This window comes from Spinacia oleracea, chromosome 1 (genome assembly GCF_020520425.1).
Source record: "Spinacia oleracea cultivar Varoflay chromosome 1, BTI_SOV_V1, whole genome shotgun sequence".
NCBI classification, from domain to species: domain Eukaryota; kingdom Viridiplantae; phylum Streptophyta; class Magnoliopsida; order Caryophyllales; family Amaranthaceae; genus Spinacia; species Spinacia oleracea.
Window position 1 is genome coordinate 77,939,049 of NC_079487.1, and position 72,089 is coordinate 78,011,137.

General features: G+C 34.8%; 3 protein-coding genes and 1 long non-coding RNA gene across 6 annotated transcripts; 1 reads left to right on the plus strand and 3 right to left on the minus strand.

The window, feature by feature from the left end:
• Nucleotides 1–4,375: 4,375 nt before the first annotated feature.
• LOC130465968 (uncharacterized) lies at nucleotides 4,376–9,733 on the minus strand. Its single transcript, XR_008925987.1, has 2 exons — nucleotides 9,276–9,733; nucleotides 4,376–4,559 (listed from the first exon to the last, which is right to left on the minus strand). It is a non-coding gene; the product is annotated as an uncharacterized lncRNA (long non-coding RNA).
• A 607-nt stretch (nucleotides 9,734–10,340) lies between these two features.
• Nucleotides 10,341–14,043, plus strand: LOC110801710 (uncharacterized). The gene is made up of 7 exons (XM_022007114.2): nucleotides 10,341–10,662; nucleotides 12,306–12,354; nucleotides 12,446–12,548; nucleotides 12,656–12,751; nucleotides 12,838–12,912; nucleotides 13,289–13,358; nucleotides 13,797–14,043. The coding sequence occupies exons 1-7, from the start codon at nucleotides 10,375–10,377 to the stop codon at nucleotides 13,869–13,871; spliced, it is 756 nt and encodes a 251-aa protein (XP_021862806.1). The 5' UTR covers nucleotides 10,341–10,374; the 3' UTR covers nucleotides 13,872–14,043.
• Nucleotides 14,044–14,163: 120 nt separating this feature from the next.
• LOC110801711 (reticulon-like protein B16) lies at nucleotides 14,164–22,074 on the minus strand. 3 transcript variants are annotated; one of them, XR_008925926.1, is made up of 7 exons: nucleotides 21,720–22,074; nucleotides 21,442–21,607; nucleotides 19,353–19,533; nucleotides 19,098–19,239; nucleotides 18,560–18,629; nucleotides 15,723–15,977; nucleotides 14,370–14,510 (listed from the first exon to the last, which is right to left on the minus strand). XR_008925926.1 is itself a non-coding variant. In XM_022007115.2 (6 exons), exons 2-6 carry the CDS (start codon nucleotides 21,590–21,592, stop codon nucleotides 14,344–14,346), a joined length of 711 nt encoding a protein of 236 aa, XP_021862807.1. In that variant the 5' UTR covers nucleotides 21,593–21,607; nucleotides 21,720–22,074; the 3' UTR covers nucleotides 14,164–14,343. The 3 variants fall into 3 exon arrangements, 2 of the variants coding, with proteins under 2 accessions (XP_021862807.1, XP_056690685.1); XM_022007115.2 differs by lacking the exon at nucleotides 15,723–15,977 and having other exon boundaries at nucleotides 14,164–14,510; XM_056834707.1 differs by lacking the exon at nucleotides 15,723–15,977 and having other exon boundaries at nucleotides 14,368–14,510; nucleotides 18,564–18,629; nucleotides 21,720–22,072.
• An 11,513-nt stretch (nucleotides 22,075–33,587) lies between these two features.
• LOC110801703 (protein FAR-RED IMPAIRED RESPONSE 1-like) lies at nucleotides 33,588–35,280 on the minus strand. Its single transcript, XM_022007105.1, has 2 exons — nucleotides 34,394–35,280; nucleotides 33,588–34,032 (listed from the first exon to the last, which is right to left on the minus strand). The coding sequence occupies exons 1-2, from the start codon at nucleotides 35,278–35,280 to the stop codon at nucleotides 33,588–33,590; spliced, it is 1,332 nt and encodes a 443-aa protein (XP_021862797.1).
• Nucleotides 35,281–72,089: the final 36,809 nt, after the last annotated feature.

The following is a 72,089-nucleotide window of genomic DNA, read 5'->3' on the forward strand; positions in this document are numbered from 1 at the left end:
TTCTAAACTTGTTCTTGTTCGGTTCGGGAGCATCCAGGGAAGGCACGCATCACATTGTATGTATCTTAATTATGCTAATTGACTATGTGGCAATTAATTTGGATTCCTGGCTTTATGGTTTTTCCGCATGAAAATCTTTTTATTAAATTATGGTGGAACAAAAAAATAAAAAATATTTAGTAACATTCGTGCATTGTATGGGGCCCTAACCTAGTAAGTTATAATATTTACACTCCGTATTAAAGATTAGAACTGAAAAAAATCGTTTCAATCAGATTATTTTTGGTCACTTTTAATATGGGTCGGGTTCGAGTATCGTTAAGTCCATTCGACTTTGGTGTTAAATTTGGTTTTTTGGTGGTTTGGTCGGGTCGTGTTTGGCTAAGGTCTTCGGGTCAAATCAGGTCGGGTCAACATCGGATCAATAATATCGGAACGGGTTTTCGGGTTAGATTGGATTTTTTTGGATTAGATCGAGTTGTTTGAGTTCGATCATTTTGAGTTTTGATCAGGTTATTTCTCTTTAGTTTTAATCGTCATTAATACAAAAATTATTTATTTATTATTATTATGTAACATTATTTCTTACAAAATAATTAAGGGTTAATTAAGGGTATATGGTACAAGGTTTACTGTATGCATTATGTGAGTTATAGTAAACGATAACGGTTCATTTTCACCATTTTTACATGATAATATTAAAAAAAAAAAAAACCCGGTGTTATTTAGTTTAACCTATTGATAAATTTGAGTTTTTCTTTGGTTCGGATCGATTCGGGTTGATTCAAATTTTTACAGTTATTTTCGGTTCGAGTTACTTCAGTTTCGAATGAATATCGGTTCGTGTTACTTCAGTCCCAAATTCGGGTATCGGTCATTTTAGGTCAAATCAATTCCGAATCGATTTTGGTTTTCAGTTGGATCAATTTGGGTTTCAGGTTGATTTTAAGTCGGGTTAACAACAGATTACGAATCGGGTCAATCGGATCGATAGGTTCATGTTAGTTTTGCTAGGTCGAGCAAAGATGGATGCGTTGGGTCGGCCTCGTGACTGGGCTACATGCTTTTGGGCTAGTTAGAGTCGTAGCCATATCAAGCCCACTAATTACATGATGTGTCGTGCCAAAAGTTTCAAAAGCGAGACAGAGATACGACCCAAACCACATTGTCCCCGTGTCGTGTCATGCTTGCATGTCTAAGCATAATTCCACTAAATTTCACCAAACCCTCATTGTCTTTGTGTCGTGTCATGCTTACATGTCTAAGCATGCACTATGAAAACATTATGGACAAGAATATGCATAACTATAAAAAAGAACTAATCAAGTAAAAGGGTGCTACATACCATGGACCAATGCAAAAAAGAAAGTATCCAAGAATACTGTGAAGTAGCCGGTCAATTCAAAAGTCCTAAAGTTAAGAATCAATAATGATGAAGTTCTGCAAAATCGAACAAGGTCAGTCACCAAGTCCAGTTGTCAAACTACTAAGGTGTAATGGGAAATTTTGAGCCTTATCCGTTTTTCCACTCTAAGCTTAGCCATGTTACAACCCCGGAAAGGCCCTCCTTGAGGTGAAAAAAAATGAACATATATCTTTCTTAAATCGCATAACAAAATCCCAACTCGGAACAACTAAAAACTAAGCACCAATCACCCGGAAATAAAAAGTTAATCACCTTTGCAAATTAACTAGAAAACGAAACATAAAAAGAAATCAAATCTAGTGAAAACCGCGCGTAACAACCACCTAGCGCTTGCCATGTAGGCGCTAGAAGATTCTAGCGCAAGCAAGCTGTCCGCTGGATTTTTCCAGCGCCTGCGCTTAAGTGTTCCAAATTTTTTCTGCACCTTTACAGAAAATTTCGAGTACTTCGGGGGTACATCCGTGCATAATTCGATTATTTTTATGCAATTTCGCGCAAATCAGGTTTAATTCATAATAAAAGAGTGATTCAAAAAAAGACCAGAACTACGTAGGCCTGATTCCAACCTGGATACGTATGCAACCTCCCAAAGGCGCGATCACATTAATCCAAATTCATTTTGGACATTTATTTTGAGCAAAACGAACACGCGCGCCCACTTAGGCCCAAAATTGACTAAAGCATGGGTCCATAACACTCAACTTAAGTCATTAAATGTGAAAGTGCTAAAAGTCTTATTAATTTGGCACACGATTCTATTATCAACCTAATTATTTTTCTCAAAATAGAAGCAATTTGCTTCTCCAGGCATAACTTCCTCCAGAAGGGAAGCATTAACTTACTTAAAAAACTTGTTTCCTGCTATTCGAACATATAAATAATTTCCTTGAATAATATACGCATCAATACCTATTATTTAAAAACTCAAACCACTCATGACATGGTGACATTTGGCATCTCCTCCCTTTGTTCTTCTTTTTATTTTTAAAAACCACTTATGATGACACGTGGCATCCTCCTTTCCTTTTTTACATAAATATAAATAAAAACTTTATGATGCTACAAAGATTTATGGAAAATGCTTCACCTTCATTATCTCTCTAACTTCCTTCAACCTTCAAAATCAATGACAAAGTTAATTCATACGGCTTTATTCAAATTCATTCATTCCTTCAATGAAAGGTTTTTGGTAATTTTAAAATCAGTAATTAATTAACTAATCAATTTATAAATGGATGAATTTGAAAAGGTAGGAGTTTATAGATATAATTAGTTTTTATACCCACAACCAATTTTCATTTGGGTTCCTCCATTACAACAATCTTAATCTTCTGTTCATAATTTTTTTCTCATATAATTTACACGGTGGTGCATTTTTGTCTTCAAATCTAAAATTGATCGAAGTCGGTGCAAGGGTTCTCTGAATTGATTTTATATAATCTTATTCGTCTTCCCTATATTTATCTTTTTTTAAATACATTTTAAGCATAAATGCATAATTATATCTTTCGCTCTAATTTGTTTCTAGATTCATGCTATCTACCAATTTTTGCTATGGTTCTGATTTGAATTAAGGTTTTTAGTTTTTTCTTTGATCTGTTAATTTAGAATCTTTCACGAACAATCATAGTGTTGTGACACAATTCTTGAAAAGGATAAATTAAAGCTAAGAGCATCAATAGTGGTGCTATCTCTTATTTTCCAACTCTTAGTCTCTCTCCTCATCCACCTCATTACCACTCTTATTAAGAGTTAGCTATTAAAAATTCCAAGAAATACACTAACTCTTATACACTACCTCTTATTTAACTTTTTCACATTTTAAATTTATTTTTATAACAAAAATACCAAAAATTAAGCATGATACTCCCACAATGTGCCACCTCAACCCCCTCTTATTTTCTAAGAGCTACCTCTTATTTAGAGGATGTCTCCATCAACCTCTAAATAAGAGGGAGCTAAGAGTTACCTTGTTTTTGCTAAGAGGTAACTCTTACAATTCCTCTCTCCTTAAGAGGGGGGTAAGAGTCATCTATAATTGATGCTCTAAGGAGTTTATTGAGTTCGTCTGCATGTTTGTTGTTTTCCTACTATGATCTTTCTAGTTATTAAGTAGTAGTTATTAAAGCCACTAGAGTATTATTTATGAATTTTGTTCAATTGGGTTCAATATATATCATGTTCTGCTAAATTTGGAAAATCCATGACAATCGGCATATTTGATGGTGAAGTAAATAATTTGTTTGGACGGGATAAATTAGACAAATTTGATTCTACATAATGGATATACGGTGAGTAACATGAACATAATAATGCTAATGACTCGAGGTGGTGAAAATTATTAGGTGCAACCAAGGATTTTTATGTTCTACGAGATGGGAATGTCATTTGTTTTTAATATTAATACGACTTTAAATGGGCAGTAATGGCGTCATGAAAGTCATTAAGAGTCTACATTTCGTTCAAGCATTTCATCGAACAATTTATGGACATGATGTAACATCCATTTTAAGCGTAAAAGTGGAATACACAGAGTGACAGAGTGGAAAATATGAGCATCAACTTCTTTTTGTGACCAAAACGTCACAGTTTTCATTTACCATTTTATGGTTTATGACATACGAAGTATTTAGTTTTAATTCGAGACATATATAGGAGATCCTCTATTGGCATAATTTGTATGTAATATACGTAGTAGCATGTCTATTAACTATGTTTTCATCATACTATTAAAAAAAACATATGTTGTCATCAATGATAAATATATGAATGTAAAGACTAATAATGAAGTGTGCGAAAGAAAGGAAAATACGAACACAAAAAAAAATACATAAAAGGAGTTCATTTCGTTAAAAAAAATAAAAAAAATCTTCTTCCTATAATCAGCCTGTTCATCGAACGGGCTAACAAGCTAGTTTACTAAAAAAACGCCTCCTTAAGCATTGTTAAAAAAAAAAAAACTATGTAAGACAATTCAAGCTTCTTTATCGACAACAACGGGTAGCACTAACTATCCTTACTATCTATTGACATCTTTTCATGCAAGGATGTCTCTCACACTTCTTGAGCTTTGAGCATCTAAACTTCATCCCGAATCGAACAACTGATGCTTATTACAGGGAAGCTGCAAGTTCTACAATCAATAGCCCAATTAGTAGAAGCTTCAAAATTCTACATAATCGAAAGGGTCGAAATAGGTAAAATAGACAAGTGTATCATGCGCGTTACGTCCGATAAGAAATAAAGGTTAAATATCGCGTTTTGCTAAGTTAATACCAACTTATTACGGTTTGTAAGTTTTATACCAATTTGTCATTGTCGTTAAGTATACCAAATTGTTATAAGAGTTCTAATAAGTTTTATACCAATTTGGTTAATTGGAGGAAGAAAACGTATTTATTGATAATGTATTTTAATTGTAGCATGCATGTTCCCTAAAAGAAAAATGAAAGTGTCCTAGAAAAATAAGGAGTGTTTGCGTGGTAGTACCCTAGCTAAAGGAACATATGGGGAGAGCTTTAAACATGGAATGGGGTACAAGAAGAAGGCGACGTTTGGGAAGTGAGTTTTGTGTTTCATTATATGGATGGTTGGAGGGAGCGAAATTTCGGCATGTTGTGATGTACATCACAGGAGCATTTTGTGTACCATTCATTAAAAAGAAAGTACCATTTCGTTAAACGGAGTACCATTACGATAAAAACATGTACCATTACGATAAAAACATGTACCATTGAAATTCAATTTATTTACAAAAATGCCCCTGTGATATATTTTGAAACACATCACAGTATGCCGAAATGACTTCCTCGATAGTTGGAACGGCAAAATAACAGGTTAAGGCCCACTTTGAGAGCTGAGGACTGAGGTAGGGGCTGGTAAGTAAATTAATGACATCCAAACAATCCCCATGTGCTGAGGGGGTTGGTTAGCTTCCCAAGAGATGTAGGTCACCTTTCCCCGTGAATGTCATCCTCTTTTTCTTGCTAACCTTTTTCTCTAACTTGTTCCAATTCAAGCCCCTTGTTTTTGCCCCCACAATATACAATATACAAGTATGTGCTATTGTGCTATCTATGTCATCTACAGATTAACCTCATCCATGTTTTCTTGCTTTAATTGTTTTAGCTTAGTCATAGTCTCGACTCTCGAGTTTGAGTCATGAAAACACAACTATTTCTTAGAAGAGCTTCCCGTCAATCGGGACTGATCTGATCGTATTTGAATTAGTCAGAGTCTAATAAAATCTAAATTACGTGTATTGATTTGCGTACAAAGTTTAATAAAGCTAATTAAGCATAGATAATTAAAGTTTTTTTTTTTTGACATACGCTTAATTTTTCATAAATAAACGAAGTTTACAAATTACAATAACTAACTTACATAACAAACTAAAAATAAACTACTTAACATTACAAGGATAGCTAATTCTTCTCCGATGGCCCCTCGGTTGTTGACTTGACTGATAATTCAAGTTTTAGAACGATAAAATAAATAGAATGACACGGAGAAATGTAGTTTGATTTGTTTGGTTAATTGGTTAGCAAAAAGTCTAGAACATAGGAATTTAAAATGCACAAATAGAAGAAGTTGCTTACACAAATCATCTTATGGTAAGTGGAATCCTCATGAGACGGTTTACTTTCATGAATCAAACAAATTTCACGAATTCGCACTCAATAGTCAATACTTCTCTAGGAACAAAATAACAAGGGTAAAAATCCTAAAAAGTTTACATACGCAACCTATAACCACGAATTATAAGACAAGAAAATTAGAGCTTTGATTTTTTAGTAAATGGCCAACGATAATATCATAATAATATGGAATTTGTTAAAAAAAAATTGACGCATGTTAATTTAGTTGGTTAAAGTCTTAAGAGATAGTATTTAAAATCAAAATCGAATCTCGTCTATATTATTGTTCTTATAATTCTCTTTACAACATTTTTTTTTATAACTTATACATCTGGGATTAATTGCTAATCATTTAGGTAGTACAAAAAGAGTAATTTCAATTAAGAAAGTGGATTAAGACAAATAATTTTGGCTATAGATAGGGTGTTCAAGATCCGGTTCGGATCGGGAAACAAACCTGACCGGTTAATACTAGTCCGATTTTCGATCCTTAAATTTTTTTATTTCCGTGTTTTCTATTTGATCTGGTCCGAACCGGTGGACTAGATTTAAATTAAATAAATCGCCATTCTTTTTTTTTATTCCCTAAAATCATGTGTTATTTTTTTTTTTTTTTGGTGGATAACATAAAGTATAGACTTGTGGTAAGTGTATCCTTTTTTAGATAAAAAGAATTATTTGACTTTAGAAAGTGGTATGTTTTATGAATTTTAAAATTTTGTAAAAAGTGCATTATATATGAAGTGAAGCATATAGCACAGGGCCACCAAATTGTTTAAGACGGTCCTGATAGATTTCAATCCTCTCCCAATTATTGTTGCAGGGGATCAAACACGGGGTCCTCCCTACCAAGTTCAGCCCCAATCACCCGTAAACCAACAGGCAATTGGTGTGTTAGTTTATTTTGTTTTCCCACTGTTTAGTCTTTTATATCCATCTATACTCGCGCAAAATAGAGAACTAAAGTTTAAAGGGTTCTAACTATATATTTATAAACAACGTTGCAAAAGTATGAATGCATATTCAATAATTTTGTCATTCGTCTTTCTCGAGCCGGACCGGTAACAATATCTTCGGTCGGGTCCGGAAATGAACTTTAGGTCCAATTTTGAGTCCATAATTTTTTCGATTTCTGGTTCGGTATGATCTGGTTTTGGAACAGTTAACAGCCCTAACTATAGATGGACGATTGTGTATGATGACCTCGTGAGGAGGTAGGAGACTATGGGCTACTAATGGGCTAATTGGTAACAAGCTGATAAGTTGGGAGAAAATGGGCTATTAATTGGCTAATAAGTAATAAGCTGACAACTAATATAAACTTGTCTAAGTGGGCTTGGGATTACGAGACTTGTCAGTTGCAAGTCTTACAACACTAGATTCTGGTGTAAGTGTGTAACTCTTGAAAATGTGCTCTCCTCTTTGGTTTTGAAAAAAATGTTGCACACATCCGTCGTATAATAAACTAGCATTTTGACCCATATAATACATATAAGCATTATATATATAAAGGGTGAAAATTTTATGTCGCCCGACATACGATTTTTAGGTATCATAAAATATTTTTTTTTTATGGTACATTCACAAGGTTAATGTAAGATAAAGTTAAGTAGAAACACTTTATGTTTATAAAAGGTCTTGTATGCACAAGGTGTACAATAAATTTATTGTACACCAACATCACTTTTACCCAATTTTCTTTAACTTTAACCCAGTTTTCTATTATTACAAAAAAGTTGATAGATAAACATTTTAAAGGGTTAAATGATTAATTTTTTACATTATTAGTAATTTTGAAGAAGTTTTTTTTATTAAATTGAAAATTTTCATCACTAAAAAATAGATAACTTTTACATATATAAGGGTAAATTTTAAGCATTTTACGTTAACTTTAACTTCGGTGTACAATATTTATCGTACACCCCATGTAAATAAGAATTTGTGTTATGTTTATTACTCTTTTTCTATTTTAAGGTTATTATAAAATCAGCCTAAATAAAATTCAGGACTAACAATCAACGTCAATGATAAAGTGGTATATATTTAATTTCTTCTAAAATAGTAAAGAAAAATGATTATTAATTAAAATAATAAAAAATTGAGAAAAACCAAGACGTAGTCATAAGAAAAAGTGGAAGATTCAAAAAATAAAAGCGTATTACGTTTGAAAATGTATGTTGATATAGTTGATTGTGTTAATAATATAACAAAAAAATGATTGGTAGTCATATTTATTTATAATGGGGGCATAGGGGGTGAGAAGTTGATGGTTTATTGGAAAAAATGTTTAGTTTTCTTGTACTCGTATTTTTTTTAAGTTAAGAATCTAAAAATATTATTAAGTTATAACTACTACGGAGTACTACATAATGCTTATTGATTTGTGATAATTTATTTCTATGTTTTTATAATTATTATGGGTGTCTTTTGAGTTGTTGTTATTTTTTCATATGCAAGGGTATCTTTTGAGTTTTCACAACTCTAATACAAGTATTATATTGAATAACATTTTAATGACTCAATCAAAAAAGAAAAATAAAGGGAAAATATGAAAATAATGGAGAAGTGTACACATGAAACATATGTAACTATGGTTTGAGTTTTTAAATACTAGGTATATATTTATCGTATATCAAAGCAAATTTTATCTAACTTTTGATAATAATTGACATGTTTTGATTTACTTTTAACATTATAAAAAAAAGTTTAATGGATAAACATTTTAAAATCTTACAGGGTTACCTTTATACATTACTAGTTTTAAGCCCACGCGATGCGCGAATTTATTTAATATTTTTTTTATAAACTTATTCAAAAACTCGTATATTTCAAGTTTTTGCCCGTAATATATTCTTCCACTAATCCTATGTTAATTGCAAACTCCTAATGGTAAATAGGGTACGTGGTATATAAATAATGAGTTTGTTTTTTTTGAAAAACAATACATATTGTTGAGCTATAGGAGTATTTTTATTTTAGTATCTTCTATCAATACGATCTATTTTTACCTTTACCCAGATATTACCTTTTTAGACTAACCTTATAATCTTTTTTTTATGGCAATCTTTTTTTTCTTTTTTGTCTATTTGCGCTTGGCTTCATAGACATTTTCTAGTTTTGCGCTTATTTGATTAATTCAACGGTTTTTAGATGGTAAAAAATAATTGACAAATAAAGAATAAAGTAGAATTGAGTACATAAAAAGAACTTACAGATTAAACCTCATGAGTTCAAACTCATTAGTGCGCACTCGATCTTCTCAATTCACCTTTCAGCTTCATTGCTCTAACAACTTAAATGAATTCACTTAGAAATGACGGAAATGAGTTGCTAGTCTAGAGGCGGCTTTATTCAAGCAAGGGAATTGCAAGACTCGGTGGTGAAGGGGTCTATTTGCCTTCTCATGTGCTTCGATTCAGTCAACTCTTTCTAGCACGAGATAGATCACATCCCTTACCACATAAGAATATAAGATTGAAAGATCCAAACCTCCTTCAGCTCTTCAGAGCGGAACGGGGCACGGCCAAGACACATAAAGATCGACGTAGTAGCTTATAGGGACATAACACATCTATTCAGATAAAGATGAGGACAGGGATCCATCTTAATAAAATATTGAACCGGATTTGTTTTTCTTGAATCTGATTGATTTTTATTTTTTTTGACGACAAGTTTGAAATCTTAATGCAGGCAAGGTCAAATTCACTTAGAAAACACAAGTAAGGAAACTTTCAATTATTTATGGGTCGGCACTTTTTCTAACATTTTTAGTACCAACTAATTCATTTGGGAGGTACATCTTACGATGTCATGATGGACCCATTCCTATAGCCATTCCTTTAATACTTATTGCTTTTGAGAGTCTCTTTTTGTCGGATATAAACCCTCTTTTTGAAAACAAAAATAAAAAAATCCTCTTTTTAAAAAGTGGATACATAAAAAACGGAGAGAGTACTATACTCAAATAAACATTCAAATTAATTAGTATTACAGCTTAGATATCAGTTTAGTATATACTCGTAATAATTAAATAAAGGTTAGTACGTAAGAATTGAAAAATATTAAAACGCTATTAATAACTTAGAAAAAAAAAATTATATTCGGATTCATGGGTACCAAATGTGGGTATGAATTCAAGTAATCTAATTTTAATTTTTAGACTCAAACCATTAAAATGGTTCGGTTTCAACCGAATTTGGATCGGATCTTGGATCTTGGATCTTGGACCGATTGAAATCCCTAAAGGGTAGGTTCTTGTATGACTAAAAACAAAGTCATTTGAAAGAACGAAGGTGGTCAACAGTAATTGAAATGAGAGCAGCATCACTTTCACTGCCATTTCATAAATTCCTTTCTAACCCAACACTCATTGTCAGGTCTGTCACTCACACTCCCTCTGTTCTCCGCACCTCCATCTCAACTGGTCCCTGCATCGCCGCCATTTCTTCCATAATTAGGGTTTCGACCATGTCGGCGGGAGCTGGTTCAGGGGATAACAACATCGGCGTCGTCGAATTCGCCTTATCTTCTTCATGTCGCCTCAAGATTCAGAAGGGTGATATCACTCAGTGGTCCGTTGATGGTTCCTCTGACGCCATTGTTAGTCCTCTCTCTTTCTTTCTCCTCCTTTCTTTTGCGTTTGCTTTCATCTTGCAACCTTGCATGTTGATCAATTTGTTATGTTGATTCGATTGTGCATTTCGACTTTTCGCGATTAACATTTAACAATGTTTGAGTTGATCATGCATTGATTTTCCATTATTCTCTTTGTTTTTGGTTGATTGGATCGCAGGTTTGTATCGGTACTTGTTAGCAATGGGTTGGTATACCAATATCATACTAGTCTTAGTACCAATGCCAAATTAATATGGCTACAAATACGAGACACTTGTGTCCATATGGACACAAGCCAATTGAGGCCAAGACTTCCTCGGAAACCAAGTGCTTTTAAGTTTTAACTACTTAATTCAAGTTTGTTGTTTTGCATGTTTCTGCTGTATAATTGAGTTAGAAATGCCTTACATTCCCCATGAGGCCATGAATATTCGAGTAGAGAAGCTAAATGTAGAAATATTAACTGTTAAATGAGCATTACAATGTCGAAGGACCAACTCAACCACAACTTTAAGTTGGTGGTTGAAGCCCCAAGATTAGCTGTATACTCTATCACGCCCCTTACATGAAAGCCTTTTGGGCTTGAAGTGTGGTTGCAACATAGCCTCCCCATATCCACCGCTAAAAATTGCACTATGAATGGAGTAGATGAAATTTGAACTCGTGACCTTTGTGTCACGCCGATTCTGTTACCATGTCAAAGGACCAACTCAACCGAAAACTTAGGCTGATGGTTGAAGCCCAAACATTAGTTTTATACTCTATCATACAACACCGATAAACGTGTGAATTTGTCGTGAATTCTGAAATTAAAACCGTGTTAGGAAACATATTTGATGCCTAGGTATAACCCGTACGACACGTTTGGAAGCCAATAATAAATTGTGGAATGAGAATAAAGGTAAATATTATTTGGCAAGAAAATAACACCATGATAATGAAACCTTATCTCAAACTTGGTTTTTCCCTCATAAATTTGCATTCCACCCGATACCACTTCCCAAATGGTAATGGATGGTAACGGAAATTTATGAGGAGAAAAGAGATAATTTTGAGTGAACTAGCATTACCACGGGAATGGATATTGATTTTCCTTACAAATTCATTCCTATTGAATTTATGGCCGGCTACCAAATGGACCGTTAGGGTCACGTAAAGCAAATACCTTGACATGATACCAGTTACCAACTCTGATTTCATGCTAAAGTACTTTTAGTTAGCCCGATACAGAACAATACTCGAAAATCCCTAACCAGAGCTTCAATGTTAACAGGGTCAATATAAGTTGTGAGGCTCTTTCCTAGAAATTCTAGTGGTTGGAGATAAAATGTACAACAATTGCCCATTATAGAGATGTTTTAGATCCTTGGTGTGTGATGGATGTAGCTTCTCTTATCCCATTTGGAAGTGATACATTGGGGTTATTATTAACAAAAAGGTTCCTCTTTCTTTACGAGTTCACTTCCTCGTGATAAGTTAGTTGGTGACGACTTGGTTCTAAAAAATCAAAGCACGATCTATGTAGAATTTTTTAGTTTTTTCTCAATTAATTTTATCAGGTGTATTACACATTCTTGTACCTTGAGTCAATTATTGTCTTTTGATTTAAAGAAGCCTTGGTTTGATAGGTCAATGCTGCTAATGAGAGAATGCTAGGTGGTGGCGGTGTAGATGGAGGTACATTAATCATTGGTAATTCTATGAATTAACCAGATAGGCTAAATTTGATTTTGACATGTTTGAAGAATCTGCATTTGTCTTTGTTCAGCCATACATAGAGCTGCAGGTCCAGAACTTAAAGAAGCATGTTATAAAGTACCTGAGGATCGCCCTGGAGTTCGCTGTCCTACTGGAGAAGCGCGGATCACTCCGTATGTACCTAAAGTTTCCTGTTTGTAAACTTAATATATGTGACATTTTTTTCTTTTTATGTTGGGTATGTCATTTCATTTACTAACATATTAACACTACCTTGCAGTGGTTTCAGATTAGCTGCATCTCATGTAATCCACACTGTTGGGCCCATATATGATGTTGACAAAAGTCCCGAGGCCTCATTGAAGAATGCTTACAGGTATTACTTTTGTTCCTCAATATATGTCATTGGTCAGGATTATTTTTCTCAATAATTGAGTAAGTTTTCAACTTATGTTTGTGCAGAAATAGTTTGGTTGTTGCGAAAGAGAAAAATATTCAATACATTGCCTTCCCTGCCATATCTTGTGGTGTTTACGGGTAAGTAGCCTGAGTTAAACCATGATACTGATTCAATAACTTGTTCTCTTTTAGCAATAAGTTGTATAAAATATTCATAGAATTTCCTGTTAGTGCTGAAGGAAGTTTACTTTAGAATATGACCTTCCTAGCAGCAGCGGAGGAGCTTATATTTGGCGCAAGTCTCACTTGTTATCAATAATATATTTTATGTGCATCAAAAGCATTGGCATACTTCAAAGTTTGTGTCCCATGAATTTCAATGTTGGCTAACATTTTGCAACATATTGATTATTGAATATCAAGTTTGTAATATTGTTCTATGGATCACTATAGGCTGCTGAGATGTTATCACTCTTTTACCTGTATAACTTGGTAAGGATTTTATCTTTTGCAGATATCCTTATGACAAAGCAGCCAGTGTAGCCATTTCCACAGTTAAAGAATTTGCCAACGGCTTGAAGGAGGTACGGAATTTCTCATGAAAGTCTGGTTTGTATGGAGTAGTTTCTTGTCAATTTCTGTTCACTCTCATGTTAAGGCAACAATATTAAGAAGCAGGTGAATCATGCATTTTTCATGGAGCAAGGAACTTTCACATGTAGTATAAGACATTCTTCATTATGCATATTTTTCTAATTGAAATTGGTAATAAGCTTCGATATCTGGAGTCATGGATTCCGTTATTTGATAACCTACTCCCTTCCCTCGATCTCCACCTTTTTTTTTTTTTTTTTTTTGTTTTTTGGTTGGATAGAATGATAGATAGCAAACATTCGTGTCATGATTTGCTGCAAGCTGTAGTGGGCATTATATTAAAATGGCTGCTTTATAATCAGATGATAACAATGAACTTTAAATAACACACTAGAATACTTACGAGGTTGATCTTAATCTCTATCCAGGTTTATTTTGTACTGTTCTCAGATGACATCTACGATGTTTGGTTGGAGAAAGCAAAGGTGCTTGTTGGAAACTAGGGTTATTCTTCTCAACTTGAGAAATGTACTTCAGACTGTTGCCAGCATTGAAGTTGACATCGAGTTGCTGAGGAAACATGTATAAATAAGCATTTACAGTATGACACTATATGTAATACCTTCTGTTGTGAAGTTTAGATTGCTGTCTAACAATATAATATATTCATTGCCACTCTGGTTTCTCTATATATAACCCACACAACAGTTGTAGACTCTGGTCTGAGGCATCGGGGTTTCTACATGGGCTTGCCAACAAACATTAAAGTATGCCAATTCATGGCTTGGAGCAATATCACAGCGAAAAGTTAACCTCAACATCATATAAACATGCATACCAAAGAAATGTTGCTTTAGTTCCTATGCTGTTTGAAAGAATTTAAACAGAGAACAATTAAAATGCTTAGAAACAAAGTTTTCGAATTCAGAATTCTAAGAAAAGACTAGCAACATCCTATACAAATTGGTGTAATGGTCATTCATCTTTGTCCTTTGATGTACTTGTGGAGAGTCTTCTAACAATATCCTCATCAACAACTTTGTATTGCCTGGAGAATCTCTGGTGTACAAAACCAGCAAATTTGTCAATATGTTCTTCATATCTGCTATACAGAGCTGGAACTGTAACAAAAATTATAGCACCTGTGAACAATGAAAACACACAGATGTGAGAGGAAAGACAAACAACACTCCTCAACACAGCCCAGAATAAAAATAATCCTTACCATTAAAAAAAAGGGTGCTAACAGATGCAGAATACCTAAGCGCTGAATACAAAAGACAATAACACCCATTCGAAAAGAGGAGGTTCATTCAACCAGGTAAAGGTTGCCTGTGATCTTCGGCCATTCATGGTTGGTAAAGGTAGGAAACCTTGGCCAATGGAACTACAGGTTGAAAACTAGGGGGTTTCAAGTTTTCCACTGTAAGTGTCGATTATGTTTTGAAAACACCATTTGCAAACACAACAAAACAAGATACCAGACACGGGGTGGGGGGTAACCAGAAAATCAGCGTGCCAGTTAGCACATAATCATTACTATCATCCAAACAGATAAAACCATCAGTATCAAGGTCAGGGATTAGACAACAAAAGCAGATATCACTATATCAGTACCCTGAGATGTTGGGGAACTACAAGTAACAAGACAATAACTCAACTAATATAGTCCACATGATAGAAAAACTTCTAAATGTAGAGACTAAAGATCTTAGTGATCACAAAATTCCATACAGAGGACTCCCAGCACTTGTCCTAAATGTATTCGATTCTAAGTTTCACAGGCAGCCAGGTTTTTAGCTGTCTTCTACATCTTAAACATCAGGTGATCCCAAAACCCCAAATTAAAATCCTTGATAATCAAATGCCTTTACATACACGTAAAATAGCGGTGAATTTAGTTCTACTCCGTGTGCAGAGTTACACACACAAATGTTCACATTTTCTCTGTTCTTAAGACATCCAATGTTCATTTTCATATCTACATTTGGGGCAATATTTTGTTTCTTGGGATTCAACTCCAGGAGCTAGCTTCTTGGGAAAAATCCAGCATCTGTGGACTTGTATTGGCATTACACCGTATCCCGGCCTGTCAAGACCCCTTACATAAAGAGGGACTCTTTGGGCAATCAAGAAGGGAACTGCCACAAGAGGTAGGCACCATTTACCAGGAACTCAAATCAGGTTGTGGCATTAATTAGATTACCTGCCTCAAAAACTAATGTCTTCCCGGAGGCTTAATGCCCAGTATTCCTTTGGGAGTGTAATATCAAAATCGTCCTCACCACTTAAATCAGCCTACCCATAAACTTTACAACAAAGACAAGTACAAAATTTAAAGAAAAAGAACCCACATTGCTGTTGATGAATGAGGTCTATGATGATGCCTAATTTCCCTCCATCCCCATCATCAATAAAACAAGAAATCATCTTCGTTTCCTCCAGAGGTTAGTTGGGAAATTATGATCTGGTTGAAGAGAAAGGTCTTATTAACTTCGATAGTTTCAAGTTCTTCACCCCAATTATTTGGTAAGCCTGCACATATCATGGCCTTGCCAAATCCCACCAGCAGCTGGATCCCAACTTTGTTTTCCTTGATATAACTTCCACTTTCTCCGCCAAAAAGAACAGGTAGAATGTAATTACAAACTCTGCCTCAGATAACGTAGCATCTTTTACTATCTAAATGATAAATGATAAATTTGCAGACCGATAATAAATGATAAATTTTCAAACTAATCCTTGAACTATCTTAATACTTGAGAAACCAGAGCATGTTCAACAATTTCATGGCACAACTTCAATATGCTATCCACAGACTCCGAAAATCACATAAGCATAAAGAGCTAATGTAAAGTTATTTTATGTTGTAACTATTGATACCACGTGCACCACATGTAACCCAGTAATCCGGTAAAACCCAAAGAGATAAACTATAATCTATTCCATTAGAGCACAGAGCTGTACTATAGCTTAACCTTACCTGTTTGTTGTACAAGCAGAAATTTCAACACACTAGGTATACTTCTATTGCCAAAATTATTGTACTTGGGGTTTAGAAGAGCAGTATAAATCAATCTGGTTGATTCTATGAGGTTCTAGACAGTTCTATGCATCTGGATAAAGTTATTTCTTACTAGGAAATTTGCAATTCCATGGCATCAAGGTAATATGGTGATGAACCAAGACTATTAGGCGTTCAACATCACTCCCATGTTAGCATCACCTCATACAAGACCATCCATGTAAAGTATGAGCTGCCTTTCTTGAGGGGCTCATGATCAGATATTCATGCGCCTCAAATCCATATGAAACTTCTAATGCCCTTTCTCTTTCTTAATATTCCATTTACCTTTAGGAACGAGGGCTAACACGAGGAAGTAAACAGAAACAGCCAGATACAAGACCATCCAAGTGGGAAAACTCCAAGAAAGCACCCCTCATTTCTATCTACAGCGTACAACCAAAGAAGTAGCAAGAAACTAGATTTGACAAGTGACGACAAAGTTTCCGTGGCAATTAGCTGGTAGTTGTTAGTTCAAAATGGAATACTCTTCACAGTTTTACATCATCGATTCTGTTCATCCTTAAACCCAGGTATGCAACAAACAAACACATAGCCTTATTAGCAAAAAATGGGTTGGGTACATCCCCTACATAAGTCATAACCAAGAGCCCGATAAATATTTCCATGGAGTCATCTTCATTTATCCTTCTCTTCCAATCTTGTGGTGCTTTTGAAGCCCCAGCGCCTCTCCATGTTCTTTTTAACACTATCAATCCAAGTCATATCAATACCCAATATCTCAACCGAAAATGGTCATATTTATTAACGTAAAATTTCCCTCTGATTCAAAAAACCTTGCACAAGAATCTTCATCACAGGAATGCAGTCTGTCACGGTCCATGCGACAAACAGTTATCAACCAGACTATCCAATCACAATTGCACTCATCAATTATTACAAGCATAAGGATGCAACAAAACTATACTTGTGCTCCAAATCTCCAACCACTACAAGATCTAGTAGCATCCAAATTGCAAACCAATTTCACCAATTCTTCCTATCAGCATCATTTGGACATAAGTACCAATTGCTGCATTACATCATGCTTGGAATGCATGCATATTTCCTTCATCCGAAAACATAGTTTCCAACAATGACACTAACAAATTTGACAAAATATGCAAAGCTAGAAACTCTATGCAAGGCATGTGGCAAAGGAATTTCGAGTATGATCCTAGGTAATTCCAAAAATGCATCAAACCAATGACGTTAAGAAATTCATTCAAAAAAATCAACAAAATATTAAAAAATATCACCACCCCTCTTTCCCTTTCTTCATCCTTACTCTATCAGTCTCTCCTCTGTCACCATCTCCATTACTAGTTTCATCGGCACCAATATAACTGTTCCCTCCTCTCTCTCCACCCACCATCACTGCAACAACACGTCTTTTTCGCTTTCCTGTGTCATTCTCCACCTTCACTACCACCAGGACCACGTCCACCACCACCATCCATGTTCATGGTGATGGAAATGACAGCTAAGTGGTGGAGCGAGCAAAGGGACATGACGTGGTGCTGGTGACTCGATAACATGGTAATGAGATCTATGAATGGGAAAAGAAAAAAAAAACTCTAACTGGGGAGAGAGGAAAAGAAATAATTTGTTTTCATTTGTCATTTTCCAGGTGTTTTTCAAAAGACCCCTCCCAAAACTTCGGATTAATTTGGGAATATCCAAACTTGGAATACATATTTGAAAACCAGTCAAAAATGGGACTACTCTTGTTAGGGGAAGTTTAGCAATTTCAAAAGCATGAAAATATTAAGTGAATTAGTATTCTTGTGGGTCTTTCTCTAACAGTCTCACTACTGTCCTAATCTGGTCAAAGAGTAAGAACCGTAAGATTGCTTAATCAGGACGTCCCTAGATGCTGATGGAATGATCAATACAAGGTGGTGGTGGTGGTTCTCGTTATTTCCCTTGTTGGGGACATTACCAGGAATATAGAAGAATTTGAAACTGTAGATGTGTGTAACATCAGGTCAGTAATTATGGCATTAATCATTAAACCTATATAGCAGACAATTGAAATCAGAACAAAGGTACGACTTTTCACAAGTAGTAAGTAGTAAGCCGTAAGCACCAAAAGGTGTGAAATTATATGAAGGAAAATCATCATACCTACATAAGCAAGCGTAATGAAAGAAAATAAGCTACCAACAATAGAAAAGAGCCACAAGGCTGCCACCACCTGCAATAAGAAAGCATAGTGATAAGAAAATTTCACGCCCAAATGACCCATAATAATTAACAGGAACAGTAATTAAGGGAATAACGGATTCAAAAGTCACACTAATGACACAAAACATCTGAATGTTAATTGATGACGCCAAAAAGAAGCTTAATTTCCATATAGAATAAAATCCTATGTGAAAAGTGAAACTTAATTTTGAGATAGTAAAGAAACTAAATACTCAGAGAACAAGGAAAAACATTGCTTCTGCTGAAATTTTTATAGCAGATAAAGGTACATATAGGGACCACATGAGCTAGTTGTTTATACTTTACAGTTGACAGATGGACATAAGAAATTTTGAGAAGTTTGATGGGAAAGACAGTAAGTCCTATGATTTCAAACATTAAAAAAAATTCTCGCAGCTAAATGTAAACAACATAAACAGATATTTTAACCAGTGAATCTCAAAGCTTGACATCATACCTTAAAGAACAGTCTGAAGTCCTTGCCAAGGGTGATATCATGTGCCATCAACAGAAAGTAATTAACTTTCACACGAAAAGATGCAGCCGTAGAGGTAACCAAATCTTCTGACAACTCTAGTTCAGGCAATTCTTCCAAGTGCCTGCAGAAATTCAGATAAAACTTACGATACTCTACTACGAGGAGAGCTGATCAACAAGAAGATTATGAAAAGGAAAATATCAAAAAAGAAAAAGAAGTGCAGGGAAAGCCTGCCTTTTAGTCAGAGCAGCAAAATTGGCGCGAAGGAACAGCATAACTATCAAGACGAGCAGAACATCTGAGCTTGCTGATAGGAATGGTAATCCAGACTGCTCAAACAGTAGCCATGCAGCAGTAGCGACAACAATGACCCCACATGACAAGTGCCATTTCTTCCACAAGATCACATCAGCAGCTATACACAGAGAACGAAACATGAATCAAACAAATGCAACTTCAATGATAATAAAAATTTAATACTTGTAATTCTTAAACTTAAAATTTTAAACTAACAAGTTTCTGTGTCAATTAAAAGAGTTGGCAAGGACTATGACGCTTAACACAGTTGTGAGCTCATCTCAGCCTCGTCATAGGCTAGACAATGATCACACAGCGAAGATTGAAACCCTAAAATTTCTAATCCTTAACCTAAATCTTAATAATGGGCATAATTTGTGCATGCCACAACAGTCTGATCTTGACACGTCAAGAAAGCATGGAACAAACAACAGATGACAGATCAAAACTCGCATGGACCGAATAACAGAGGTACATTGACATATTGTTGATGGTAACAGGTGGTACAAGTGATGAAAGAAAAAGAATTTATCCGCCTACAGTCCTCAAAGTTAACTGAAGGGAACAATACAGGTATTATCAATGATTCAATTCCATATCAAGACGAGAAAAAGACAGGATCATCTTAATTCGATAATCCTTTCTTCAATAAAATCTGCGAAACCATCAAAGTTCCCCAGTAGAAGGCAAGACAACTCTAGAAAGTTGAATAGTTTAGTTTCTTAGAACCAACCTCTAAGGTGCACATGCATAGGTGTGAACGTGTAGAATCTGTAGATGCAATCAACATTTCTTTTCTGTGGGGCAAAAGACAACTTAAGGAAATACACGAGTTGTGCAACGACAAAACAAGAGCGGATGGACTCAGCATATGAGGAAATATGGTACTTTTAACACATTCGACAAATTAAATCATGAGAACATGAAAAGGGCAAAGTGTTTCTCCCTCTACAAAAGGATTTATAAAACCCTCTCAGCTAGAAGAACCAAAGTTTCTCAATTTAACTACTGTGAATCTCTTTGTAGCCCTTAGTCCCCTTAACAAAAGTATTCTTCAAGATTTACCTTGGCCACCTCATCATAGGCTAGATAGTGATCACACAGCGAGATTGAAACCCTAAAAATTTTCATCCTTAACCTAAATCTTAAATCTTAATAATGGGCATAACTTGTGCATGCCACAACAGTCTGATCTTGACACCTCAAGAAAGAACGAATCAAAAAAACAGATGACAGATCAAAACTCGCTTGTATTGAATAACAGACTACAGAGGTAAATTCTTGATGGTAACATGTGTACTGTACAAGTGATGAAATGAAGAAGAACTTGTCCACCTACAGTCCTCAAAGTTAAATGAAGGGAACAACACAGTTATTATCAATTCCGTATCAAGCAGAGAAGAAGTCTTGATCATCGTACTTCCATACTCTTTACTTCAATAAATTCTGCGAAACCATCAAAACTCTCCACTAGAAAGCAAGACAAATCTAAAAAGTCAAATGGTTTGGTTTCCTAGAACCAAACTCTAAGGTGCATGTGTAGAGGAATTTAAACATTTCTGTTTTGTGGGGAAAAAGACGACTTAAGGAAATACGAGTTCTGCAACGACACAACAGCGGATGGATTCAGCATACGGATAATATGGTAATTTTAACACATTGGACAAATTTAATCATGAGAACATGAAGATGGCCTGTGTTTCTCCCTCTTCAAAAGGATTTAGTAGAACTCTCTCAGCTAGAAGACCCAAAGTTTCTCAATTCAAAAATTGTGAAACACACTTTGTATCCCTTACGAAAAGTATTCTTTAAAATGCATAAATTTCTCACAAAATGACACCCATCAATCAAAAAATTCACAATTCACAATACACAAACTAGATTGCACTCCAATAAACAACACAGTAATGATCACACTCCACAACCTGAAATAGAATCCCGTCTGCTTCATTGTCCTTTACGACTCTCTATACAACTAAAAAAAACAGTAATGCTACAATTATCGAATCATGTAAGAAGATTTTACCTTGGCCACCTCCCATTATCTGATAAATCGGCTTCTGTCGCCCAAACAAACGGTAAACTGAGCTACAAGACGTTGAAGTACTACTACCCACATCCCTCCTTTGTTCTCCATCTAGCTCACTATTACTTTGATCTTGAGAATTCTCCATCATTTCACATTAAACACCCTATTTTTTCCGTAAAAAATAATTAGCATCATACAAAAACCACCAAATAACATAAATTCGAAGAAAAACCAGTTCTTTAAAATAATAATAAAGAAAAATGCGAAATACCCACCTGGAGAACGATGAGTTGAAACATCAATGGAGGTCTAAGCGTACCATTACTCAACCGAACTTATCAAATCTGCAAACCCTATTGACCATTTAGCCTTGATTTTTCTCTATTCTTTCTGGCTTTGATAGAAAAAAATTGAAATTTATTGAAGAACTTTTTGGGGTTTATTGATTTCTGGGTCTAACAACGTCAGCAAAGGCGCATTGGGGTACGATCCAACCAATGTGAAGGGTTGCGGATCAAGATGACGGTGGTGCTAAAAGGGCAAACGTTTTGTTAGTCAATTTTCAGCAATTCAAACAGAGGCTAAACTAGAGTACTCCGTAATTAATTGGTTTTGTCATTAGGGGTGATGCAATGGAAATGAGTAATCCCTAAACAATTCAGCCGATTAACGAGAAACGTTAATCTGGTGGCATAGATGGAGATAGATGGTGAAATAAGGGCACTTGTGTCATTCAACTTCGGCTGTCGTGAAGTTGGCGTTAACAAACGTTAACGTTGGTCCTACAAACGTCCGTTAACTGTTTGTAACAGTTTTTTACAGGACCCAAGTGAAATGGGCGGTTAATCCCAAAATAAAAGTTAGGTGCCAAAACATAAATTCCAAAAACTTTCTCCTTCCTCTTCCATTTTTCCATTTCTTTCTCTAGAACCTGAAGATCCAATTCAATACCTTGCGGTCCGAGTTCGCGAATTCCACATGCAATCTGGTAAGTGAATAATTTGGTATTAGAATGATAAAGAAGTGTCACATTCCATCTTTACTGTGCAAATGTAATTAAAATTTATTTAAAAACACAGATAGTGCTATACAGTGTATTGGTAATGGGTATCAAATCATCAACAGTAACAAAGCATAATGAGTAATGTATTTGGGAGGGGGGCAAGACTTCACCAAAAATCTGACAGCCGTATAGCATTTATTGCCCAATATTATGTTTTTTTTTTATCAAATGCTATTACCCAAGTACACATATTTATAAATCAATAATAACGCATATTTAACCAATTTGTCCCCTAATTAGATTAAATGTTCACACATGACCAATGACCTGAAATTATCTTATTTTTAATCCAGTGATAAGTACCAAATTAGGAATTCACGTTCATTGTCTACTTTAAACTGCATACGGTTTAAGCTGTGTAATTCATTTAATTCGGGTAAGACTCTGTTTATGCAAATTGGTCGGGATACTACATATGCAAGTGTCCTTATTTGAGAATTTTAAATAGGTAATCGGGTTATTTATTAACGTGTTTCCCACTTAGGAATTCAAGTTCAATGCCTATGGTAAACTTGAATTCATGTTATTAACCAGGCTAAGTCTGTTTCGACAGGTTACTTAGGGAAATAGGTCAATTAGCTATAAACCTGTCCTTGTATGATATATTCACTTAGGGAAATTGGTCAATTAGCTATAAACCTGTCCTTATATGATTATTCACTTAGGGAAATTGGTCAGTAAACTATAGACATGTCCTTGTTTGAGAAATTCACTTAGGGAAATTGGTCGGCAAACTAAAGACCTGTCCTTGTTTGAGAAATTGACTTACGTACATTGGTCGGCAAAATAAAGACATGTCCTTGTTTGAGATATTCACTTACGGAAATTGGTCGGCAAAATAAAGAGCCGTCCTTGTTTGAGAAATTCACTTACGGAAATTGGTCGGCAAACTATAGACCTGTCCTTGTTTGAGAAATTCACTTACGAAAATCGGTCGGTAAACTATAAACTTGTCATTTTTTGAGAAATTCATTTAGGGAACTCGGTCGGTAAACTATAGACCTGTCCTTGTTTGAGGAATTAAATTAGGGAAATAGGTCGTTACACTATAGACCTGTCCTTGTTTGAGGAATTCAATTAGGAAAAAAGGTCGTTAAACTATAGACATGTTCTTGTGAGGAATTAAATTAGGGAAATTATAGGAATACCACCATTATAGGAATTCCCAATTATAGGAATACCACCATTCCTTGTCCTTGTTAATTAATCTTTATAAACAATTAAAGGTTTTTAAGTGTTGTCTCTTATAATGGTCATGTAATAATCGATCATAAGGGTGAGTTATACCACCGGCTACGATTGTTATCACAAAGCTAACAGCTCTTGAGATTTAAGCAAAAAATAATACACTTTGAACAACGTAGTCACCCTAGTCTACCTACTCATTAACGGAACTCATTAAACTAATCAGACTATCTTAAAATAAATTATAATTATTTGGATGTAAAATAATTAAGTGTTAATAAGTTGCCACGTGCACCCCCCGTGACCTTCCACTTTATATAATTCCTAACTCCTTTCACACTTTGCACTCCACTTTCCCCCCTTTCTAACTCCACTCCTAAGTAATTTTCGAAAAATTAAAGACTAAACAAAATGGCCTATCATGGTCGGAACTCCGCCATGATTTCCTCCACGGTTGGTGTAATAGCCCCGCCAAACAACCAGCCCAACCTCCACAAGCAACTAACCAAAACTTGGGCCCAGGGTTAGGGTTCGGTCTTAACGGACCACCCACGATGTCTGCGTCACCGCCGTTTATGCAACAGGTACCTCAGCCAAACATGCATGTCACCGGAAAATTGTCTCCTTCACTCCCACCACTGAATCATGGCAACATTAGTGATTTGCCACTGATTCCGCCGTCTATGCTGCCCCCACTGCCACCTTCGTTGCTCCCGCCACTACCACCATATTTTCTGCATGGCATACCAACCTATCAGCTGCCACCCCTTCCACCTTCATTGCTCCTGCCTCTTCCCCGAAGATTCAAAGCAAGGAGTGAAGACGCAGATGACGAAGGGGTCATGTACCTCATGTATCCGTCTGACTCATTTAGTCTCGTCTACAGTGACTACACTAGTCGTCTAGGTTGTTCCCCAACCCAGATTGCAATTTTTCGACCAAATGGTATGGTCATACCAACTGACCAGACCGCGGGCCAAGTAAACCTCCAGGATGGTGAGACGTTCCTAGTTCGTGGGCTCGTAAGTGCCTCATAATCGATATTTTTTCCGTCTTGGTTAATTGTTTAAAATTAATTCTATAATTTTTTAAATGTGCGAATTATAATTGAATTGTTAGATTCATTTTTAAAATGTTTTCAATTGAGTGGTGGTGTTGAATATTTGATCGACTTTATGTCATGCACGATTTGTCGATATGTAAATTATTCTCAATACGTTACATGCAAGATTTAGTTGTAAAGTCAATTAGAATTTGCATGTGTGAGTTAAGATTTGGTGTTGCATGGTTGTTTTAATCAGTCTCACAAATTGTGCGATTTGTTAATTAATTAAGTTGTCCCCTTAAATTGGGTGAAGGAAGAAAATTGGGCTTTTGTAAAAATTTGGAAAACAAGTTTTGGGGTTGTTATTATTTAATATATGTACGCTTACGTGGATATTTTAATAAATTGGGTGAAGTGATTTATTTATAATATAATAAATTACCAAATCCTTAGTATGCAAGATATTTCCCATTGTAATCATATAAAAATTTAAAATTATCGTATTCAGGTGCAGGATATGAATGTTAATACACATGTCTGTTGGTTCTTCATTCGGGCTATGGTTGACCGACCTTTGGGGTGGGCAGTGAAAGCTCATTTTCAAGTGCCCCTATCGACTGTAGTCCAAGACTGGGCTAAAATCTTGCACGTAGACGCAGGCAGGATTAGATTATACCGGGAGGACGAGAAGCTAGACAAGTTCAAAGTCAATCAAATGTGCGAATATTAAGAATGGTAGCACATTGTATGGACGCGTAAAAATACGTTGATCGATGTGGTACTAATGTTTGAATGGGTACGCAAGTGAAGGATTGTGATGATTGTGTGCGAACCCATTATTTTGGACTAGGTGTGGTTGGTTATTAGTGGTAACAAGTAATTTGGGAAGATGTAATATTTTGTGAGGAACACTTAAATTTAAAGCTTTATCTTTGCTACTTTAGGGGTTGTAATTGAACTTAATGACTGAGCCTAATGAGGTCTGCCCATGTATAGGGGTTGTAATTGAACAACTTGGTTGAGCCTAATGAGGTAGGATGCCCATTTATTGGGCTAATCTAACTACTTGATTGAGCTTAATGAAGTATGCCTATTTTGTGGGGTTACCAAATTACTACATTAATCGATTTCTTATGTGTTCTATAATCTTTCTGTTGTAAGTTGAAAAAGGAAATTGAGATAATTGGACAATGATTGACCTCAATCAGATGGGAAATTTCATTCCCCAAATTGTTAATTTGTTAATTTAATCTTCCTGTTATAAAACCAATAATTATGTATTCGCCATTGGTCCTATATATCTCATGCAAAACCAGTTTTTATGGTAGACACACAAATAAACTCATTTGTACTAAAGTAACGAAATTATAACTAGCTAGTAATGTCAATGGATCGGAATCCTCCGGCAAACACTTTTGTAGTTGTGTCCCATTGTATGCACCAGTTAACTATATTGGTGCACGTCATTAATCTATACTTAATTTGTATCTATTAATGTATTATCTGATTCTTATTAAGGAATTGTATGTTTGATAAATTAATTCAAAATCTATACTAGAACCAAGTTATGTTATGTTCACTATTGATAGTCTCCATTGGTGGCCAATTGACCATTGTCCACTAAACCTAGTTAAATTGGGTTTTTCCTGTATATATCCATCGAGTGTTTCGGGTTGGATCATAAATGTCCTTGTTTTCGAGTTTTGAAGAGGTAACTTCTATAAAGTATTGGTCGTCATACACTATGAATAGAGCCAAATGTTATTAGTAGGACTAAGTTAAAATAATTTTTTTATTATTAATGACTATTTAATGACTTATGTTATGAGAGTACATTTAGGGAGCACGACGTGAAAAAAAACAACTACATCTGTTCCTCAAACTACCTCTCGTTAAAGTTCCTTACACTATACATTATTCCATTTTTACTACAATATGGCCCCACCATAACTTAGGCCCTGTTTAGTAGAACTTATTTCAGGACCTTATTACTTATTTCAAATTTAATCAGATCAGATAAGTCGTGTCAAGATCAGATCTGATCATAAAACAAAAGTCCTGGTCATATAAGAATTTACAAAATCAGTGCAGGGAAGTTCAGAGCAGATCAGATCTGAACATATCATACCAGATCAGACCAGATCAGATCAGAACAAACCAGATCATATCAGATCAGATCATATAAGGAAATAAAAGTTCAGATCATATCAGATCATAAAAAATATGTACAGATCATATCAGACTAGATCATAACACACCAGATCATAACAACCAAATCATATTAGGAGAAATAAGGTGAACTAGACGGGGCTTTACTCACTCACATTACTGTGACATTAATTTTCATTCCCTGTCATTGTTGGACAATTTATAGCCACTCTTTTTCCATCTGTTTTCCTACCATCACCTGTTCAACAAAATTCAATACTTACTGTGCAAATAGGAAACGAGGTAGTATATACCTAGCTAGATTTTTTTTAAAGTTAGAAAAACAATTCACTTCATCAATAATTATTTGATACTTCTTTATATCATACGTTCACAAGTTTTATTCTTCTTTGTAAAATGCAAATATATCGTTTTTATATACAAAATATAATCAATAGTATATTTAATGAATCTATTAGTTTGTCTAAATTAAAAATATGAATCATATCAAATATTATCCACACACATAAAGAGATTTGGATGTGAGAGGGTGCATGACCCGGGTACATGTTAAACGTTCTAAGTAGAAGTCGTTAACGAGCTACAAAGATCGAAGCACTATGTGTTTGGATGATAATGTATTTATACTTTACTCATTTACTATTAATGTGTGTTTGTATACTATATATATATATAGTACTTAATGTTGGAGGAATAAACAATATATTATGACAATAATAAACATTTAGCTTATGACAATAATGTTGGAGGAATAAACAATATATTATGACAATAATAAATATAATAATTGATAAATATTTTGTATAAGTTAACAAGGTGTACCAATTGAATTGAGTGGTACGTGAAATGAGACACAAGAGTGGGACGAAATTTTTGGCCCCGATGTAACTAAGAAAATGTACGTATTTGTTTTATAAATACATAAGTGAAGGGATAATTTATCATAGTTTGCAAATATGTGAATTCCTACTATTCTACGAGTTACGCCTATGTACTTGTTTTGCACTCTCTAACAATATCCATTTCAAGCACTACGTTAGACCAATAGAACACTATTTTATGGTACATGTTACATGTAACCGATTATTTAATTTTGTGAACCGTACAGTCAACACTATAATAACTTTTTATGGTACACGATTACTTAGTTTTGAACCCTTACCCACAAGGCCAGAACACTATAAATAATTTACCCAACCATTTTTAATCCCAAATGTACATAAGTTGTTTTTTTCGGTTTTTGAATAGAATATTTGATTTTTCGTAAAGGCTCGTTAACACTGGTGTGACGCAATACTAGTATCAATTGTTCCATAAATTTATTAATTCACTAACAATAGCAAATACTAGCGAATAACTTTGATGAAGCGTGTACAACACACTTTCATCAACCCAAAACCCTTTAACAAAAGTATGGTACAATTATTGCAATTCCACCCTTTCCTATCTAACAACTAAAAATGCATAATAAATGGACTTGGCCTTTACTATCTCCCCTATAAATTACCCGAAAAGCACCTTTACTAAATTGAACCATTTTCTCAATCATTCCAAACCCTCACCTTCCATCTTCTTTCTACTTTAAATCCCACCGCACCACCGCCCCCCACCGCCTAAAATGGAGTTTAACTCCTCGAACGCAACACAATTTTCCTCCCAAATTAACCATCAAGAACTTCAAATAGGGTCCTCCCAATTTCACCATCAACAACATCTGTTGAACTTGAGCTTGGGGCTTGGTTTAGGTGTCAACCTTGAGGAAGTAACTCCACCATCACTTCCATCTTGGGGTCCTTTTGATCACCGCCCAGATCTTCACATGCATGTGTTCCCCGGTGGTCTACCGCCACTTCCACCGTCACTCCTGCTGCCCCTGACTACTCCTCCGCTAGTGAGTTCGGTTGCTACTCAGATCAGGGTCAGGAGTGAGGAAGTAGGGGACGATGGAGTCCCCTACCTGATGTACCCAGGTGATACTTTCAGTCGGGTTTATGGGGACACCGCTAGGAGGTTGGGTTCAAACCCGGAATAAATTGTGATTTTTCGACCAGGTGGAATGGTGATGCCACCGAGCGGTACCGCCGGCCAAGTTGACCTCCTTCATGGGGAGACTCTCCTAGTTCGTGGGGTGGTGAGTTATTTTTCTTCATTTATTTTTCGTTTCGCTCATTTATTTGGGGTTGAAGTAAGTAAATTTGTTTAATTAATTTGTTGGTTCACAGTTTGTTAATTAATAATGCTTAATAATGTGTTTTTATACTCCCTCCGTATTTATTTAAGAGATACACTTGACCGTGCACGTGTATTATGAAAAAGAATTGAATGAATTAAAATAATAAAGCAAGTGGGGTTGAGTAGATATTTTAATAAGTAAACAAGTGGGGACCATGTCACTTTGGGGTGTGGGAGGTGGGGTGGGTAAATTAGATGTATTATTTAATTAGATGGTGGGGTTGATAAGTTACTAAAAATGGAAAGTGTATCACTTAAATAAATACGGCCGGAAAAGACAAGTGTATCTCTTAAATAAATACGGAGGGAGTACAAATTTATTTAATTAATTTTTTGGTTCACAATTATACTAATTTGTTATTATTGATGCTTAATAATTTGTTTAATTAATTTTTTGGTTCATAGTTTGTTATATGTGTTTTTATACTACTATGTTCGTTTAAAAATAGTTTTCATATTTTTTATTAGGGGTAATAAAGTTGAAATTCATGATTCATTCAAGTGGAGATCACATCGGGTTGATTTTTATATTAATGAGTGAACTTTAACTCATGCAAATTCCATAAATGATATTTATATTATTTTTTAATATATATAATCGACTTATGTTATCTAATATTGATGATCTTATATATATATATATATTTTTTATAAATTCTCATAATGATGATATTTAACACAAGCAACTTCCGGATATGAATTGAAATGAATTTTCATGTTAACTTGTAATGATGATACAATTATGTTAACTTGTAATGATGATCACATGAAAATAATAAAAATGGTCGAATAATGTTACATAGGTAAAGATAATCACAACTTGATAATTAAATAATTTGTTAACTAATTTTGTGATATCTCTTTTAATTGGAAATATGGGTAATTGTCAAATTAGCTTTTCTTGTCCTAACTTTGGCCCGCCTACTCAAGCTCGGATCCGAAGTCGACCGACGTGGTTGATTTACCAGTTGAGTTCCCGGCACCTCCGGAAAGTAGGTTGCTAACCATCAAGCTTCGTAGTACGGATCATGCAGACCTGCTGTGGAGTATATTCTTCTAGCTACCCAAACCCTAAAGTGGATAAAGGAGGACTACAAGGCCCGATTGGGGTACGGACCAGACGAGGTGGGAATTTGTTTGTACCGGGAATATGCGAAAAGTCTGGACGAGGCAAAATCCGCGACAGCTAACGAGATCGAGGACGGAGAGTTAATAATTGTTCTTGCTGTGGTAACAAACGCCTCAACTCTTATTATTATATATTTATAATAAATTGTTACTTAAGTTATTACTCATGATGGCCTCTTTGTAAAGGACACAGTGACGGACCTAGGACTTTATTTTTAAATATGATCGATAATTTGAATCGTAATATTTGCGGTTTTGTATGAACCATTCTTGATAATTATAGTATTATCACATTTGATATCTACACCACACCTAATTGGTAAAAGTACGTAATAAATGTTGAATAACAAACAAGGCTGGCCTATGGAGGGATAATAGCCCAAATTTGAGTGCTTTAATTGGGCCTACTTAGATAGCCATAACGGCCATTTGCCTGGGCCGTAGGGATAATAGCCCAAATTTATTGTGCCTACTGGGTTGCATTGCTTTGTTTTGCCCCTTACTTAGTATTTATTTTCAATTTACTTTAATTCTTCACCGATAACATTGATTTTTTAGTTAATTTTTTGTATATGCCTTTTTTTTTTTATTCCAACAACTATATTTTTAATATGATTCCATTTTTAATATCTCCCAGTTAGGTTTTTTTATAACGGTTTATCACCCAACCTAGAAATCAGATTATATAACTATATCTAAATTATATCAGTTTTTTAATTTTATTCAATTATCATAGCACGAGGTAATACGTAAACGAGCCTTAATATTGTTCTGATAAATATCCGAGGTGACGTAACTGACCCAATTGTTAATATCCCAAAACAATCCAAAAACGATTGGTCTACGCTGCCTTTTGAGCTACATTAGAAACGTTTTGTTTTTGGGCTTCGTCAGGCCCAATTAAAGCACTCAAATGAAAATCATCCCTTTATACCCATAATAAGTTTCCCAAATTAATTAGCCAACTTAACTTTGACAATTCATCCCTTTAATTAACACTACTTGACTTGTGAACTCGTTAACAGTATGATGATATAAATGCGGACACTTCAATCGTAAGGTTCGACGTTATGCAAGATGATAGGGCTGGGTTACGATTGTATGCAATGCGCCACCGAGTGACAACCAATATGGAAATTGTGTACAAGGAATGGGCAAACCACCTTATGGTTCCTGAGGGTAGGGTAATGTTGTTCACCCATGATGAATTCGGTGATCCGGTGCTCATTTCACGTTTACAAACAATCGAAGGTGCAGGTATCACCAACCATTCCGTTATTAAAGCAGTGACCTTCTAAGAGGTGTGATGTTGGTGTTTCATGGATGTTTATCAGGCATATGTATTATGTTTAATAAATTAGTCTATGTGTTGGGTTTTGCATTTAATGTTATTATAGGAATGACCTTATAAAAAATGAGTGTTGCATTAAGTGCTATTTTGATATTTTTCGAAAAGTTGTATTGTGTAGTATATGTTTTATCTATTATGTATCTGTGTTGGCGTTGCTTGATTGTTTATGTAATTTTAGTTTCACCTATGTATTGTGGTTTGGGAACTTCTAAGTATGAGTTTACCCTTAGTTGTGTACTGGACATTTGCCTGTGTATTATGGTGTGGGAACATTTACGTATAAGTTTACCCTTAATTGTGTACTGTTAATCCATAATTTATTATTTGAATGAATTCGTATTAATATAGGGTGCAAATATAAATATCTAAGTAATTAATAATTTAATATTTACCGCCCCAATATGAATATCTAAGTAATTAATAATTTAATATTCGGCCCACACATTGAAGCCCAATTTAAAACCAACATATTACAGCCCAATATTGCATGATTGAATCAAAACTTGACATCGAATTTTAATGCTTGAAATACCCAAGAAAATCATCAAAGGACGAATCTTTTTTACTCCAAAACATCAATGTTTACAAATTTTGCGATGATTTCAATACTCTCTGCGGTTCTGCCCATGTCACAACAAGATTTTTACGCACAACCTTTTACAATCTTAGGTTTAACAAAGTGGAATACATCCTTTAGTAGTTGTACATATCGAACATGTAAACATGTCTAACTGCGATGTTGGGCTTGGTCCCATCCCATGTTATTGCGCCTTAATAGTCTATCATCATCAGGAACAACGGGAGATAACGACAACTGTTGTGTAATGCTAGACACCTCATTAGATGGGTTTTTGTACTTCCTTGTCACCTGCAATGGATGGGTTTTTTCACAAGAGTCCCAATATGGAATATTATTTTAACAAAATCAAATACACACGACATTCATATACCTTTAATTTTCCCACGCTATGTGACCCGACTGTTGAAGGCCCATCTAATCCGACTGTTGAAGGTCCATCTAATCCGACTGTTGAAGGTCCATCTAATCCGACTGTTAAAGATCCATCTAATCCGACTGTTGAAGGTCCATCTAATCCGACTGTTGAAGGTCCATATAATCCCTGTGTTGAAGGTCCATCCTCCACAGTATTCACCTACAGTAAACATATACATACGCCACAATAAATTATACTTGCACCATCACATAGTATTATGATAAAATATACATTTTCCAATGTCTGTTTATTGTAGTAGATTAATGTGGTGAAAAGAGGTGCAATTACATACATGCCTTGTTGGTTTCTTTTCTCTTAGGTTTCCAATTGTTGTTCTCTCCTAAGGCCTTGTATCTTAAGGTAAAGGGCCTCCCCCGTTTCTTCTTGCTCCTACTTATGGGATTCTTAACATTTCCCTCTGTGGTGTCCACCTGATCTTGTATTTGAAGTGATTCCAATGGGAATAAAATCTGTTTCTATTTCACCAGCTTAACCCTTTCCCTTACAACTATTTCTAGGCTATGCAATTCATTCACAACAAATTGCTTTGATCATCTACAGTTGCTTCCTCACAAATAGGCTCAAATTCTAACATCATCTTATCAAACCGTTTAGCAACCTCCGTCTTTGTGGGATCATAAGAAGCAACCGTGACATGCATATGCTTCCGATATACATCCTTCCGCCAACGCCGAAGGATGTATTTGTCAGGTATATCGACCACATAGTTTGTATCTAACACACGAATATAGTGCCTACATAGAATACCCCTCGTCTCAAAAAGCTTACAAACACATGATACTTCAATTGGTTCCGCACAAAACTTCACTACGTAGAATTTCTTATATTTCGTCAACACCTCTTCACTCTTAACTTTGACAATGATCCATACACGATCTTCCAACTTATATTCTAACTCATTCTCCGATATCTGTTTCACCACCATCACATCACATCACAATACAAAACCCTTTCTCATTCTCTTTGGACATCTCTAAACTTGTTGTCCGTGTATAGCTTCTGGAAGACCTTCTCAACGTGGAAACCAGTAACAAGTTTACGGATATATTTCGCACAATTATTGTCCGCATGTTTTTCATCACTACACCTTTTATTCATAGCATCACAATATTTTGTTGGAAACTCATACAACTTAGTCTTCTTCTCCAAAAAACCATCGAAAAAAGAGTTTATTGACTCTACCCGTTGCGTGGTCTTCATGCCAGCCCAAAAATAGTTGTTCATATATGCAGGCACCCACATATTTCTTTCCTTATACATGTCTCTCAGCCACTCATGACTCTTAGCATGATCTTTAACCTTATATTCAACTAACATACTCAACCATCTGCTCTCAAACTCCTCTACACATAGACTCTCATACACAACCTCTTTCATCACATCTTTCAACTCTTCATACCTAAACGAAATTTAAATAGGGTCAGAATCATTTCTCAGTGTGTCCAATAACAATTAATGCTAGACTTAAACATGATGCAAAGTGTGATAGTACTATCTGAAATTAATCAGGGACTGTGTAACTACTAATTCTCTACAAAAAAATTGATCTGTTTTGAAGTACTATCTTATAGAATTTAATTCACTATCTGACTATGGTTTGTTGTCGAACGATTAGATGTCAAGGACCTTATATTTCAACCCTTCTATTCCGTGTTCATTAAAATAATATATATCATATCAGACTTATGTGGAGAGGTTACATATACATGGTATGAGTACCGAACTTAGTCGGGATTTTGTTCATTATGTGCCATAGGCACCAACGATGTCGAGCTTCAGGCATTACTTCTAACAAAGGACGTCTCATAGCCGGTGCCTGATCAGTTAAAATTGCAATGGGACATCTTCCACCCATGCATATGCGCCACTGCCTAAACAACCACGTAAAGCTTTCTGAATCTTCATGGGACATCAGCGCACAACCAAGAAACAATGAGTGACCATGATGATTCACTCCGACAAAATTAGCAAAGGGGAGCTCATAGGAGTTGGTGAGGTAGGTAGCATCAAAGCATACGACCTCCCCAAAGTCCTTAAAGGCAACACGATTCCTTGCATCAACCCACATAATATCCTTTAGATGACCTTCCTCATCTAGTCTGTGGGCGTGGAAGAATTTATCATTGTCCTTTTGCAACCCCTCGAAATAGGACATCATTGCATTCACATCCCCACCTTCCATTTTCAATTTTCGTTCTTTGTGAACGATGTGTGACATGTCTTTTTCAGTTAAGACAACATATTCAATGCCACCCAATCGTTCCGCAAGATTTTCCCTAACCTGTGACACCGGCGCACCCGAATCAAATCTTATTAGTAAATCTTCCTTGAAATGATCTGTGACAAGGGCCATTCTATACTCTTTCACTCCCCTCCACTTGCTGGGAGTTGGCTGGTGGTTAGAGTGTTCTAATACGACATGCCTTACTACCCACTCACCTTCCCCATTCCTACTAGCTCTTAACATTGCAAGACACTCACACTTCTTTGACTTCCTTATCTTCTTTGTCGGAGGCTCGGGTATTGCACTAGTACCCAACTGCATATTCTTTGCTCTCTTCTTCGCCTCCCTTCTCTCCCTCATATAAGGCGCACCATAACACTCACACCTCCATGTCGCACCGGTCAGTTGCTTGACTTTATTCATTGTAACTTGGGGCCTACAAACACCAAATCCCTGCTGTTTACCCTATCTCTTGTAGTAGTCCTCAACACCCTGCCAACTTCTAAATATGAGCCCTACACTTGGGGGGGGGGGGGGGGGAACAAGTTCCTCGTTAGTGGTAGTACATAGGCTGCCTCCACTTTTCACATGCTCAGGAGTGAAAAATATTTCCTCTTCCTCTGAAATGCTCCTATTATTCCTTAAAGCTAGGGGTTACATTGGAGGATTGTATAGAAGAAACACCAATTAACGTTGTTGAACAACTCTGAGGGCTAACACAAAATAGATTTTCATCTATGTTGTTATGTTTATTACGGATTGGGGTGACAAAGGATAAATTTTCATCTAGGTTGCCATTATGGGTATTACTGTTTGGGGTCAAAAAGCATATATCTGAACTCCCGACACAGGATCCAAATGGAGATTGAAGATCATTACTTTTGGCAACCCCCATTCCACTAGGCGATCCATGAAGAACACCACTATCGATTGGAAATTCATTTGAGGTAACACCACCATCAACCAATCCAACAGGCCTTTGTTGAAATTCTTGTACATGATCATTATAATGTAGGACACACTTACCACCTTGGTTATTAACCTGCAATAAATTAATTTCACATTACTAGAATACTAATATGTGAAACATAAATAATACTATCTATTCTTATTTTATGCTAATATGAAACACATATTATATGCTATATTTAAATAATCTCAGACAATTTATAGAGGTATTATTTCTTTAATAAATCTACATTTCGGCGATTTACAGAGTAATGCCCATATGTTTACAAAATGTAAATCTTTCTCGGAGAATCAAATTTAGTCAATTATAAAATAATCATTATTCAACCATATACTCATCATTATAAAGGCCCCTCAAATTTAATATTTTGGTATTAAAATAAATCGGAATCACTACAAATATAAATTAAAAAAAAAATTCAATTGGGTCCCATTACTATTCATCATCTTCTCAAAGAGCCCCCCATTAACACACCGCAGCTTTAAACAGTAAACTTATATAACAAAAATTCGATAACCACCAAACTAACCAACACACAACAGAACACCATAGCATCAACATAGCATAAACATCTGATTATCGAGAACATATTTACCTCTGCGGAGTCCAGATCTGCCATTTATAACCACACGCTGATCTTCTAAATCACCTTTAACCGTGAGAGAAGAACAATACCGGCGGGAGTAACATATTGGATTGAAGGTTAGGGTTTTTCTATACAGTGAAATTAAAAGTCAACAACGAAAGAGAATTTTTTTCATTAATTTACCAAATACAATTTTGAAACTGAAACAATTCACTTTTGAAATTCAAATGTTGACGGTAAATTAACTTCTGACAAACTCTGCTTGAACAGTGAAAAAACGGCGGTTTACCCCTTCCCTTATTGTAATACCCCGTATTTATGAACATATTTTATTAATAATGATTAGCTTTATTAGCTTTTAAAGCATCTTAATTTGAACTTTTAAAATTTATTTTTATAAAACAAGTGAAGTATATTTCGTTTATATTTATTCTTTCGGTTATTTAAATTGATATTAAAACGTTTTGATTATAAATTATATTTGATTCCCTTAAATTTATCGATGAACTAAATTATGATTTTAAAGTGAATTTAACATTTTATAAGCAGAAATTATATTAAGTTATATTATTTAATGATTTTAAAGTTATTACGATTTAAGTTTAATTATTTTCTAAAACTATAACAAATTATAAAATTATGATTTTGAAACTTAGCTCGTGTTAGTTTTATAAGAGCAATTATTTTTCTAAAACTTGTTATTAATTAATTGGGCCAATTAAGCTTATTCAAGTCCAAGAAAATTCCAAGCCCATGTGATTTAAATCTGAAATTTTATCACAAAAAGAAAAGGAAAAACAAAATTGCACATCCATCCCCATCATCATCAATCTCACGCATCATCATCATCTCCATCACACCACTCCTTCAATTCCATGATGATACCTTGATGCACCATACATCTATGGAAGCTTCTTGCAATTTGCAAATTCACTACTACTTAGCTTCTTTTACGTGTAAACACCTAAATCAAACACCATCATCAAGCTCTCTCCACCATATGATGCACCACCCAAATCATCCAATCAACATTGATTTTCAATCTGATTTCTCACACCATTTCACCTATAAATAGAGCAAGAACTTACCCAAATTCATTCACCAATTCAATGTTATACTCAAAGTTTCAGTTAATTTAATTGAAGAAAAGAAAACCAAATAAAAATCTCCCAAATTCTTCTCTGCTTCTTGTTGTTCTCCTCCGCCGGATACACCGCCGCGCCAACCACCGCAGCCAGCCTTGCCGCCCTCGCTCCGCCTCCTGCTCATCCCTCCTGCTCGCCGTCCTCCCTCCACCACCATCGCCTTCCTCCTCTTTCTTCCTTCTCCTCTCGCAACCCCCAACTCCCTGCTCCCCTTTTTCTCCTCTCCGTCGGTCCCCCTCCTCGGGACTGCTTCGCTGCTCCGCCGCGTCAACCACCACCACCCTGCAACCCTCTCTCCTCCTCCCTCCTCCTTCTCTTTCCATCGCTCGCTCCTTCCTCTGCCTCTCCTCTCTCGTAACTCTCTCCTATCCCCTCCCTTCTCGCTTCGTTCCCACCGCAAACCACCACCAACAAAACCCGCCGCCATGACCACCTGTAGAACCGCGGCCACCTCCTCCCCTCCCGCCTGCTGTGCCGCCCAATCTAAGCCGTGCAACCACCCACGCAACTCCCTTTCTTCTCCTCTTCTTTGTCGTGCTCCTGCTATTGAGAGACCAAGTTGGTCTTTTGTTTTCTTTTTAAACCAATTCCTAAAACAATCAGTAAATGAGTAACCCAAAGTCCATTTTCTTGACCCATTAATGAGTAAGTTGGCCCATTCACCTATTTTCTATCTTAATTCCTATATTTTACTCATATTTATTTATATTCAAATATTTATTTAAGCTATTTGATTTTTTTTCACATTTTATTGTTTATTGAATTATTATTTCTAATAATGTTATATTAATTATTATTATTATTATTATTATTATTATTATTATCATTATTATTATTGTTGTTATTATTATTATAATTGTTACAATTACTATTATATATCATTTTACTATTTTTAAAGTAAATAAAATGGACTATTCGTTATTACTTTACTTATTTGATAAAGTCGTTGATGTTGAATATATTCTAACGATGTTTTATTTATTCATTATTATTATTAATATTATTATTATATAACATTTTCCTATTTTTAAAGTAAATAAAATAGATTATTCATTATTACTCTAATTATTTTATTATTATGAATTATATTTACAATAGGCTATACTATTTTCATGACAAGTTTAACATGAATATTTGTTTTCAAACTAAAGTAATTAATGTCGTATTTTACAAAATTAGCATATTTCTATAATATTAGTAACTATTTTAAAATAATTATATTAGGTAAGTTTATTTGTTTTAAAAGAGTTTTCTTATAACTTTATAAAATGTTTTCTTAAAGTGAATTCTAAAGTTGGTGATTATTTAGAATCTAAGGGTAGTTCGATGATAGGTTTTATTATAATTGGTTCGAATAACTACTAACATCGTGATTAAATTCTTACATTACAAGATTCGTTTCTCGGAATTCAAGGCGAACGATCCATTAAAGTTAATGAGTAAGAATTACGTATTGCGGTATAAGGTAACATCTATTGCTAACACCCACAATCCCCTTCGCAAATGCGTTTATGGAAATGATTTATGAATTTGAGAAAAGCTTTATGATTTACAACCATGTTTATGATACGATTCTTGTTTGGATTGTGGGATTCTCTTTTGATTTCAATAATGAATTTATTAAAGTATGAATGATTTCAATGAGCCTTACGAAGCATGATTTATGTTTATGAAATGATATTCTGTCAACGCCTGAATAAGAAACGAAACATGATAATGAAAAGCGAAAGACAAGGTTCTGGCAGTATTTGATCTGTTCTGTTCTGTTCCGATTCTGATTCTGATTATGGTCGTGCACGTACCCTCGTACCCCGCTACCCATGATGGGTAACGTTTGTTTCTGTCTGATTATGATGGTACGATCTGGTGGGAGACGTCCTACATTCTGTTCATACTTGCCAGTAACCATGAATGAATATTTTTAATAATATAATGGAAAACTATTATATTTTATCTTAATTGTTTATCTTGAATTGCAAAAGATTTTATGAAATGATTTGCAAAAGGTTTTACAATATTCTACTCTCCTTCTGTTTGCAAATAAAATGAATTGAAATGAATTTACGTTGTTAGGGTAGTTGTTACTGGGCCTCGGCTCATGATGTTGCTTTTGGTTTTAGGTACCGAAGAGGACCACGGGATGGATTAGTGTGAGGACGTATCACTTAAAGCAAGGTTACTCAGTTTAATAAGTGAGCTTCACTAGTTAATTATGTACTAAAACACTAGCTTTAATTCTAAGAATTATTATGGTTTGTATTATGACAATTTAGTTAATATCACGAGTCTTTTATTTCATTAATCTTAGTTTAGATTAATATTGAATTATGCGCCTTGTATCTCTCAATAGAGAGGTACGGCATGTGACGCACCGACTAAACTAGGATTCCGCTGCTAATTATGGATTAATTAACTTAATAAAATTGATTAGAAGTCGGGGCGTTACAGATTGGTATCAAGAGCAAAGGTTCTGGGACCGAAAAATGAAGCCTTGTGGGCTTTATGCTAATAAATGCACCTAAGGAATAAAATGAACTGAAATAGGTAATAGTGTTTAAAAGGAAATAGAATAATTGAAGAATTTGAGGATTAAGTTATTAAAATAGAATAATAAGTTTAAAATGAATTTAAGGTTTTAATTTTATGAGCGTGAGTGATAGGAACGGGAAATTGGGAATATTTTCTGTTTATAAATTGTTTTTGTGATTGTTAAAACGCTATGTCTCAAGACTCGAATCATGTATTCCAAACGATTTAACGATTAGACCAACGACGTTCCAAACGGATTGACGGCGAACACCAAGAACGTTGAAATGACGTAACGAGACGACATTCTTGACAAATTGACGACGGCTTAAGAAACACCAAGAACGTTGAAATGACGTAACAGGACGACATTCTTGACAACTTGACGACAGCTCAAACGACATCAAGAACTTCGAGGCAACATAATCTAACGACTAATCATGACGTTCCTAACAACGCCTTCAACGACACTAATAGCATCGAGATGACGTAATCTAGCGTACCAGACGATTTGACAAGGGCTTCAACCGAACGTTAATCGATTATGAAAACGGATGAAAGTTTGGAATCATTAATTATCGTTTTGATTGAAGTAGCAACGAGTGACGTAGAGCGTCGACCTCAACAATGGTGATGAAAATTGAGGACCTGAAATGACTCTTCAAGAAATAAAGACGAAACTCGAACAATCAACCGAAGACGCCCAAGGAGTTGCTAATGAATGGAATTGGCAATTATCCGTCTGAAGAAAAGGGAATCGTTAATCTTCATGTATGCTACAAAATTCATCGAACTTTCTCGACTCATTCCAGACACGAATCCCTCGAAGGACGAAAGCAATGAATCGTTTCGAAATAAATCGCATGGAAGGACGATCGAACCTTGTTATCCGCACTCGCTTATCTTCTTACCTAAGAAACTCATACCCGGAGTATATATATATGATATTATCGTGGATATAACGAAGAATCGACGAGAAGGAATTTACGACCATTGTGAAGAAAATGAAACTTCAAGAAGGACAACACAAGGAACGAATCTTATAAAAGACAAATATCGAGGAAACAACGGGAACAACGATATCAATATATCACAAGGATGTACCAAGTGTAGAAGATTGAACCATACTCACAAGGAATGTCGAGCCACTACGAGAGAATGCTACATGCAAGAAAAGAAACCACCAAAAAGTTAAAGATTGCTATCGACGACCTCCAACACAACGCGACAATACGAACGATCAAACTAGTTGCGACCATGGAAATGCACTACGAATGCTAAATGTAATCCGACATGCACGTGCACGAATTTTTATAATGAAAAGTGATGGTCCTGGCGTAATCAACGATAGCTACAATGATAATTTCCTTATTGACTCTCGTTGGACACCATTTATGGATGATTGATGCGTACGATAAATTAACTAAAATTCCGGCTGCAGAATAAACCATATTGACTTTTTGTTATACCACGTGCCAAAAGCTAACTCCGCACTCACTCTTTAAGCTGTTTGAAAAATCGTCCTTTCGAGCAATGTGATTGAAATGAATCTAACCAATGTCAAAGCTATGGCTGATATGCGATCGATGAAAGATTTCTGAATTCGATAAATCGTTACTAACATAAGTTTTTCTAAAGTTCTAAATTCCAAGTTTCGAGGACGAAACTTTTTCTAAGGAGGTAAGGATGTAATACCCCGTATTTATGAACATATTTTATTAATAATGATTAGCTTTATTAGCTTTTAAAGCATCTTAATTTGAACTTTTAAAATTTATTTTTATAAAACAAGTGAAGTATATTTCGTTTATATTTATTCTTTCGGTTATTTAAATTGATATTAAAACGTTTTGATTATAAATTATATTTAATTCCCTTAAATTTATCGATGAACTAAATTATGATTTTAAAGTGAATTTAACATTTTATAAGCAGAAATTATATTAAGTTATATTATTTAATGATTTTAAAGTTATTACGATTTAAGTTTAATTATTTTCCAAAACTATAACAAATTATAAAATTATGATTTTGAAACTTAGCTCGTGTTAGTTTTATACGAGCAATTATTTTTCTAAAACTTGTTATTAATTAATTGGGCCAATTAAGCTTATTCAAGTCTAAGAAAATTCCAAGCCCATGTGATTTAAATCTGAAATTTTATCACAAAAAGAAAAGGAAAAACAAAATTGCACATCCATCCCCATCATCATCAATCTCACGCATCATCATCATCTCCATCACACCACTCCTTCAATTCCATGATGATACCTTGATGCACCATACATCTATGGAAGCTTCATGCAATTTGCAAATTCACTACTACTTAGCTTCTTCTACGTGTAAACACCTAAATCAAACACCATCATCAAGCTCTCTCCACCATATGATGCACCACCCAAATCATCCAATCAACATTGATTTTCAATCTGATTTCTCACACCATTTCACCTATAAATAGAGCAAGAACTTACCCAAATTCATTCACCAATTCAATGTTATACTCAAAGTTTCAGTTAATTTAATTGAAGAAAAGAAAACCAAATAAAAATCTCCCAAATTCTTCTCTGCTTCTTGTTGTTCTCCTCCGCCGGATGCACCGCCGCGCCAACCACCGCAGCCAGCCTTGCCGCTCTCGCTCAGCCTCCTGCTCCTCCCTCCTGCTCGCCGTCCTCCCCCCACCACCATCGCCTTCCTCCTCTTTCTTCCTTATCCTCTCGCAACCCCCAACTCCCTGCTCCCCTCTTTCTCCTCTCCGTCGGTCCCCCTCCTCGGGACTGCTTCGCTGCTCCGCCGCGTCAACCACCACCACCCTGCAACCCTCTCTCCTCCTCCCTCCTCCTTCTCTTTCCATCGCTCGCTCCTTCCTCTGCCTCTCCTCTCTCGTAACTCTCTCCTATCCCCTCCCTTCTCGCTTCGTTCCCACCGCAAACCACCACCAACAAAACCCGCCGCCATGACCACCTGTAGAACCGCGGCCACCTCCTCCCCTCCCGCCTGCTGTGCCGCCCAATCTAAGCCGTGCAACCACCCACGCAACTCCCTTTCTTCTCCTCTTCTTTGTCGTGCTCCTGCTATTGAGAGACCAAGTTGGTCTTTTGTTTTCTTTTTAAACCAATTCCTAAAACAATCAGTAAATGAGTAACCAAAAGTCCATTTTCTTGACCCATTAATGAGTAAGTTGGCCCATTCACCTATTCTCTATCTTAATTCCTATATTTTACTCATATTTATTTATATTCAAATATTTATTTAAGCTATTTGATTTTTTTTCACATTTTATTGTTTATCGAATTATTATTTCTAATAATGTTATATTAATTATTATTATTATTATTATTATTATTATTATTATTATTATTATTATTATTATTATTATTATTATCATCATTATTATTATTGTTGTTATTATTATTATAATTGTTACAATTACTATTATATATCATTTTACTATTTTTAAAGTAAATAAAATGGACTATTCGTTATTACTTTACTTATTTGATAAAGTAGTTGATGTTTTATATATTCTAACGATGTTTTATTTATTCATTATTATTATTAATATTATTATTATATAACATTTTCCTATTTTTAAAGTAAATAAAATAGATTACTCATTATTACTTTAATTATTTTATTATTATGAATTATATTTACAATAGGCTATACTATTTTCATGACAAGTTTAACATGAATATTTGTTTTCAAACTAAAGTAATTAATGTCGTATTTTACAAAATAAGCATATTTCTATAATATTAGTAACTATTTTAAAATAATTATATTAGGTAAGTGTATTTGTTTTAAAAGAGTTTTCTTATAATATTATAAAATGTTTTCTTAAAGTGAATTCTAAAGTTGGTGATTATTTAGAATCTAAGGGTAGTTCGATGATAGGTTTTATTATAATTGGTTCGAATAACTATTAACATCGTGATTAAATTCTTACATTACAAGATTCGTTTCTCGGAATTCAAGGCGAACGATCCATTAAAGTTAATGAGTAAGAATTACGTATTGCGGTATAAGGTAACATCTATTGCTAACACCCACAATCCCCTTCGCAAATGCGTTTATGGAAATGATTTATGAATTTGAGAAAAGCTTTATGATTTACAACCATGTTTATGATACGATTCTTGTTTAAATTGTGGGATTCTCTTTTGATTTCAATAATGAATTTATTAAAGTATGAATGATTTCAATGAGCCTTACGAAGCATGATTTATGTTTATGAAATGATATTCTGTCAACGCCTGAATAAGAAACGAAACATGATAATGAAAAGCGAAAGACAAGGTTCTGGCAGTATTTGATCTGTTCTGATTCTGATTCTGATTATGGTCGTGCACGTACCCTCGTACCCCGCTACCCCATGATGGGTAACGTCTGTTTTTGTCTGATTATGATGGTACGATCTGGTGGGAGACGTCCTACATTCTGTTCATACTTGCCAGTAACCATGAATGAATATTTTTAATAATATAATAGAAAACTATTATATTTTATCTTAATTGTTTATCTTGAATTGCAAAAGATTTTATGAAATGATTTGCAAAAGGTTTTACAATATTCTACTCTCCTTCTGTTTGCAAATAAAATGAATTGAAATGAATATACGTTGTTAGGGTAGTTGTTACTGGGCCTCGGCTCATGATGTTGCTTTTGGTTTTAGGTACCGAAGAGGACCATGGGATGTATTAGTGTGAGGACGTATCACTTAAAGCAAGGTTACTCAGTTTAATAAGTGAGCTTCACTAGTTAATTATGTACTAAAACACTAGCTTTAATTCTAAGAATTATTATGGTTTGTATTATGACAATTTAGTTAATATCACGAGTCTTTTATTTCATTAATCTTAGTTTAGATTAATATTGAATTATGCGCCTTGTATCTCTCAATAGAGAGGTACGGCATGTGACGCACCGACTAAACTAGGATTCCGCTGCTAATTATGGATTAATTAACTTAATAAAATTGATTAGAAGTCGGGGCGTTACACTTACCGTCTACAAACGGAAGTCAAGTCACTTTTTCTATTCTCCTTTATTTTTATTCCTTTTCTTTCTTTCTCCTATTATTTCCCATTTTCTTTCCAATTATACCCCCAGATTAACGCAATTGGTTAATCGGCCTGATTAATGGGGGGGGGGCTCCAATGGAAATATCAAATATGCAATGTGCCCATGTGGGCTAACTGCTCGTTTGGAATGAGATGGAGATAGGGATATCATATACGGATAAAAATAGGGACAAGGATAAGGAATTTAATGTGGGGAATTCATTACTTGTATCATTGTATGGCATAAGTATGAATATACATTGGGGATAAAATCACAAATTTACTATATTTCCCTTTTAAAATTGCAAAATTTAATACTTCATTAAAACATTTTTTTTTCAGTTTTACCCTAAAAATAAATTTGTGACATTTTTTTTCTTACCTCAAAAAAAATGTTTCGTGACCAAGTCCTTAGACCTAATACACGAGAATAACTTATCTATGGCTTGGCTTTGTTCGGCGATATCGATTTAAGTAGCGGTAATGTTTTGATCAAGTCAAAACACTAGTGGAGAAATATAGTAGTGTTTGACAAAGTACGTAGTGATTAGTGTATAGAGTAGCGGTTGGTTAACGATTGTGAAACGTTTAAACACTAATGTTTAGAGTAGCGGTCTAGGTCGAGTCAAGCCCGAGCCCTTTCGAGCTCGAGTCGAGCCCGAGCTCACCATTGTGAGTTTCTAGCTCGAGCAGAGCTCAATATTTAAGGCTCGATCGAGCTTAGAGCTCGAGCCGAGCCTACAAAAGTTCGGTCTTGGCTCGGCTCATTAATGCCCCTGTTCCTCACCCCAGCTCATTCCTACTTCTTTCTTTTATTTATTTTTAAAAAAGAAACTACACATCACGCATATAAAAATAAAATAATATAAGATGACAACTAACAACAATATGAAAGTGTTAAAATAAAAAAATAGAGAAATAAATGTCATAAAATAACAAAGTTCATAATATCCTTCTTTCCTAATTCTTTTTTTGTTTTCGCTTATTGATTGGATATCAACCATTTATGGTGCTTAACTCTATGGGGTTGTAACCTGCATCTAACAGTCCTGAAATGATACCTTTGGTATGATTGTACGAGTAACCTACACTACTACAAAATAAGCTTATAGCAACGGCAATAAACCGTTAGCATATATCAATTAATCGTTGTAATAGCCCTATAGCAACGGTTTAAAAACCGTTACCAATAGGGGGCGTTGCTATAAGTCTATGGCAACAATTTTCCGAATTTAGGCAACAATTATGATAAACTGTTGTCATAAATAACTATGTCAACGCTTTCTATAGGCAACACTTTTAACCTATGGCAACAGTTATTCAACAACTTAAGCCAACATTTATACATTTAAGGAAACACTTAATAGCTTGTTGTTGGTTGAAGTTTAAAACTAAGACAACGCTTTCTTACACTTATGGTAACACATCCAGTTGTATCTATAGTAACACTTTCTATTGAGTTTATGGCAACGCTTTTAGTTTTGATTATGGCAACGCTTTCAATGGAGTTTATGAAAACGCTTTCAATTAGTCGAAAGCTACATTCTCTAATGGATTTAGTTATCCATATACATATAATAAATATAAACGGTGTATAATAAGAGTCTCATAACAAAAATGTATACATTCAAATAGCTTAAACCGTACAAATAACATCTTTTACAATTATCTGAATAATAATTAAATAAAAAAGTAGTTCTAAAACTACATCGATAAAAATAAAAATAAAATTTCTGTAATAATGGTCTGATAGCTCTACTTTTTACAATCCATCTAATACTTATGTGCCAAAAACCCTATAAATCTTCACATATTTAAAGTAGCGTGGAATTCTTGAATAGAAGCACCATCCTGCAGAAAAAACAAATCAAGTGTAATAGATTTATAAAAAGCTTATTATCAATTAATAAAATCCAAATACTTGAGGAAAAAGAAGCTCTGAATGACAAAATATAAACCTTGAGAATAATGGGTAAAGGACAACTTTTTTTTTTCAATACCCAATAATTCATGTGAATTCTCATCAAGACTCCCATCGTAGGCCCTTATCTATTACAAAAGTATGTAAAAAAAGTGTCATAGCAAGTGGAAAATTCAGCAGAGTTTCATTTAAAAATGAACTATCCGCAAAAATGAAACTAATTAAACCCTGTTCCAAATCCATATGAAAAATAATTTCAATCCAACACAAGAAATTTTGAAATAATAAACAAATCGAGAATATAGAAACTTAAACAAATACATCTCCAAATCTGATTTGTTTGGAATAAGAATTATCTAATTTATACGAATAAATCCTAAATTTGTCTCATGATGAGATATTCTTTGGAGGTTTTCTGACATGCACAACTTTAGCTTCAAAACCGTTGGAGGTGAAGCTTCAAACTTAATGTTACCTATAAGAGATTGTGAAACAAACCACAAAGGTACGACAGCTATAGAATCATAACTCAATGACACAACCATGCATGCTCCTGAGATATTGTTCACAAATAGACACATAAATCTTAAAAGGAGTAGCAAAACATGTGAAGTTGCGGAAAAAGGCACAAGCCATTAGTCATACTCCTGCCACCCTTAGACACTCTCTTATGTCCAAAACTCCAAACCAAGACTGGTCTACTAAATGATAAAGCCTTCAAAATATCATGTAGAAAATTATAACTATGTAAGTACATATTGGGAAAATGGACATCTCATATGGAATCAACATAATCAGGCATCCATATTACAAAAATAAAACAAACCTTTTAGAACAAGGCATAGAGTAACAAGCTAGCCTAAAAGCCATGCAAACAATAACAAAACCAAGTTGAAAGCTTAAAAGAATAAAGGTAGCCTAAAAGCTATATAAACAATATCAAAACCAACCACAAAAACCAGTTTGCTAGGTCAGTATTGGACACAACTACCTATATACAAGAATAAGACTCATAAAAAATATAGACATGCTTCCTCAAACGAACTTTGCAGCCACTATTAGCATTCATAACCATTCACTTAGGCAAACAACCCAACACCAAACAGTAGTAACACAAATGTAACACAAACGAAACTGATGCATATCAGATTTAGCCCAAAAAAAATAAATTACTCGCAATACACAACATCAGCAACACACAGAAGATGTTATATCTTCTTATAAGAGAAGAGGGATCACAACTCAGTACTTGAAAGGCTACATTCTTATTTATATTATTCACACATTAGGAAAATTGATGGCTTGAGGTTTAAGTAATTCTTAATGCAGAATACCCCAGTAATTAATATAGTGAACAAAACTCGTGAAACACCAAGCACCAGTGACGAATAACTCGGAACAACATATCAGCCTATAACTCTACAAGAAAGTTTATCATGGCATCTATAATTAGTTTTATCATTATTTAAGTTTAGGAAGCACTTTCATCTAATAACACTTTAAATAAAAATTGAGAGGAAACTAAAACCTGAAATATATAATACTAGTAACACTAGGGTTAAAATTAATATCAAACTCATATAAGAAGTGTATTTTAAGCTGATTAGTAGTATTTAAAATGAAATTTCTTTTTCTATAAGAAGAAAATCCTTTTTTTTATAACACACAGGTGTATTTAAAATCCTTTTTCTATAAATAAAACACCGTTATAAATTTGGGTATAAATTAGTTAAATAGGTAAAAATTTTAAACATATTTGAAACATGTAGTTATGGACTTATTGTCAATGCAACTCTAACACGTGTTCTTTAATTTTACAGCTTATCTAAATGCTTGCAATATTTCTATGTAGTCTTGATCCATGGAAAAAGTTAAAGATTTATAATAAAACATTACTAACCACGGGTCCAGAACACCAATCTTGCTTAGTCGAACTATGTCCAAGCTTTAATTGCTTCCATTTGTCTACTTTTAATGCTCTCAAGCTATGAAAGAATTGTTGTTATTCTGATGGCGTGAATAAGGGGATGCAGACCCATTTCTCAGTGAAACAGAACAAGAAATTCAACCAACATTGATATTTAACCTGGTAAATTGGGCTTAATCCTAACTATGTGTATCTCACTGCATGTTAAGCTGGCTAGAAAGAAAAGTTTGACAGGGTTGGTTCTAAAGAACAAATAACAGCTAACTTGCTCAAGAAGCAGGGAGCAGCAAGCTGCTGGCCTTCTACTAAGCGTGGGAGCAATATGGCTTATGCACTGCCTCAAGGCTCATCATGTATTTTTATAAAATGATTTTTCCAAATTAGAGTGTTGTACTTTGTAGGATAATATGGAAAAGATGTTATCACCGCGTTATGTTCATGAATTACTAACCTCATACATTGATTATACCTGATCAAAGACCTGATCAACACTACAAAGCCAAACAACTTAGAAAAAAACAGATCAAAAAGTAGCAGTTGATAGCCAGCATGGTCAACTTTGGATTAGAACACACAAGTCAACATTTCAGGTTATAACCAGGTAGAACATTACTGAACAAATAGAACTAGAGCAGCAAACAAAACTGAGAAGACCAGGAACATCTGAACAACATCAGCTAAAAGATCAACTCATTATTCCATAAGATCGGATCTCCGAAGCAGTAGAAACAGGTACAAACTTAGAATGGCATGCACAAAGCAAATAAAAATAGTTACCAACAGAAAATTTTAAACAGAATAACAATCAACTTTTGACACAGACACAAGATGCAGTCCACCAGTTAGACCAAGTTAGATGAGGGAATTGAAAAATAAGCCACTATAGACTTGCCCCTAATCATATAACACCAACGCATCTTCGTATTTTCCCTGCTTGTACTTGTCATTTTCCAAGGATTTTAACTCCTCGGTGTCCAATTTACTTAAGCCTTGTTTTATCACTATTGTTTCTCCTTAGTAATATTTCCTACGGTAACGTTATTAAATTCCAAAGCTTTATTGATAGTAGTGTTACTAGAACAGAAAACTTTTGTTTAATGAGCCAACTACTGTATTCCCAGAAGGAGTTCTGGCTTTGCTTTGATCACCTGACATTTGTGTCCTGAATTCCGTTTGCCGAGGAGAGGGGAGGAATATGTAATGATGTTATGGAAATTCTTGCAGCATCTAAAAAACTCATTTTATTAGATTAATTATGATTGTGTGAAATTGAACCTCTCAGACTTGTGACATCAGATTTTGGGTTACTACTTTTTCACTTATGTCTTTTTCAGGTTTTCCATTTAACAACAGTCTCAATAGGTTCCTGATATTTCTTCTTAATTAGTTTTTTTCATGTTGTTTGTATTTGAAGGTAGTGATACGAGGATCAGCACAGTCTGCAGAAGCAGCTATACAAACCTGCAGCAGAACCCTAACCAACTACATAAAACGCACAGGCTAGTTACCCTACCTCAGCTCCCCATTACACCATATCTACCAATGATAACTGATTAAACAGATTCCACACCCAATACCTGAACAGCAACACCCGAACAACCCAAAAAAAATAGCAGCACATATATATTACCACGGAAAGTACCAAAATCATCCAAAACAATCCGTCGACCGATCACAAAACTGTTTCATATTGTGGAATTAAAAAAAAAGTTGTAAATAAAGCATACAATGCTTCATCCCTAATTAACATAATCATACAATGCGTCATCCTTAATTAACAAATACACACATGAATAAAAAAATCAACAGAATTCCCTAATTAAGAAACCCTAATTTAGGCCCAAAACCACATAAAAAAATTCCAATTCATAACCAGTTAATTAAACAGCATAATTGTGAACTTAAGACTAAATTCGAAGAGATATATACCAACTAACCTTGTTCTTCTCGCTAATTCAGAAACGCAATTTGCCAACTTTTCCTTAGCTCCAATTCATAGACCCAATTTCCAACTCAGAAACCCCCAATCTCCAATTCGCCTTTGCTTCAGAAACAATGATGAATAGGATCGACAAGAAAGAAGCAAATGAAGGAGCACGAAGCAGATGAAAGTGAAGAAGGGTTTGGGGTGAAACAGATGGGTTGGGAAGGGAGGGAAACCTAAAAACAGCCGTATATAAAAATTTCCAACAACTTACGAATATTATCATTTTTTTTTTATTATTATTTTTTTTATATAATTGCCAAAAACATTTACAATATTTCATCAAAATATTAAAAAATTTAAAACTGTTGCAATAAAATAATTGCAATATACAATTGTTGCCATAATTTTTCTATAGCAACACTTTTTCAATGTCAAACTTTTCTCAGGTTAATAATTATGTAACTGTTGCAATAAGTATGATATAGCAACGCCAATGAAACTGTTGCATAAAATGGCGTTGCTATAAGCCTATTTTGTAGTAGTGTAGCTAACTAGAACCTAAGATAGACATTGTACCATACAATTCATCGACATAAAGCTCGACCTTGACAGTTAAACAAGTCGTTTTATATTCTAGAGTGATAATAAAGTGAAATTATAGTGATCACCCATTCAAGATTTTTCTTACATATAAAAACTATAAGATCTTCACAAGAAGACCACAATTATTTAGTATACAACTTTTCTTCTTACATAAACAAAAGGTTAGGCAACTAAAACTGTTAGACTTGACAAACATAAGGTTGAGATTATAAGAATGTTACCTTAACCCATTCTTCAAGTAACTTATGATCATCCATCACCATTAAGCTTATCGTCCCATAAAAAACCACTGCCTTTAAGCTTAATCTCAAGTGATGTAGAAAATTACTTGTTCAAATATCTCAATATGAATCAATAATGTTAGCCTTAAATCCAGCTTTAGGTATCTTCGAAGGAAAAGTGAAAATAGAAAAAGAAAAGGAGAGAGAGAACCCAATTAATTGAACTCCATGGATCTGCAGTTCAATAGAGGAGGGAGAGTGGAAGCGTCGAGTGACAGAGTGAGCAAGAGTGAGAGAAAAATGTAGAGTTTAGGATGGGTAAACTTCATCGAGAAATATTTACTCTAGAAAGAGCTAGGGTAACTCATTACCCTCTTATTAAGGGGAATAATTTCGGGAAAATTAATTAACCTCATTCCAAAATTCTAACTTCAGCCCGTAAAACACATACCCCTTGAATTATTTTACTCCGTTCCTAGTATTGTATTCTTCTATTTATGTTAGTTACGTAGTGGATGATAACAAAAAGGTAACTTGTTGTTTTTCGCAAAACCCACACTTAGACTGAGTCTAAGTCCACTCAGGTTACCCCATATTCTTATTCGCTATATTAACCAACTTGGATCCTTGTCAGCACTAGTCAGCACCAGTCAGCACCAAAATTTCAACCCTCATTTCAAATTCGAAATTCAAAAGTTATACAATTATATTTTTCCTTTTTTTTCGATGTTTCCCATGAAACCATCAAATTTCGATATTTTCATTTTTGTTCAATCCTCTATTCTTTTGAATGTAGATCTTGTATTTTCATGAATTATTGAGGGTGTTAAAGTTTAATCGTTTCGATATTGTAGTTGTTTTAGATGAATGGAGGAGTATGTGTTTTCGATGTTTCCAAAGTTCGTAGAATAATCTCAGATGAGTGTTTACACTCTGTTCATTATTGTTCATTTTGAAAAGAAAGTTGACTTAAGAACGAATTTGCGTTTTAGTAGAGGAAAACCCAGAAATTTAAAAATTGAGGATGCTGAAAACTTATTATTTTTTTAAAAAAAGGAAATGTAGAAGATGTCGATTTTTCTTTTTATTTATTTTTTAAAAAAAAAGTGGGGGGGGGGGGATAAGTAAATATCTGCAAATATTATCTGCTGAATGTCATGCTCGAACTCGGAACCAATGTGCTTGCGATGCTCTATATTCGTTGTGTAACCATTGTGACGTGAGTTCGAAGCCATTGTTATTTTGTATTATATATTGCCTTTGTACGTAGTTATGTCATGAGGTGTAATTAGTTGTTGTTATTCATATACAATCAAAAATATATGTAAATCATATTGTTATTATAAATTGTAATAATAACACACAAAATTGTCACTAGATAAGTAACATACTTAAGTAATTAAGTTAATATGTAAGAAAGGCAATTAGTTATATTACATTATAACAGGATTGAAGCCTCAAAAGTTGGCGTCATGCCATGTACGTTACACCCAAAATCATACAACATATAGTACCATACTACCACTTAGTAAACTCTAAAATGGACCGGGTTTCATATACTACAACAAAAGCGCATAAACCCGTTAATAACACTAGAACACGTTAGTAGTTAAACCTACCATCATTGGTTTCTTTAAAACTAAAATTTACCGGGTTGCGTAAACTACGACAAAAGTGCATAACCGCGATAATATGCATTGAACCCCAACCTATTATATCTAGCAGCATTTGTTTCTTCAAACCCAAAATGGTCTATGTTGTATATGATTCAACCCTAAAAATCTGTGAAGGTCTCCAATATCACCATCAATTGTTGTTCATGCTCAGTGCTATCATCCAGAAATCCGTATCCCTCCTCTCGAACATCAGCCTGTTTCCAATCCTCCTCCTTGTAGGGTGCCCCGAATTCGTCCCGAATCTTTGGACCGACGCCACTTTTCTTAAAAAGTTTGTTAATGTAGTAAGTGTCTTGCTGGATATTTGGGGCCATATAGTTGTCGTCAAGCCTATACTCATGCATGACCCAATTAGTCATTTCCTTGTTATTCTTTTGAAACACCAAGGTTTTCAAAAACCCAATTCTACGCCCGGCAGCATATATTTTCTTATCTCGTCCTGAAATCTTCCGATTCCCCCATTGTGTAGCCCTTAAACGTTAGTCGCCTTTTTTGTACTTCATATTTTTGGGGCTAATGAAGTACCGCCTCTTTTCCTATTTTTCACAGCTGCATGATTTGGAAGATCCCATGGTGGGTGTTTGTATATGTCAACATCAGCTACACTAGAATCTCGTTCAATGACACCCATTACCTTATTCTTAAGGTAATGCAAGATTAACTCTTGGTCCGTTGGATAGAATCGGTAACCTGGTTTGTTACACTTTCCACATTTCTGCATACACCAATCCACATTTACAATGTATATCAATGTCGTCCTAATGAAGTTCACAAGATCGTAGCTCAAAGTGGTTGTGAATTCCATCATGCATAATTGATTGGTAATTTGTCGTTTGATTTTAAACATTAACTATTAATGTATTTGTAAAAGGTTTGTTAGTCTTGTTATAATTGGATTTATTTCGAAATTTAGAGTTTCCAAGTACAGAAATGTGTTTTAAATTTAATTGTACATGATTATAGTGAATTTAATTTGGAAATTGAAACTAAGAGAAGTGTTTATCAAAACGTACTTTAGAAGGAGCATTGTGAGTTTTTACATGCAAATTAGTCTGAAACATAGGTAAGTGAATTAAAATGACCCCCTACTCCAAATTGAATGTCATCCTTACATTGAGTTTCATACACCCCTTAATTATGTACGAAGTACATCCCACAATTAGTGTAATGCTTTCCCCCCCCCCCCACCCCCCCACACACACACACATAATTCATAATCATCTTGACTAAATTGAACCCCTAATTTATATTTTCGAACAGTTAAACTTAGTTTGTTAAATCTATAATTGAAATCATCTAACCCTAAATTAAGCTTAGTTATACTTCATTTCAATTCATATGGACATGTAAGCTAAATCTTAGAGGGCGGTGTTTGTGTTAACCCTAATCAATAACCAAATTCTCATAAGTAACAAGCAAAATAGGCGTTAAATTACAAATCAAAGAATTACAACAAGTCCAAACCAGCTGAAATTAAGTGAAAGATAAATTATCGAAATTGAATGAACTGAAAAAAAAAATCACCTCGTTTTTTTCAGATCCTGATGCTTTGATCTTCCTATGATGATCGTGCTCCATTTTTTTTTTGCTTAGTGATTGATTTTGGTAAAGTTGAATGATGAATTGTGAGGGAGAAGCTTTAAATAGGAGATTGTGGCTTGAGGAAGGGATGTGAAGATGTGTGCGTTGGTTTTAAAGAAAGTGGAGAGTCTAGAGTTAATAGAGTAGGGGAATCTTACTTACACACTTTACTGGTAGGGACAAGGCTAGTAGAGTGTGTAAGATAGTATGATGTGAAGTAATTGATGACTTTTTTACTTCCCCTAAAAAAATATAAATATTATATGTTGTATTTGTCTATATTCATGAAATTAAGTCTCAATTAATATTTTGTATCTATGTTCTTCCAGATTAATTATTTATCAATTTACATTATATTTGATAGTGTTTTTGTTTTAAAACACCAAATGTAAAACTTTTTATGCGTGTTGGCACATGTGATTTTCGAAAATAGGAAAAGCTGATTTTTCATAATGATGTTTAAATTGTTAGCTTTATTTGGTAAATGTGATTTAAACTTATGGACAATTAAGAACGAGTCTTGTAATTGTAGAAGCCATTTAGTTACGTATATAATGGAAGGTGGCTTATAGTGTACAACCCAAATTGTTTGATATCTACTTGTGAAAGCTTATTAGGTTTTTTGTACAAGGGTGTCACGTTAGTAGTTAACACCAAAATTGAGTCTCATCGGAACTGATATCTATGAAATTACTCGATTTGATTTTAAATGTTTAAGTTTGTAATTTATGGCGTTGCTGTGCAAGTAGTGAAGGAAATAATGCCCTTGGTCCAAGTATGCATATAATATTAAGTCTAATAAATGCGGTTCAGTATTAATTAACAAGTTAATAATTCAGTGAGATCAAGTGAGCTGAATGCCTAGCTAGAGGCCGCTTCAGTTCAAGTGGAATTAATGACATTAATCCACAGCTTACTCTTGACTGAACCCGTAGGGTCACACAAATAGTACGTAAATGGATCAAGTATTTAATGGCATTAAATACTCCATCTATGGATATTCGGAATCGACGAATCTTGGTTTCAGTGGGAGCTGAGATCGTCACAAGCAAGAAATGAATACTCCGGAAACGATGATATTGCCGGAAACGGAAATATGGATCGTATCGGAAATATAAATATTATCCAAGTCGTAGATGTTGCCGGAAACGGAAACATGGTACGTATCGGAAAATATTATCGGAAATGGAAATATTGCCGGAATCGGAAATATTGCAGGAAACGGAAATATTGTCAGAATCGGAAATATTATCGGAATCGGAAAATAATTCCGGAAACGGAAATATTAAATATTTTTTCGAAACGGAAATTAATTCCGGAATCGGAAATATTGAATATTGTTCGTATCGGAAATAAATTCCGGAATCGGGAATTTAATCGGAAGCGTATCGTACGAATTAGCATCGGACGAGGCTCGCTAGACGAAGGCCCAGCACGAAGCCAGGCCGTCGCCCAGCAAGCCACACGCATCAACGCCAAGCCTCGACCAGGCCCAGCGCAAGCCAGGCCCAGCCAAGGCCTTGGGCGCGCGCGCGGACAGCAGCATGGGCCGAGCGCTGTGCGCTCAGCGTGGGCCGCAAGGCCTGCGCGGGTGTACAGTGCTCGTGCGATGCTCGTGTGCGAATCCTAAAGCTATCGGGATTCGATAAAAGATTAAATCCTAAACCTATTAGATAAAGTTTATTTAATAAGAGTCCTAGCAGGATTCTAATTAAATTAAATCATATCCTAATAGGATTCCAGTTCCTTTTCCATACCTCTATAAATAGGTACCTAGGGTCATAATTTATAGGGACAATTGAAGTATTCTAAAGGTAATATTTTGAAGAAAAATTAGCCACTCTCTTGCCCCTAACCAGCCGAAAATCTATACTACCTTAAGGGCGATTCTAGTTGGTCAAGCTTAAGGCGGATCCGGACGTGCTGTGGACTATCTACGGAGGGACGACACTTGGAGTCCTAAAGACTTGTTCTTGTTCGGTTCGGGCGCAGCTGGGGAGGGCACGCAACAAAGTGTATGCATCTAAACTATGCTAAATGATTATGTGTAAATAATATGCTTTCCTGGCTTTATGGTTTTTCCGCATGATTTATGTTTTGTCATATGAATCATAACCTGTCAAGTAGAACATTTTGTATTCAATAATAATAATAATATTAATATGGACTTAAACATTGTAGGTAATACAGATACACAAAATTATCTCGCCATCTTTATAATCAGATACACAATTTATAATTTAATATTTAATATTTAATAAGTACGCGTACAAGGAAGTTACATTGGTACGAAACTTTGAATAGATAAAATATATTAGACTAGGTATGTCGCCTCAAAAGGTGGCCTAACGCCATGTAGTTTATACCAAAATTCATACAACATAGAGTACTATCCGTAATCTAGGTACCGGCTATAATACAACAAAAGAACCGAACCACGATGTTAAGCGTTGTAAACCTACAAAATAAATCTAACGTTAATTAGCATTGGTTCGGTTTCAGACAAAAGACACAATTGTTAGATAAGAGGAAATTAGGGTGGTTCCCTAATATTGTGAGAAGCTCCTCAACAACAAACTGAAATGTTCTCCATCTTCTGTGAAATCGTGTTGAGGGTAGTTCTTATCTTCATTATCTGATCTTCACTCTTCCTCCAAGTAGGGTGCCCCGTGGTCATCCCTAACCTTTGGTCCTAAACCACTTTTCATGAATAATTTGTTAATGACGTGAGAGTTTTGAATAAATCCTTTTTCAGCTAGTCTCTCGTCATGAAGAAAGTATTCATGCATGACCCAATCTGTCCTATCTTTCCCGTTTATCTTAAATACCAAAGTCTTGATAGTCCCAACTATACGGGAATTATAACGGACCTTCTTATCGTTACCTGAAATCCTCCAACTCCCCAAAGGTGTACTTCTGGTTGCTTTGTCCCCCTTTTCGTACTTTTTATTTCGTGGGCTAATGAAGTACCACATTCTTTCCCTATTCCTTAAAGCAGACAGTGGGGGTAGATCCCAGGGTTCGTATTTGTAAACGTCAACTTCGGCAATAACAGGATCAGGATCAACCTTACCAGTAACCTTCCTCTTAAGGAAATGCATGAGTAATTCCGTATCAGATGGAGAGAATCGAAAACCCGGTTTGTTATAGAATTTTCGATACTGGAAAAACACAAATGTACTTTAGTTTTAACTAAGATCAAAATGTGCTACACTATATTTCTATGTATTATTTATGATCATTGTTATTGCTACACGTAAAATGTACGTATGGCTTTGATTCGATTTTAGTATTGTGTGGCTCTTAAAAATGTGTTAATCGTTGTTTAATTTAGTAATTATCTTCCGCACCAAAATCTTTGAGTTTAATTGAATGTCCAGTTAATATCTAAGCGGAATTAAGGCATTGAAAGTCGTCTAAGTTTTGCATGCAAACTAGTACTTCAGTTTTAAAACCGTGATCACCTAATCAACTACCAATTACCAATTATATCATCAAACCATGGAACCTGTTCATCCAAAAATTAAATCGGCCACAATCCACGATTAATTACACCCCTTATTCGAATCCCCCACCCCACCCACACCAAACACACACACGCACCCAAAAACTAAACAATCAATTGAAGTGAAGGTATTTGAGTACATAATTTCAAAACACACACACGCTCGTGATCATTAATCTTGTTTTTGATATCATGTAACCCTAATTAACAAAAAGAGGACAATTAAAGCATCAAAACACCAACTTGCTAGCAATCAAAACACATAGTAGTGAACAATCTATTCCTAATTTCATAATTTAAGTTAAATATAGGAAATTTTGGTATTTACTACCTTTAAAATACACCACTTTTGTATTTACTACCTTATGAAATTTTTATTTTAAATTACTACCTTAAACTTCCAATTTTTTTTATTTACTACCACTTTACAGTTTTCTCATTTTAAAATTAAGATATCTCTTTCGTTTCTTAATCGTTTAAAGTGATTCAAAGTTTATTATTTTCCTTTTTCTATATAGATTTCATTGATAACGTCATTTCAAAAAAATTCGTTTGATAATTCATAAATATTTTAAAATTTTACAAATAATATTTAATTTATTTAAACTTTTACGAAATGTTAAAAAGTCGGATCCCTATGGAATCCTTACACATAAATGAGAAGAATGAGCGTTGAATCACTTAAAATGATTAAGAAACGAAAGAGATATCTCAATTTTAAAATGAGAAAACTGTAAAATGGTAGTGAATACAAAAAAAAATGGAACTTTAAGGTAGTAATTTAAAATAAATTTTTCATAAGGTAGTAAATACAAAAATGGTGCATTTTTAAGGTAGTAAATACCAAAATATCTTTAAATATATTCACCACACAACACAAATTACCTAAAAAATAGTGAAATTTCATAAGGAAAAATACGTAATTGACGAAATCAGAGAGACTACCTCAATTGTTGCAGAACTTGAGGCCTTCCCTTTTCCTTTCAGCTCGTGTTCCATAGCTTCTTGTCAAAATTTGGAGGGTTGTTTGTGTTTTGATTTTTTCCTTGAGGTAGTGTGAAAGAGAAGCTAGTAGTAGAGTGGATGTTGGCTTAGGCTAGTGATTTATAGGGGAAGAGTGTGGTCATTTCTCTGTTTTCCTTCTTCTGATTCGTAGACTAGGGGAATCTTTTTTACACACTCTACTTGTAGGGACAAGGCTAGTAGAGTGTGTAAGATAGTGTAATTTGAAGTAATTGATGACTTTTGGACTTCCCCTAAAATAATACATATATTTTATATTGTATTTGCTTGTGTTCTTAAAATTAAGTTGCAATTAATATTTTGTATCCGTTTTCCTTCACAATAATTATATTGCAATTTAAATTATATTTGATAGTCATTTGGACCCCAAAAGGAAATTGGAAGAGATTTTTTGTGTGTTGTCATACGCATTTTTTTCGACATTAGCAAAAGCTGATTTGTCATAATGATGTTTAAATAGTTTACTTTATGTTATAAATTTGTGATCTTATGAATTGTGTTATAACTTTGTTACCTAAATTTTGTAAGATAATTTTGTATGCAAATGATGTTTTTAGAACATACATACATACCATGAGTCTTGTAATTGTAGGAGCAATTGACTTACATAATAGAATGTATAAGTGTACATAGTACTAGTTATTTGTTTTTAGTTACGTATGAATGTTTATTAGGTTATTTGTACAAGGGTTTCACGTTATTGAAGGTAAAACAAAATTTCAGTGTCATTTGAAAAATAAGAGTAACTGAGGGGTTGCCAATTATTTATTTTGATTTGCAAAATTAAAATTTGACATTTGGGTCGTTTTTTTCCCATGAAGAACTTCTTTTCTTGAATATTAATTTGGATAATAATACTATTATTAATATTTAAAAAGAGTTAACAATGTAGTTAAAACAGAAATTTAGAAAATACAATAACACAGAAACACATAATAACGATTGCACATACGCACGTCATTGAACTAGGAACTTCATGACTGAGACAACTAGGAAACAAAACGAGAAAATAAAACCAATTTTGACAATTCGTTTGTCGTTGTTCCTTGCTTGAACAATTTGATGCATAAAATCGACCCTGGTCTCCTCTAACATTGTATTCTTCTCCCTTAGGTAGGTGTTTTCCACTGTTACTTTTTCATAGTCGAATGCAAGGCGCATATTTTCTCGTTGGAGGTCATTATTTTCAGATTGTAGATTATTGACAATGTTTCCGTTAACTTCATCCTCCCAAAAAAAGAAACCGCACGTGTCATCCTGCTCATAATTTTAGTAAGTTTATTAATATTCATTTATAAAGTTATGGGGAGTTATTAAGAACTAGATAAACTGTACCTTCCAGTCCGGCCACGAGTAAAATCGTTGCCCTACGTTCTTGGTGTGCTTGCATATTTTTAATTTTGCTAAGTAGCCATGATGGCATATCACTTTTGAACCAGCTCTAACTGAAGTGCTTCTAATAGAAGAGCTTGAGTTGGGCGACTTACTTCAAGTAACATATTAAGTGATTTGAGTGAGAGAGTTACTGAGTGGAACAATGAAATGAAATTTGTTTTGGAAACTAATATTTATATATAGGAGAAATGTTACCGTTGGTGTTTGAATGTTGACATACAAGAACTGGTTTTACACTTTAATATTAAGAGAGATATAAAAATAATTGGAAGAAATTAATTCAGTTACAGTAACTATGAAATACACACACATATAAAAATAAAAAATCGACTATTGTTACACTTATACGCATGTATAATTAAACAACAATTAAAGAAATAAATAATTGTTCTCACACCAAAGTGATACAGAATTTCCCGATTAAATTCCTCCATACACAAAATTTCCTACGACCTCACCAAAACCGTATTCTCCGTCTGCGCTTTGGTCTGATTTTAAAACCCTGTCCACGCTCTCTTGATCCCATACGCGAAGGCGACATGCGTCTTGTATGAAGTTTAGATTCACCCGGGAATAGGCAAGCCTGTCGATATATATAATCTGTAACACAGGATAAATTTATGTTATAATTGTGCAAATGTGGTTCTTCAGGTTGATAATAATAAGATAAAAATAATTTCTGAAAACTTACAGGCAACAGCAATGTGCACCCCCCGTAACCTTCCTTTGATGTTCTTGAAGCCAATCTTTTCTTTCCGCACTTGACTAGCCAATCCAATACATACTTAGCCTAGTTGTATTCAGATGCTTTACTTGCGTTTTGTATAACGTACAAATGCAACGGGGTAATCCAACCACATTTTTTGGTCGGGCACAAGATTGTACCAAGAGCGTAGAGCAGAAAATGGGATTGGAATGCTTGTTTGTTGTTAGGTTCTTCCAGGATTTTCCGTATACCTCTGACTCTGTGATGGCACCGTAAGATGTTTTTCCTTTGTAATTCTATTTCATTTGTAGTGCCTCGCTCTTGGAAGCCAGTTTTGGGTTTTGGAGATGTTTACCTGATGTTAATCCTAAAACCCTAGTAATCATGTGCTCATCTATTTTTACTTTGTAGTTTGGCCTGATCTTAAGTTCTAAATTGTTAGGATTAAATCTGTTATTGATCCAAAACCCAAACTGGTGATCAATCTCATTTATCCGCACATACAGTAGTTCCTCTAACCCCATTTCAACCACCCATTGCCTGTGGGTTGTTGGTAATTTTGCAACAAAGGAGGAAAAGTGATTAATACCAAATCCCATTCCAATACCCTGTGCATTGATAAAATTTTATACTCAATAATTTCTAATTAACAAAGTTAGAAAAACAATAACTCCTACAATAAATCCTACCTTTGGTGGAAGTCCGCCCTCAATTTCACTATTTCCATTTGGAGGATGACTTTTTCTTTCAACTTTCGGCCTAGTTGCCTTAAATACCTGCGTTTATATGTTTATCTAAATTAATTTTTACACTTATTTTTAATTAAAACATTAATATAAGCTGTGAAGACTAAACAAAAATTAAACAGTAATAAATTCACCGTAGGTTTAGGTTTACTCTTGAATGGTTGAAGATGATGGACCGCGCATTTCCTGTTTGTGTTGGATTTATCTTCTTCGACCTTATCCATATGCTGAACAACGACAATCACGGTCTTGATCTTCTGTGTCAACTTTAAAAATTTGTTGAAGTCGACTGTGGTTTCAATTAGGAAACCGTCCTCATCGAATTTATCAAATTCATCAACAACCCAGATCTTGTAATCGTGATAACCGAATGAACTGATAATCAGTTGCAGATAATCAAAGTCAAATTTAGATCTGGCAAGAATGTACACCTAATTCTCTCCGTTTTCATATATGCGTCTTGGATGGTAAAAAAATTTGCCGTTGTGCCAGATACTCAGAAAAATGAAATTGGATTCGTATGCTTCACTATAAAGAAGACAAGATGAATGTTACATATAAGAAACAAATGTGAAAAAAAATTGATGGCACCGTAAGATTGAATGAAATTTATACCTTGAATGCTCAGATGCCGAACTCATGGTGTACTTCAGATCTATTGCGATGGAACAAAAAATGAACTAGGGTTTCGTGAAAAATATTGGGGATCTGATTTTTTTGCTAAAGGAACTGAAATTTGTGTGGATGGTGATGTCCACTAGGATGTACACGAAAAGATGGTGTACACGTATTAAATTGCGCAAATAATATCCAAATTACATAAAATTAATACGGAATACAATATATATTAAACAAAATTAAAAAAAACACAGGGATACGTGTCCGCTAACACCAATAAACTAACAGTTAAAAACTCTTTCATTAAACAAATTGATGGTACAAGACACTAAAAAGGATAGTAACAATACAGCCGATTATAAATGAGAATTAAATTACAATCTAATTATCTTCTTCCGTAAGATCCACGAAGTCAATAATCTTTTGTTTTCCCGATCGTAACAGATATTCATCACCCTCCATTGGTTCTCTTTTAATCAAACGATCATCTGCCTTGGCCACTCGGATAATTCTTTGTCCCTTGGCATTTGGTTCAATATTTTGCCACGAGAAATTCTCTAACAAATACGAATCTCTTTCCTCCATGAACATTTCACTAACATGTGGAGAGAAGTAGAGTTCACTTAGTATTTTTGAAATTTCAGATGGACCTAGTCGATTTATCGCAACTCTCATGAAATTCCTCCATTCGATCTTGAAACCCTCTTTCTCCAGTTCAACTGCCATGTATTTGGACCACCTTCTTGTTGGAGGGACGGCTACAAAATAGTTAGAACAAACATTAAATAAATTTAAACATACATAAAACGAACGAAACTATTAAAATTAGACTAGGATAAGACTCATTAACCCTTTCCGTTCACCGTGATATTGTTGTTGTTAACCAAAGTTGCTGGTCTCTTGTTTCTAGTAGATCTGGTTGACACACCTTTTGCCATTTTTGTAGCTTAATGTATTAGTAGATGGTGTAATAGTTGAAATTTGGTGTTTGTAAGTATGAGGATGAAGTGATCTGGTGTTTGTAAGTATGAGTTCCTTTTATATGAAGAAGAAAGGTGACCTAAGCCACAACGTGTTGGCGGAAATTACATATGTTAGGTAATTAATAGTAATTATATAAAAGGTATGTAATAATAATAAATATCGAAATGTATTTATTTAAATCCGATTAACGTGCAATATATATGTATTTTGTTTCTATTACAAAATTAAACACAATTCGTTTTTAATTAATTACAGTAGCATTTGATTTCCCGCCTTTTCCCTTGGGTTACTGTGCACCAATGGTAATGAAAACCACCTGCAACTAATTCTTGTCGTGGGTTGGCAATAAAATAAAAAAGTAAGGCATGCGTTTAAGCTGAATAAGAATTATTTAGTGTTGTATTAAATAAGATTGTGTTAGATTTTAATTAATAAACTTAAAACGCTAAAATGAATTAATAACAGTTGTATATGCTCATAAAAAAAAGTGCTTAAGATATATGTGCTTGTGTTTGTGGAGTTACCAATAGTTTTCGAAAAGTAGTAGTACATTATGGTATTTGATAGAATGCGCAAGTACATTAATAAATCTGTTTGAAAAGATTAACTGTATATTGTACATCGGGTGGACATGGGGTTTGATGTTTAATTGGGATCAGGTCATGATTTATTGGGTTCAGAAGCATTAAAAATAGATTGTACGCTCTTGAATTAAGTGAATCTATCTACGAATGTAATGCTTTGCCATACACGAATGACCCTCATGTTGAATCCGTCTACGTATGTCGATCGATTTCAACATTTGGAGGCACTATCCTATGTAACAAGATCCTAAGACATATACTTTACTTAACACCGTACCCTAACCCCGATAGGGAATTTGGTGAACAATTGTCCCTACATCCTTTACTCCTAGTCAATGAATAATTTGCCATACACGATTGACCCTCGTATTGAATCTATCTACGAATGTCGATCTTACTTGCATCGAACTTGTATGTCTCAATTTTAGATCTTCTGTTTTTAACTAACTCAATTTTAACGAATTTTTAATACATTAAAAAATACCAAATATTTGCGCTTTACTTAAATATATTGGGTTATATTAGGAACTTCCTCTTTAAAAATAGTATATGTAAGAAAAATAATACACTTTGTAATAATTTAGTTTCTGATTTATAATCAAGTCAATAACAGGTATCATACGGGTTATTATCGGTTTCGAGTGGTCATCGGGTAATGATTCAACGGGTCATAATGTTACCTGTTTTCAGAGTCAAATTCTAATTATTCTTTAACATAATGAATGATAATTACACAGTTTTAATGAGAACTTGAATTCGATGTAAAGACAAAATATTAAAACACGACATTAAAAAGACATTAAATTAAAGTCGGATACAATATTTCTAGGCTTAATTGGGCGGAACTTTTTATGATAGTATTGCTTAGGTTAGTGTAAAAGGTGAACCTAGCTTAGTGATAGGTATTCAGTCGTGGGGCCCATTTTATTTTGTGTTGGTAAAAAAAAATTTCCTTTGATTGTGACTAAACACAATTACTGAGCTTGCACCTTACTCCCCTTCTTCTCCAACTTGAGAGCTGAAATTCTCCAAAACCCCATCTTTGTTTTGAGATATCAAGTGAACGAATTTTATGGTTGTATCCCAGTGCTCATTCCACTCTGTAAGTGTTTAAATCCTTCTTGTAATTTTATTGATTTCTTGTAAAAAACCTGACATGTGAATTCCTGAGTTGGGGTTAGTGTTTGAACAAAGGTGTGTGTTTTAATTAATTTGTAATCGATTTTGAATCCGTTTGTATTAATTACAATTTTTATTTTAGTCTTTAGTTTTTGTTGTTGTAGATAATATTGAAATGATTATGTTGTTCTGGGTATCAAACCCCGATTTAATTCATTCCTAACATATGAACAGAGAATCAGATCCCGCGAAAAATGCCTTTGCTAGCGTTTTAGAAACAACAGCTGAATATGCATCAAACTGCAGTGAGGACGGTGGCGAGACGAATCCTAATGGAAATGTTAATTTAGGCGGAATTAAGTCAACTGATGGTGAAGAACATAACAAGGGAAAAACAGGGGTAATAAAATGACTCTTACTATTATTATTGCACTTGGTGTATTGGTAGATTTATTGGCGCACCCTCTTTTATTTGTTACAAATGTTTTTAATTTGCATTTTAGGATCTACCACAAGAAAACAAAGACAGAAACTGTGAAAACGAACAAAGTTCAAGTCATGTTAGTGAGACACAAAAATTTGCTGATTTTTTAGAAAACTTAATAGAAGAAGGAGAATTTAGCCAGGTATAATGATTTTGCATATTAGTACAATTTTAAGTGAGACGTTAGCAATTTTATGTACTAGGAAGTTCTGACATAGTATGTTCTATTTGGATCCTTATATATTTGTTTTTTAAGGAGAAAATATGGGAAGGAATTGAACAAGCGACTGGAGAAGTTGCCGAGGATATGTTGGATAATGATGATGTTAATGAACCTCAGGAGGAGGTGCCTGAGATCTAACAGGTTCAAGTTACTAAAAAACGCGGAAGGCCACCACTCACTGATGCTCAACGTGCAAATAGACCACCTCCAGTTGGAAGGTGGGTTAAAGGAGGACCGGGAAGGCCACCAAAGGGCAAAGGAGAAAGCACTTCCAAGACTCCGGTACGTAAAATATATGACTTAAATAGAATTCGACTATGTTCCTTAATTGTGTTTGACGTTATGAAGTAATCTATTCAGCATACTGCATTGAGAGCGTACCCCGGCCTGTGAAGGATTTGATTGACGGCTTTTGTGACGTGAAGAAAAACTGGGTTATGGCTGCTGGCTTTGGGCCTATTTTAGATTTGAAATTGACAAAAGTCGACAGGCATTTCATGACTTGGTTGGAGGGAAGATGGGATTGGAAGAAACAAACGTTAAGGATACGTGATGATTATGAAATTATCATAGACGAGGTCAAGATAATGTGGATCACTGGACTACCGGCAGGAAGATATGACTTCAGCACACTAAAGGGGGATGATGTGGAGCTAATAAAGTTTGAAAAGGAGTACGATAAACAAAATGGAATCGATTACACTGCTGTTTTCAACAAGGCGTTGCTTGAAATCAATAACCGGAATATGTTTTTAAGGCACTTCATAATTTTGTCCTTTGGTAGTCTGTTTTGCATGACTAAGAATAACTTCATTTCGCCGAGGCTGTTGCATATTCTTAAAGACGAACACCTCAATGATCCATACGAGTGAAATTGGTGTGGTTTTCTGTCTGAATGGATTGGTGGAAATGGAAAAGACCAGGGAAAGGCATCAGCTTTGATTTTTTGTTGGTAGGTTTCTTATTCAACATTCATACGCTTTGTACGCTCTTATTCTGTTACATAAGTCATAACTGAATCTTAATCTTGTTAATGGTGGTGCAGATTGCTTATTTAGATAGGCTGAAAAACAACAAGACATCAAAGTGCTGGAAAACAGATGCTCCTAGGTTGGGAGCTTGGCAGACAAAGGACGTTTACGACATGATAAACAGGGATTCAGGACCCAACGGAACTTATGGTCATGCAGAGTTATGCAGTTCCAAAACATGAAATTCCATTAGCAAATATTTCATTGATTTCTTACACTGAGTGCACAAGCAGGTGGTTCACGATGTCAAATATGGTAAGCCATATCCAATTCCTTATTAATCAGAACAACCACCTTGGTTGATGAAAAGGGTGGTAACAACGGTGGATAAACCGTCCCCACCTCCTAAGGAATCTCTTAAGCAATCGACTCGTAAGAAAATTATGTCAACGACTACAAGTTCAGTCAAGGTATGCTTGCTTGATGAGAGGTTGTAATGTTAAATATGTCTTAGCAACTTAAATGCGATTTCTTGATTAACGTTCTACGTGCTAGGATGAACGTCCTATCAAAGATAATGCTAGAATTGCAAGTTTACGAAGTTCCAAGCAAAATGAACATGTACAGCCAGAACCTGATAGCTCAACGGATCAAGAAAATGTTGAAGATGCAAGCGACGCAGTAGATGAGGAGTACGAAACAGCATCTGGCGATGATATGGAAGATAGTGGTACATACATTCCAAAGCCGGTGGTCGAGCCTACACAACAAAAAATATCTGAAAAGATCCTAGAACAAAACAAATTCGAAGACCAGGTGCTCGTGCATGATGGTGTCCACATCATAACCAGGGGAATTCTATATCGTTCGTTCAAGAAAAACGGAGAGATAGACATGGAGGTATATTATAGTTTTACATGGTATACGATAGTTGTACATGGGTCCAATTAATGATGTTGGTTTATATCTTAGGTAATGTGTGCCTGGTGTGCGTTTCTGAATAGCCAGCTAGCTGACATGAAGATTATGACAACTTACGTCATTAAGCCAAGGATATGGGTAAGTTAAGTCATTACGGTCACAAATTCAATTAATTTTAGTTCACTAATCTGTTGTACATGACCCCAACATTTGAGTTTCAGGAAGATTTGTTTAAATTGGGGAAATGGGTAGTTAAGTATGCTGAACCAGTAGCTGCAATGGCAAACGAGATAAAATCCGACATCGAGAAAGGCTTCATTGTGGACGACGTACAAAAGGTACTATAACCAACATTACCATAAATTAATTAATATAATGTTGATTTCTTCTTGGTTGTCTATGTAATTGTGACCATGATGTGTGTGTATGATTTGAATGCAGTTATACATCCCGATCTTTGTCCACGGTCAGTGGTTTGTGATTAGATTTCAAAGGGACTTTACGACCAATTGCAAGGTCATCAAGAGCAGTCTGTTCGCGTATGACCCAAGGACTAGACCACATGATAGTAACAGTTTTCTAAATGCCTACCTCTCCACCGTGGTATGTGTCGAATTACAATTTCATTGTTTATTTAAGTTCAATCAATATAGGGATAATCTGATTTGTCTAACTTCTTTGCGCAGAGTGAGGTGTTCTTGAAACTGCAACCCCTGATTGGGCTACATCATGGTTAGTGGAATATGCAACCATTAACCGTAAACATGGTCGACCACCACCCTAAGCAAAAATCCAAACAGGACGGGGGATTCTTGTGCATGGTCATGCTGTTGTCCTCCATAGAGGTTGTAACGGAGTGGATGGAGGTACGGCTTATTTGCATACTGTTCTTTTGTTATTGTCTTCGGTCTTAAAGTAACGGAATAATTAATGTCTTGTACCGGTGCATTTCAGGTTTATAAAAAGAACGATAAGGCAACACGTAAGTACATTCTAGGCCGGCTTGTATGCAGCGACAACAACTCAATCAAGGTCAAAGAGATCCTTGATTTGCTAGGCCTCCAGAGAATCTACATGTTATGATGTGGTTAAGATTTGATGTTTTGGTGTAAAATAATTTCTTTAATTAGGTACTACAAACATGGTTATATTTATGCAATTAGCACCTTTGTTTGACAAATATATTTAATTTTGTACGGGATGATATATTAAATATTAGTTTTGCACTACATCCACGATACCCTTATTCGTTATACAAAACCGACACGCATCAAGTTCTAAGGACGATGAAAACAATATACTCATCAACCTACCCGATGTTTGATTGTTCGTTGAGATTGTTTTAGACATAAATACACGAGTTGAAATATTCGCCGCCCACGAGTTCCCCAACGCAGGACGGACCTTCCTACCGGAAGACATCATGAAGTTGGTAGAAGAATCACGATCGCTTGGAAACACATCCACAACATTATTTACAACTACAACATCGACATTATATTTAGAAGCAATTGATTGTAAACCGTAACCAATGGCACGTAAGAATTGTGTCCGTGACTCATACCCCACTGCCGTGTTATCAAAATGACTAGTACACATACTAGCAATTGAATCAATAATGACTAAACGTATATGCCTGCATGTGTTATACGAGTTTTGAATCAACTTCACCACCCAATCAAGTGCATCCGGTAAGTCATGCACGAATTCAACCTGCTTAGTTATGATATGATCACAAGGGCGATCAGTGTGACTTAGAGGTGAATCAAAATGAAGGGTATAAGACTCTTTAACCTACGAATGGGAAATGGACCAATTGAGTGGATATAAATGGATGGTCCGAACAATCCGCCCGAAGACGGGGGTAATTGACATGAAACACTCAACTGAAGGCAAAGTTGAGTTTTACCTGTTGCATTCTCCCCGCAAAACTCAGTTACTTCTCCAACACTTATACCCCCATTCAAAATACAATCAATAACACTCACCTAGTCACCTAGTTGAAATTTTAAGACAAGGTGTTGTTCCCTTTGAAACTAATTTAGACATTTTGTTTAGTGGAATGAAAGTAATGTTTAACAATATATACAATTTATATATTGATTTAAAAACCTAAGTCAACATGGAAATTTATTATTTGCGTCAATGTCATACAAGGAACATAAATACATGATCTATGATTTCATGTATTGCTGAAAATATAATAATGGAACGCTATACAATAAGTCAAACAAAGTATGAACAACAGAAATGAAAAATTATTCATTTGATTTTAGTATTTACGTAAATTAATTAAAAGTATACAAATTCATAATCATGTAGAAAGTGCCACCGGTAAATTAATAATTTAATTAATTTACAATGTACATTGACGTAGAAATTATATATTTGGAAACAAATGTATACCTTTTATGTGCAGATTGAGTAATGACCTCATCCTCACGTCACATTGGTTACTGCATTAACATTGAGCTTTGCATCCCCATTGGTCTGTGGTTCGATTCCTGGCAAGCGCGAAATTAATATTTAAGAAAATCCCCCCCCCCCTTTTTTTGTTTTTTAACTTTAAGAACCTCAATAGAATCTATTACGTTAGATTATTGATGTACAATAAAAATTTAATTTAATTTACAATGTATATTGACCTAGAAATTATATATTTGGAAACAAATGTATACCTTTTATGTGCAGATTGAGCAATGGCCTCGGCCTCACGTCACATTGGTTACTGCATTAACATTGAGCTTCGCATCCCCCATTGGTTTGTGGTTCGATTCCTGGCAAGCGCGAAGTTATAATCTAAGAACATTCCCCCCACCCCCCCCCCTCTTTTTTTTCGTTTTTTAACTTTAATAACTTCGTTACATTTTATTACATTCGATTATTGATGATTATTGGGTGTTGTTCATTTTCAATAATTATGTAAACTAAACAACATCGTCACAACAAAACTTTAAATATCCTTTCAAATTTCATGTTCTCTTTAAATTAGAAAATTAAGAGAACAAGTGAAATAATACTAATTTACTAAAAACAACTACAACGTCATCCGGCCTCAAGGTCTTTTGCGCCATACAAACGCATCGTAATCAAAAGTTTGAGATAAATCTTCAGACAAATTAATCTGAGAGCTTTCAGGAATGTCTTCTAACACGGGTCCATTGTAAGAAAGATCTACACGTGCGTCGTGAACGTTGTTCACATGTTCTTGTCTATCCCGGTAGCTAGGAATATGCCCATAGGTAGACCTAATAAGTTCCTACAATTAACTTACACAACATACATTATAGTCCCAAAAAATCAAAGACAACAAATGAATAATGAAAGCATTCAAAGAAACAAAAATACCTCATTAGCTGCAATCTCAGCGTGCGTGGATGCTAGGTTCTTCTTAGATTTGTCATATATTGAACAAGCTCCTTTCTTTGGTCGACCAACATGCCTCTTGTCAACGGGTGTTTTAATCACACCATCTTCAGCAGGTTGAGCTACCCTTTTCAGGGCGCGTTCATTATGCTCTCTTGGGCGTAACCTACGACGACCAAACACATTACGTGCTTCGGGATCCCACCAACAATTGAATTATCCCCTACATTTCCAGTCTTTCGAATACCCACCACATCCTCCATTTTTATCCTAAGGGCATCAGTAGCTTCCGTATACAACTTGAAGGCTTCCTCATTATGCATGGCTAATTCTCTCAAATAATTATGCCTTTGAGTGAGCTCTTTAGCTTTTGCTAGCCGTTTAGATTCTTCCGGGTCATAGTATGAAACCCTAATGTTCTCGTATGATCTAACTTGCTTC

Bases quoted from the DNA above. Each gene is read 5' to 3' on its own strand.
- LOC110801711 (XM_022007115.2), bottom strand. From the start codon at position 21,592: ATGATGGAGAATTCTCAAGATCAAAGTAATAGTGAGCTAGATGGAGAA. The intron at 19,534-21,441 runs GTAAAATCTTCT...CTCTGTGTATAG, and splicing joins GATAATGGGAGGTGGCCAAG to CTGCTGATGTGATCTTGTGG. The intron at 14,511-18,559 runs GTATGATGATTT...CATTGTTCACAG, and splicing joins CATTACGCTTGCTTATGTAG to GTGCTATAATTTTTGTTACA.
- LOC110801710 (XM_022007114.2), top strand. From the start codon at position 10,375: ATGAGAGCAGCATCACTTTCACTGCCATTTCATAAATTCCTTTCTAAC. The intron at 10,663-12,305 runs GTTAGTCCTCTC...TTGGTTTGATAG, and splicing joins ATGGTTCCTCTGACGCCATT to GTCAATGCTGCTAATGAGAG. The intron at 13,359-13,796 runs GTACGGAATTTC...ATCTCTATCCAG, and splicing joins TTGCCAACGGCTTGAAGGAG to GTTTATTTTGTACTGTTCTC.
- LOC110801703 (XM_022007105.1), bottom strand. From the start codon at position 35,280: ATGAATAAAGTCAAGCAACTGACCGGTGCGACATGGAGGTGTGAGTGT. The intron at 34,033-34,393 runs GTGCCTATGGCA...AATTTCGTTTAG, and splicing joins CCTGAAGCTCGACATCGTTG to GTATGAAGAGTTGAAAGATG.